Raw genomic sequence first — 69,689 nt, 5'->3', positions numbered from 1 at the left:
TTGGAGACGTTGGCAATGGGTATTCTCATGAGTTATTAATAATAGAAAGTTTCCTTTCACATACATTTTGAAAGTGAAAACTGTTCTGAAATTTTTAAGGTTTAATTTCCTGGTTAAGTAGAAATAAGCCCAATCAAGTATAACCTTTAAATCCTTATTATTGAAGGACTATTTTCATTATCCCTTGATGCAGGAAGTTTCAGTATTAGCCCTCATTTCAACTCAGAAGACTTTTTTAACGTGGGCATTAAAATTATTTTATTATTTATTTAATTAAATTCTTGTGATTTTGATTTTCTTCTCTCATCATTCATGTATTATCCTATTTAATTTCCTACTGATCAAAAGTTATTAACAGAGTAAATTAATTCATAGGAAGTATTGTTTGATGTCTAAAATGTTTTTTGAATTATCTGCAGTACCCAATTATTAATCACTCAATATATGCCAGGCATTGAACTAGGCTCTGGGAATGCAAAGATGTCAGACCCTACCCCTGCCAGGAAGCCATCTTTGATTTTTCTGGTGATGTTGGGAAAGTCATTTTTCCTTATGACTGTGATTGTTCCATCTGTAAGAGTTTTAGTTTTGATGTTTCCATTTCCACTGGAATTTTCTGAGCCCATGATTATATGAAAAATAGCTTTGGGCTCCCTAGAAGAAGAAATTATTTGAATGCATGCCAGGTATCCCTGTTCTTCACTATTTCCCGGAGTTTCCTCAAGCTCATGTCCATCGAGTCTGTGATGCCATCCAACCATCTCATCCTCTGCTGCCCCTTCTCCTGCCTTCAGATTTTCCCAGCAACAGTGTCTTTTCTGCGATGAGTCAGCTCTTTGCATCAGGTGGCCAGAGTATTGGAGCTTCAGCTTCAGCATCAGTCCTTTCAGTGGATGTTCAGGGTTGATTTCCTTTAGGATTGACTGGTTTGATTGCCTTCCTGTCCCAGGGACTCTCAAGAGTGTTCTCCAGCACCACAGTTGAAAGCATCAGTTCTTTGGTCCTCAGCCTTATCTATGATCCAACCCTCACATCTGTACATAACTATTGTAAAAGCCATAGCTTTGACTATATGGATTTTGTTGGCAAAATGATGTCCCTGCTTCTTAATATGCTGTCTAGGTTTGTCATAGCTTTCCTTCCAAGGAACAAATGTCTTAATTTCATGGCTGCAGTCACAGTCCACAGTGATTTTGCAGTCCAAGGAAGTAATATCTGCTACTGCATCCACTTTTTCCCCATGTACTTGCCATGAAGTGATGAAACTAGATGCCATGGTCTTTGTTTTTTGAATGTTGAGTTTTCAGCTGGCTTTTCCATTTCCTTTTCACCCTCCTCAAGAGACTCTTCAGTTCTTCTTCACTTTCTGTCATTAGAGTAGTTTCATCTGCATATTGGTGAATATGTTGCAATTGGTGAATATGTTGTTCAATAACGTTCTTGGTGAAAATGATGAAAAATGTGTCTTCTGTTTTGCTTTAAAACCTCAGGAACTTTTTGGCCAACCCAGTACTATAAGTTTGCTTTCTCAAAGAATTGTGAAAGGAAGTTTCTGAACCTGGAGTGGAAAGGACTGACATTCTTTGAAATGTGGTGATGCTCACGGTTAATACCTTTTATTTATTTTTTCCCATTTATTTTTTTATTAGTTGGAGGCTAATTACTTTACCATATTGTAGTGGTTTTTGTCATACATTGACATGAATCAGCCATGGATTTACATGTATTCCCTATCCCGATCCCCCCTCCCACCTCCCCCTCTACACGATCCCTCTGGGTCTTCCCGGTACACCAGGCCCGAGCACTTGTCTCATGCATCCAACCTAGGCTGGTGATCTGTTTCACCCTAGATAATATACATGTTTCGATGCTGTTCTCTCGAAACATCCCACCCTTGCCTTCTCCCACAGAGTCCAAAATTCTGTTCTGTACATCTATGTCTCTTTTTCTGTTTTGCATATAGGGTTATCGTTACCATCTTTCTAAATTCCATATATATGTATAAGTATACTGTATTGGTCTTTATCTTTCTGGCTTACTTCACTCTGTATAGTGGGCTCCAGTTTCATCCATCTCATTAGAACTGATTCAAATGAATACCTTTTAAAAGACGTTACAGGAGCTTCCTTTTGTTGTTCTCTATGATCTTTTTGTGGAGATAATGTTTCACCATAGGTATTAGCAAGGCAGTTATTAATAAGCTGTTTGTGTCTTCATACCCCATACTAAAACCAATCTTAAATGATTAGGGGCTCATTATTAAACGACTTATCTTTGACGTTAATCTTCCATCTGGGACTTTGTTTTAAAAGTCAGAGGACTGAATGAAATAGAAGTGAGTATGTCTGTTTATGTCATTTTGTGTATTTAGTCTCCTGTATTAGTGTTAGTCTATGACAAAAATAATGCTTTGGAATATTTAACAGTTTAGTCAATCATTGATAGCACTGTCCTGTAATATTAGCTATGAAACTCCAGTTCACCTCTCAACCTAATTCATCAGATTTTAAGATATCTTATAGTTCTCATCAAGACTTTCAAAAAAGATATTAAATTTCTTTTGAGGCAGCTTTCTGGGTGAATTTAAAGTTGAGGCAACTGAAAATTATCCATTTTCTTACAGTTCTTCATATTTATTTGAATATTATTAAATCTCTGAAAGGCACTGGGAACTTTGGATTTGAACTTTGAACACATTCATGATTTATTTTAAATCATTGAAATATCAGTTTTCTACTTGTTTGGAATAAAAGGCTAATTTGACAATGCAAATTTCAGGTTTGCTCAGGAAAAAAAAATAGATGTTTGTGATTAAACTGGAACTTTTATGTCAAATCCTGAATATCCTTCATATTTTCCTCAACCCTGATTACTACTTTTTATTAAGGCTGACTGAAATTTAAGAACCTTTTTAGATTTTCCTCTTTTCTGGTTTCCTAACATTCAATAATCAGTGGAAGTATCATCTCTGGGAGTTCAAAGAATCCTGTTTGTAAATTCAGCCACATCCTAGTTTAGTTTAGCAACCAATACAGTGGAGAGCATTGATTAGCAATGTAAGTGAGAACCATGTAAGTGTAAGCATGTATTTCCACCATTGTTTAAGCAGGTAACTTTTTCCCTCCTCTGACTTGGTTATTGACTTTTCATCTGTTTCACTGCTACTAAAAGGATTATTGCTGTCTAAGGATTACCTAGGGCTTCCCTGGTGACTCAGATGGTCAATATTCTGCCTATAGTGCAGGAGACTCAGGTTGGATCCTGGATTCGGATGATCCCCTGGAGAAGAAAATGGCTACCTCCTCTAGTATTCTTGCCTGGAGAATTCCATGGGCAGAGGAACCTGGTGCGCTCTAATACATGGGGTCACAAAGAGTCAGATATGTCCATGGGGTCACAAAGAGTCAGATATAGTAAGGAAATGCCTAGGGTTTCCCTGGGAGCTCAGATAGTAAAGAATCTGCCTTCAACATAAGAGACCCAGGTTCGATACCTGGATTGGGATGATCCCGTGGAGAAGAGAATGGCCACCCACTCCAGTCTTCTTGCCTGGAGAATCCCATGGACAGAAGAGCCTGGCAGGCTGAGTTCGTGGGGTCACAAAGAGTCGGACACAACTGAGTGACTAAGTATCCATGGGAGGAAATTATGAAGTTTTCCATTGCTGGAGTGACATACAGTTGACCTTGAGCGATGCCAAAGTTAGGAGCACCGGCTCTCCACACAGTCAGAAATCCACTCACATAACTTCTGTCCATACACCCAGTTCCTCCCCATCTGAGGTTCTACAACCTTGGTTTCAACCAATCACGAACAGTGTAGTACGAAAATATTTACTATTGAAAACAAGACACACAGTTAAAATCCATGTTGTTCAAGGGTCAGCTGTACTCTATAACAGGACAATCATTAGACTTCATCACAGCCTTGATGAAAGATACCTCAAAACCCAAAATTTCCATGACTGCTCTGAGTCTGTGAAGCCATTTCTGGTTATTAATAATTTAGCAAATGTCCCGATCCTGAACAAAGGATGTAAGTCTTCTAGTAATTAGAAAAGACTACCCTCCTTTGTTTAAACATACCAGTCTCATGAAGTCTTACATGTGGTAATCAGCCCCCCAAATCTGAGCAATTCTGGGTGCAGCAAGACTGTGGGCTACAGAAAATTCATGAAGATTATCCTGAGCTCTTAAGGAGAACCATTAAACCATTACCTTCATTGCCTGACTCATCAGCGCCAACTTTTAAAATGCAGGAGCTTTGAATAACTGTCTCCACTAAGGAGGCACTTCCTAGGAAATATACATCTTCTCTTTAGTGGTGCCTGATTTGAATACAACAGGAGCTCTGGAATTCTCAAACAACACTGTGAGTATTCCATACTGAACCAAAGAACTCAGAACATAAAGTGATGCCACTTGAGTAATTTTTAGTGTCTTATCTTTAAAGTAGTAGCTCCTGTTAGGAGTACAATGACTGGAAGTGAAACCAACCAATTATTGCTGGCTTCAGCAGTGGCTGGAGACAAGAAAACAAAGGAAGAGACTCTGCTCTTGCCAGCTGGTGTTAAACTATCCCTTCCTCTCCACATTCTATCTCCTATCACCCAAGCAGAAGCAATAGCACGGCTGTTTTCCTCTCTAGCAATCGCCCATTACACACACACAAACACCTCCACCACCCCACACGCAGGCTGTTCTTTGGAGCTTCAGTTCCCACTCAAGGCTGTGTCCTGGAGGCTGTTTTACCTGATTTCGCCTGCACACAAATGTATCACTATATGACCCTGCTTTCATTCATTCATTCATACATTTACTCAATTAATGTGTGCTGATACCCATGCTGCGCCACAAACTGTGCAGAGCATGGGATTGAGTTTTTAAAGGATGGATAAAGAAGTAAATTCTAGGGATAGTAACATACTTTTAGGTTGAATTATACAAAATTGCTATTTTCATAAGTCTAAAACAGTCACATATTGTCAATTTCAGCCTAGTAAACTAACTGTATCTTCTTTTTGGGTGAGGAAATGCTTATGTACCTTATCAAGATGAGATTAAGAGCTGTCAGCATGGTGACTAATATGTTAATATTAGTTAATAATACTGTACTGTATATCTGAAAGTTGCTATGGCAGTAGACCTTAAAAGCTCTCATCACAAGAGAAAACTTTTGTAACCATGTATGGGCTTCCGTTGTGGCTCAGCTGGTAAAGAATCCGCCTGCAATGTGGGAAACCGGGGTTCGATCCCTAGGTTGGGAAGATGCCCTGGAGAAGGGAACAGCTACCCATTCCAGTATTCTGGCCTGGAGAATTCCGTCCGTGGTGTGTCGAAGAGTCGGACACAACTGAGCAACTTTCACTTTCATGGCAGTAGACCTTAAAGGCTCTCATCACAAGAGAAAAGTTTTGTAACTATGTATGGTGGTATGCGTGCATGCTAAGTCGCTTCAGTCGTGGCCAACTCTTTGCGACCCTGTGGACAGGGGCCTGCCAGGCTCCTCTATCCATGGGGATTCTCCATGCAAGAATATTGAGTTGCCGCACCCTCCTCCAGGGGATCTTCCCAGCCTAGGGATCGAACCCACATCCCTTACATCTCCTGCATTGGCTGGCATGTTTTTTACCATTAGTGCCACCATACATGTTACCTTAAATAGAGTTAATGTGATGATCATGTCACATTGCATACAGATATTCAATCATTATGTTGTATACTTGAAATTAATAAGTTAATTATATCTCAATTACTTTTAAAAAGAGTTATCAGGAAACTGCATTCAGTTTCAGAGTATAAACCCATTTGAGGTTCAGGCTGCTTTCACACAATGAATACTTTGAGACAGCTAGCAGCAAGATTGGCAAAAATACAAGTATGATGCGATATTACTACAAAGTCCTAATTGCATTACATAAATTACACCTGTCCTTCCTAAAATCCCTGCAGAGTTGGTATTATTAGCCCTGCTTTACAGATATGGAAGTTGTGACTCACATTATCACTTCTTCAGTCCAAAACACTCATAGCTTGTGTAAGTGACTTCAGTTTCATTTTCAGTTCAGTCACTCAGTCCTATGCGACTCTTTGCGACCCCATGGGTGGATTCAAACTTACGCTTATCTTATTCTAAAGCCTAGATTCTCTCCATCAAACTCAAGCAGAAGTTATTATTGGTTTACTCTCCCTCAGTCCTCCTGCCACAAAATGCCATTACACACAGGGATTTCCTTCTGCATCCCCTAGGTCTAATTTTCTACAGCCTCAAGTTCCCAGAAAGGTAAACCTTTAACGTTCCTATATTTTCCCCAGCCCCTGATCGCTGTCCTCCACCATCTCCCACCCTAGCGCCAGCATTTTAAAAAGATTTACTGCCAGAAGATTAGATTCCTTGTAACCATCAATAACCAATCTAACTACAGAGTAAGTCATGCAGCGAGTTCTGACCGACAACTTTATTGAAGAAAGCAGAAATAAACCCTCATATAATAGAAGAAGGGACCAAATCTGCAGGTGTTTGCATTATCAGGTTCTGTGGCCTGATACTCACCTTCATGTGTGGGGTGGTATCCCACAGAGGTTCTGCTGTTTAAAAAGATCCACATCAAAGGTGCCCTGTCTTCCACAGCACGTGAGAGCAAGGAGAGTGGTTTGTAATTTATCAACACAGTTATGCAAGTGTTTCCTCTCTGGTCCAAGGGCTTTTCCTTTGCTTTTAAGCCCAGCTCAAGCCAGGGTGGCACTTACCCACTTATGCTGGGAAATGGAGTGCATTATTGTAACTTTAAAAAAATCTGCTTCTGTGAGACCACTCAACTTTACAGAAAAAAAGTGCTATCTGAAAGTGCCATAAACAACTACAAGGAATGACTAAATTTAAAATGTTCTATACAGGAAGTCCTTACAAATGCAGGTGGTAATGGGTGAAATGCTAAGAGTATGTATAGTTTCAGAAATAGATCATCATGCAATGATCTTTAAATGAAGAAAGAGATGGAGAGAAAATAATGGTAGCTAACTTGGAAAAAGAGATTTATAATTCCTAAGCATGTGTTGGGTTGGCCAAAAAGTTCATTTGGGTTTTTCATCCAGTGTTGCGGAAAAACAAACGTTTTGACCAACCCAATATTAAGTATACTAACCTGGGGGGCTGGAAGCCAGCTAGATTACTAATTAAGTGACTTAATATAGTAATTAAATATATATGGAGATCTTACTACATGTCAGTCATAGTACTACAAACTTGAAATTATCTCAATCTTCACAACAATTCTATGACATCAGTTATATTTTTCCTCTCATCTTATAGATGAGGATACAGAGGCCAGAAAAAGACACTTGTCCAAATCGAGTAGTAGAGCCAGGAACTGAACCAAGACAGCCTGACTCTCAGTATCTTAAAAATCAAAGGTTAAATCTGATGGTTTCTGGGATCACTTTAGGCATTACAATTTTATCTTTTTGTAATTGACAAAATCATAAAATCTATGGAACTGTCTACGGAAAAAATGATGCAAAAGGAAAGAAACCTAAGCTTTAAAACAAGATATGCTCTCCAGCTGAATATGGTTTTTTACTTAGTAATTTTTTAAACTTATTATTTATTCATTTATGGCTGTGCTGGCCCTTTACTGCTGCATGGGCGTTCTCCAGTTGTGACGAGAAGGGGCTAGTCCTTCTTGCAGGGTGCAGTCTTCTCACTGCAGTGCTTCTCTTACTGCAGAACAAAGGCACTTGGGCTTCAGTAGTTGAAGCATGCAGGCTAAGGAGTTGCAGCTTATGGGCTTAGTTGCTCTGAGGTATGTGGATCTTTCTGGACCATGGATCAAACCCATGTCCCTTACATTGGCAGTGTTCCCATCCACTGTGCCACCAGGGACGTCCCCATATATGTCTTAATTTAAATTTATTTCCCATCTTCCTGAGTCAATGTTCTACTAAGTAGGAAAGTTTAGCAGAAGTAAGGAGGAGAAAGTTTTGTTTTGTTTTGTTTTTTAACATAGTAAACTATGAGGTACTAGAAAAATACCATTATAATGTACTATCTAGGACAGGTACATTTTTGCATAAAAGTAGCAGCTCTTTAATTTATTCAACAATTACTTAGTAAACTTATTATACATATAACACGTGACTAATGATGTGATACAATAAAATTCTGGCTCCATGGTTGATTGGATATATACATTTCTCTCTGCTCTATCAGATAACTCCATGAAAATTACGGTAAAGGTAGAGGAAAGCTACAAAGTCACACAAAACAAAACAAATGGGAGAAGAGACAACAAAACATGGCAATAAGAGAGGTCAAAAAGTTCTGGAGTATGAGAAGTGAGTCAAGTGGCAGCAGGGTTAAGAAACATGAGAAAGTTGAAACCTAAGAACACCTAAAAGGGAGGCCACCAAGAAGCACGATCTGTGCCATGAATCTCATAATTTCAGAAGATGAGAAACTACGGGGGCACAATCTATCTTCATTATCCATAGATTCATATTTGCAAATTCACCAACTCTCTAAAATTCACTGTGTCCCCAAAATCAGTTCTTGAGCTGTGCCATGGTCATTCACAGACATAAGCAGTGGCAAGAAGCATACATTCCATGCTGAGGTTGAGTAAGTAACACTGCTCTTGTGCTGTACAAACTTTCTTTTCATGATCTGTTCAGTGCCACAGTTTTCACATTTTTGTGTGCTTTTTGATGGTGATTTCACCATTTAAAATGGCCCTCAAGCATAGTGCTGAAGAGCTGTCTAGTGGTCCTAAGGAGAAGCTCGTGATGTGCTTGACAGGACATACGTGTGTTAGACAAGCTTTGTTCAGGTGTGAGTTATACTGCTGTTGGCTGTGACTTCAAGGTTGATGCACCAACAATATACATTGAACAGCTGCTGCTGCTGCTGCTAAGTCACTTCAGTCGTGTCTGACTCTGTGCAACCCCATTGACGGCAGCCCACCAGGCTCCGCCGTCCCTGGGATTCTCCAGGCAAGAACACGGGAGTGGGCTGCCATTTCCTTCTCCAATGCATGAAAGTGAAAAGTGAAAGGGAAGTCGCTCAGTCCTGTCCAACTCTTTGTGACCCCATGGACTGCAGCCTACCAGGCTCCTCTGCCCATGGGATTTTCCAGGCAAGAGTACTGGAGTGGGTTGCCATTGCCTTCTCCGATACATTGAACTAGGTGCCTTTAAATGGAAACACATATACAACAAGGTTATGTGCTGAGTATCTGACACGAATGTCGTGACCAGAGGTTCACTGGAACTCCACCCTGTGTTTCCACGAGGGAGAAGTGTTCAGTATTCACTTACTCCGAGTCCACAGTGCCTCTGTAAAACATGATTACCACAAATAACACATGCAATAGAGAAGATAAATGTCAACTGAAGGAAGAAGGCAACTTGGACTTTTAGGGACCATTGAAGCTATGGCAGCAGGAGTTTACTGATAGGGGCTAAAGTCAATCTGAGCATATGACAGAAAGCATGGGACAGAGCACAATAGGAGACAGTGCTGGCTACAGTGGCAAATCAATACACTTGAAGAAAGTAACATTGAGGTTGGAGGAGGAGAGATGAAACCCATGCATTCCAGCCTTTCAACTCAACTCCACAGACATAAGTCAGTGTCAGATCTTATGCTTGAGATTGTGGAAACAAAGTTGAGGAAAGCAGAGGTCTCAACTAGGAAAAATTCACAACTTAAGTAGGAAAACAGACTCATAAACAAAGGTGCTGTGTGCTGTGCTGTGCTAAGTCGCTTCAGTCGTGTTTGGCTCTGTGCGACCCTGTGGACTGTAGCCCACCAGGCTCCTCTGTCCATGTGATTCTCCAGGCAAGAATAAGCAAGGCACTATAAAACAAAGTGGCAAGTGCTGTTAAATGTGTGTATAAAGTGCTACAGGAAATGGGAAAGAGGAGCCACTAATTGTGCCCTAAGGGAAATGGATCCCAGAAAGTAAGGGAAAGGAACATTTTAGCAGTACATTGAAAGTAAATGGAAAAATTATAAAAATAACATATTTCTGGTAGAGATGTGTAATAGCCTGACATGGCAACTGGCTAAAGCCTTATCGATTCTTATCAATTCTGTTTTTCATTTCTTCAAAAAATAGTTCATGCCTTCATCAATCTTTTCTATTGGCTCTTTCTCTAGGGGGGCTCTATTTCATTTTCTGATTGATCTTTACAATTTCCTTCCTTCCACTGACTTCAGGCTTTGTTCTTCTTTCTCTAATTCCTATAGATAGTAGGTTAGGTTGCTTGAGACTTTTCATGTCTCCTGAGGTTGCCTGCATTGTTATAAGCGTCTCTTCTTGCCCTGTTTTTGCTGTGTCCCATAGATTTTGGGCTTCTCTGGTGACTCAGGTGGTCAAGGATCTGCCTGCAATGCAAGAGACCTGGGTTAGGTCCCTGGGTTGGGAAGATCCCTTCAGAAGGGAATGGTCACCCACTCCAGTATTCCTGCTTGGAGAGAGGAGGACAGAGGAGCCTGGTGGGCTACAGTTCATGTGGGGTTACAAAGAGTGGGATGTGACTGAGCGACTAACACTTTCGCTTTCATAGATTTTGGAAAGTTGTATTTTTGTCTTGAAGTATTTTCTGATTTCCTTTTTAATTTCTTTGTTGTCTCACTGGTTTTATAGTAGCTTATTGTTTACTCTCTCTGTGTTTGGTTTGTTCCCCATTTTTCTTAATGTAGTTGTTTTCTAGTTTTATACTACTGTGGTCAGAAAATAATGCTTGAAATAATTTCTGTGCTCTTAAATTTGTTGAAACTTGTGGCCTAGCATATGATCTACCCTAGAGAATGTTCTATGCACACTTGAAAAGAATGTGCATTCTGCTGGTTTTGGATGGAATGTCCTATACATATCTATTCAGCACATCTGATCTAATGTATCATTTAATACTACTGTGTCCTTATTTTCTGTCTGGATGATCTGTCCACCAGTGTAAATGGGGGTGTTAAAGTCACCTATTATCAATGTCAACTTCTCCCTTTATGTCTGTTAATATTTGCTTTATATATTTAGATGCTCCTATATAAGGTGCACACATGTTAACAGATGTCATATCCTCTTATTGTATTGATCCTTTTATTATTATATAATGGCCTTGTCTTTTTTTTTTTTTTTTTCATTCTGATAAATATTTATAAAATTTTAAAAACTGCTAGGAGCTTCTTCCATTTTTTTTTTTTTTTAATATTATTTTATTAGTTGGAGGCCAATCACTTTACAACATTTCAGTGGGTTTTGTCATACATTGACATGAATCAGCCATATAGTCTTTTGTTACAGTCTTCGTTTTAAAGCCTATTTTGTTTTATATGAATATTGCTACCCCAGCTTTCTTGCTATTTTTATTTTCAGGAAATATTCTTTTCCATCACCTCACTTTCATTCCATGTGTGTCTTTAGCTCTGAAGTGAGTCTCCTGCAAGCAGTATATACAGGGGTCTTATTTTTTATCCAATTAGACACTCTATGTCTTTCGATTGGACCATTTGGTCTATTGACATTTAAATACACTTATTGCCACTTTGTTACTTGTTTTCTGGTTGTTTTTGCAGTTCTTCTGTTTTCTTCTTCCTTTAGACTCTTCTCTCGTGGTTTGATTGCTTCAGCGGTATGCTTAAGTCCTTTTCTCTCTAGTTTTGGCATATCTATTGTAGGTTTATGATTTGTAGTTACCATGGGGTTCACATATGTTGGCCTATATCTATTGTTTTAAACTGGTAGTCATTAAGTTCATACACATTCTAAAAGATTTACATTTTTTTCTCCTCTTCCCTGCAGTTTTGTATTTCTGATGTCATATTTTACATCTTCATGTTTATCCCTTAACTATTTATTATAGTTATGGTTGGTTTTAGAATTTCTTTTTGTCTTTTAATCTTTACACAAGCTTACTTAAGTGGTTGATTCACAATCTTTACTATATATTTGCCTTTACTAATTGGATGTTTTCCTTGCCTATAAGTTCTTCTTCTTGCAGCCTTTTCTTTCCACCTATAGAAAATCCTTTAACATTTCTTTTAGGGTTGGTGCAGTATTGATGAATTCTTTTCACTTTTACTTGTCTGAGAAGTTCTTTATTTCTCCTCCAACTCTGAATTATAGTCTTGCTGGGCAGATTATCCTAAATTGTAGGTTTTCCCCCTTTCAATACCTTAAATAAACCATGCCACTTCATTCTGGCTTGCAAAGTTTCTGCAGAAGAATCAGCTGATGACCTTATGGGAATTCCCTTTTATATGAGTCTGTTCTAACTGCCTTTAAAATTCTAAAGTTTGCTGTTTTAATTATATCTTGGAATGGGTCTGAGTTCATAAATTTTAGGGAACTCACTGTGCCTCTCATACCTAGATATCTGTTTCCTTCTTCAGATTCAGACATTTTTAAGCCACAATTTAATCAAATTACATTTTCAACACATATTTCTCTCTCTTCTTCTGGGACACCTATAATGCGAATATTAGTATACCTGCTGTTTTCCAACAGGTACCCTAAATTGTTCCCTTTCCTTTTCTTTTTCCTGTTCTGATTGGGGGATTTCCCTTATGCTGTCTTCCAGATCACTTGTGTTGTTTCCTTGTAGGTGTGTGCTTGTTGTTCAGTCGTGCCTGACTCTATGCGACCCCATGGACTGTAGCCCTCCAGGCCCCTCTGTCTGTGGAATTCTCCAGGCAAGAATACTGGAGTGGGTAGCCATTTCCTTCCCCAGGGATCTTCCCGACCCAGGGATCGAACTTGAGTCTCCTGCACTACAGGTGGACTCTTCACCACCGGAGCCACCTTCTTCCTGTTACGAATGCGCAATTTCCCTTATTCTGTCTTCTGTATCACTGTGTTCTTCTGTATCCTTAGTCTGCTGTTTATTCCTTCAAGTGTGTTTTTCATTTGCTACTGTATTCTCCAGTTCTGATTGGTTCTTTTATTCATTTTCTAGTTCCTTATTAAAACTGTGTTCATCTATTCTTTTCCTTAGTTCAGTTAGCATTCTTATTACTAACGCTCTGGATTCTTTATCTGGTGCTTGGGTGCTTGGCATGGACTGAGGCATGCACTGGGGTGGTTGAGGGAAACCAAACTAAGTTCTAGGCAGCTTCAATCTGCATCCTCTGCCTTGTTTCAGCAGTAAGCAAGCATGTGCATGCTCTTCATGAACGAAGTCTAGGTTCCTAACAGTTGTTAGTTTCGCCGATTTTCATACCAACAAAAGGGCCTTGTCTTTTCAGGGTCAGACCCCAGGATTGACACCCAATATATGGTTCAAACTGTTTACTCATCAGGGAGGCTCTCCAAGCCCACAGAATCTTGCTCCTCTTCTGTGCTTTCACCCAGGGGCAAAGGTGACCTGACCACTTCTCTTCCCTTCGTATGCAACTCAGTGTGAATCTTTCTTAGAGCCTTGGTTATATGATTGCCAGTCTCTAGTTTTTCTGTGAGAACTGCTTCCCATGTAGATGTATTTTTATGTGTTCATCAGGGGAGGTGAGCTCCACATTCTCCTATTTGGCTTTCTTGCTCTCCATCTGCTAGTACTTTTATTTTTTAATTGGAAGAAAACTGCTCTACAATGTTGTGCTGGTTTCTGCCAAACGACGATGTGAAAACGTCATAATTACATACACACACATAAATACATATGGGCTTCCCTGGTGGCTCAGTTGACAAAGAATCTGCCTGCAATGCAGGAGACCACCTGCACCACAGGAAACCTGGGCTCGATCCCTAGGTTGGGAAGATTCCCTGGAGAAGAAAATGGCAACCCACTCCAGTATTCTTGCCTGAAAAATCCCATGGACAGAGGAGCCTGGTGGGCTACACTCCATGGGGTCGCAAGAGTCAGGCACAACTTAGTGACTAAACCACATACACAAACCACACACACACACACACACACACACACACACATTTCCCGCCCTTCCCCCCATCTCGCTCTAGGTCATCAGAACGCCAGGCTGGGCTCTCTGCGCTATACAGTAACTTCTCACTATTTGATAGTGCATACATGTCAGCACTATTTTCTCAATTCATCCCACCCTTACCTTCCCCATGTCCACAAGTCCATTCTCTAGACCTGTGTCTCCATTCCTTCCCTGCAAATAGGTTCATCAGTGCCTTTTTTCTAGATTCCATGAATTAATAAATGACATTTGTTTTTCTCTTTCTGACTTCACTCTAATTTCACCCGCCTCACTACAACTGACCCAAATTCATTCCTTTTTAGGGCTGAGTATGCTGGTACTTTCTTGATTTTTATCCCAAAGCATCAGTTAAATCACAACTGTTATCTGGAAGACATCAATTATAAAATACATCCAGATATCAAAGATATTAAAATGTTGGGAAATGTCCACCCTGGAACAGATAAGGGTAGTTTGAGGTCCTGAGTACAGATTTCATACATAAGGAGTCCATGTCCCAGCCAAAAATCACCGATTTTTTAGGCCTGACCATAAGCAATTACAAAGACTTTCCTTGGTGGGCTTCATAACAAAGATGTCCTCCCCATATCAGATTTGATACAAAATCAACACACAATGCATTACCATCTCTGAAAGTTGTTGCAGACAAGGATTCAGGTCCCCCTGGATGGCGGTGCTGTTAAACACATCTGCATTTCTGGCCCAGGCACCTCTATCTGGAAGTCTTCTTATGGGAAAAAACTAGAAGACAGTTTTCTAGACCCTGACTCAGTAGTTTCCAATTCCTAGCCTTTCCTTCTTCCTTTTCCCAACCTCTGGGTCCATAAGTCTGCAAGTGCCTTTTGTTCAGGGCTCCCTAAACAGTGAGACAACTCCCAACATCTGTGCTGATCCGTCCAACCCTCAACAAGTAGGCCATTCCACAGGAAGAAGTGGATCAGAGTGAGCCTTTGAGTTCAGACCCTTGTCTATACAAACGCCGTAAGCGGTTAAAAACGTGACTCACTTTGATTTTGACCTGTTTAATGCAGTAGTCCAACACTTGGCAGTTAGCTCTCCAGCTCAGCTGAACTGTTCTCACTACTCAAGTCAAGAAGGATGCAGTAAAGCAATTTGAACTCAAAGCATGGGAACAGTCAGAGGTTCTTAAGAAGTCTGTGAGTCAGGATTTCCATTTGTCATTTTTGTGTGTACTCAAGCACAAGTTGAGCAACTGTTACTTGTTAAATACTGAGACGACTGAGTTGAGATGGCTAGACATGACCTGAGTCAAATGAGAAACAATTCACAACACTGTAGATATATATTTGGACAACAAAAGATTTGAGTCTATGAGTTCCGGGATGGGAGGAAGCACTGTGAAGTACAGTAACAAGAAAGACTTTGCAAAACAAGTGTGACTTGAGTAGAGCACTGAACTAGTAAAATCTGGGTAATTAGTGGGAAAAACATAAGAACATTAATATATAAAACTCCCATTCTCAAAGAATATAGTTCTTTTTTCAGGTTTTTTTCCAAAAAACATTTTGTTGTTGTTGTTAAATTACATGTGTATGCCTCTGTAACACAACAAAATAGTTTCCTCTGCAGAGCAACGTGAAATAGGATGTATGATTACTTTTCAGAATTTGAACCTTAATTGTTTTAACTTCATTTTCCTTTAGTTTCTATTCCCCAAATTCAAACCAATGAATTGCAGAAAAATCAACTTTGAACATTTTCCTCCATAGTTGTTTAGCTAATCCACTATGTGGTGATTAATATGCAATTTGACAGGAGTTGCCAACCACTTGAGTGGAAAAAGACATCTTCCAAAAATGTATAGCCATTATAGCCTAAATCACTGCACGTATAAATGCTGTATTTAATAATAATAAATGCTATATATAAATGCTATATTTATATATAATATATAATTAAAATATATGCTATATAATATATAAAATAAATAATATATACTTAAAAACAAATACACATAATATATAATGGATATATAAATAAAAATAAATCCTATATTTATATATAATAAGCATACTCTAAATGCTGAAGTATAATTAAATTTTTGAGACAAAATCTTGGGTTTGGAAGCCTGGCCTCCTCCCAGCTATTCAATTAAATTATTTATTAAACCTCACTCTCAACTCTTACCAACTTCAGAATAGGATGACATTCGTTTCAAACCACAAATATTTCTTGAGCACTTTCTCAGTTCCAGGCAGAAGTCCCTGCCTTCCTAGAGCTTACAGTCTGAATTTAGTCTAGACTTTAGAATTGCACTGTTGCTAAAAGAGTCTTAGCCACTAAGCACATGTGGCTACTGAGCACTTGAAACACAGCTAGTTCAACTGAGAAACTGAATTTTTTAAACTTTATTTTACTTAATCTAAAGCTTGAGACTTGATTTGGCTATTGGGAAACTTAAGTATATCTGAAACAACTTGAGTATGTGAATCTATATGGGGTATTAAATCACAATTTAGTCTATTCAGTATAGTTTATAAAACCTAAATACTAAATATTTCCAATGAAAACAGCTTCCAAATTGAGATATGAGGGAATTATAAAATATATATTGGATTTCAAAGATTCAGTACAAAAATGTGAAATAACTTAATTTTATACTGATTATATACTGAAATGATATTTGGGATATATTGATCACATATGTCTCTCCCAAACCAGCAAGGCAGCGGTAAAGAATCCACCTGCAAATGCAGGAGACTCAAGGGACGTGGGTTTGATCCCTGGGTTAGGAAGACCCCCTGAAGCAGAAAATGGCACCCCACTCCAGTATTCTTGCCTGGAAAATTCCATGGACAGAAGAACCTGGTGGGCTACAGTCCATGGGGTCACAGAGTCAAACACGACAGAACAACTGAGCATACACACAGCAGCTGGAGATGGCTTGCCTCCCTTACAGTTAGATGTGATTAAGTTCTCAACAGTGGAATAGGAAGAGAGATCTATATGCCATTTCTTTGCCTAATTCATAAACATCTTCCTCTAGTCCACCTCTGCCCTCCCCTGGCCCCACTCTTTCCCTTTTCCTGGCTTGATGAAGAGAAGCATAAAGTCCTTGGAAACCATGCACCAAAGATACAAAGATAGAAGAGGCACATGACAGAAGAAACTTGGAGACCTAAATAACCATTTGAAAGACTGCCTACCTTGCAGGAATACCCTCCTTGGACAGTTAGGTGAGCAAAAACCTACCTCCATCTTGTTAAGTCACTGAAGTTCTGGGGATTTCTTAAAAGCAGCTAGTGTCATCCTAGTAGATAAAATCAGTGACTCAAAAGACTAACAATCAACCATTTCACAACTCTTGGTGTCATCATGAAGCAGTAAGATAACACCCCATCCCTTGAATCCATCTCTTCTTCACCCTCTTGTATGACTCCCAGGTGTATTGTTGCCAAGACTGTGATTGGTAGACATGTAAACAGAGGAAGAAACAATGAAATAAATGACCAACAGACACATGAAAAGGTGCTCGACATCACTAACCAGCAGGTAAACATAAATTAAAACCACAGTAAATGGCTAAAATTTTAAAGCTGGCAATAACAAATAATGGTGAGGATGTGAAACAAATGGAACAATCTTCCTACAATGCTGATAGCTATAATAATAATAATTCAACTACTTTGGAAAACTCTTTGGCTGTTACTAAGAAAGCTAAACACAAGATCATCAAACCAGTCAACCCTAAAGGAAATCAGTCCTGAATATTCTTTGGAAGGACGGATGCTGAAACTGAAACTCCAATACTTTGACCACTTGACTTGAAGAACTGACTCATTTGAAAAGACCCTGATGCCGGCAAAGATAGAAGGCAGGAGGAGAAGGGGATGGCAGAGGATGAGATGGCTGGATGAAATCACTGACTCAATGAACACGAGTTTGAGTAAGCTCTGGGAGGCAGTGATGGACATGGAAGCCTGGCATGTTGCAGTCCATGAGGTCACAAAGAGTCAGACACAACTGAGCGACTGAACTGAACCGATTTTGGCACCAAAACGTTCTATAGTTCAAATGATGGTTTTAATTTGTGGCACTACAGCAATAACAATTTTGTCTATAGAACTGAAATAAATTATTGAAATCAAACTTTCCATCATCCCATATAACTGGTAACAGAGTAAGATAATTCACTTGAGGGACAGGGACAAACATGGTAAGATAAAACTGTCAGAACCTGCCGTTTAACTAGCACAAATACATTAGTTGATTAGCATCTGTAGATTATCATGAAAAATCTCAAGTGGTAGAACATCCTAAGACTGATGAAACAATTAATAGATGAAGATACAGTGAGATGATATATGACCAGTTAACAAGTGTGACTCATATCCCTGTGATATTTGTAAGCAACTCAAACACTATAGTTGCAAATGTGATCCCTACCTGTTTCTCAGGAAACAACTATTTATTGATCACTGATATATCAGCTAATTCAATACAGTATGTTCCCTAATACAAACCTTCAAATTGCTAACTTTGAAGGATGCAAACATGAATTCCATCAACATGAGGCATGAGTGAAACGGCAGCTTGCCCTCTGTTTCCTATTGCTGGCGATCCTTCAGGTCTATCATTTCCCATCTCCTTTCCCTCCTCCAGTCAGTAACTCTTCTTGCCTGTTCACTCATTGCCAGCTCCTGTATGCTATTTCTGTACTGTACTACTATACTCTTCAAGGTACTCTAAGACTAAAAGTGTTTTAATTTTGTTTTTTAATGTATTGTTTGTGTGATAAGTATTATAAACCAATGCCGTACAGCCCTGTGTAGCCAACTGTTCTGCTTGGGTACCCCTGTTGGATTTACAAGCAAACCAGAGTTATGAATGTGCTCTTGGAATAGAATTTCTTTGTATGTAGGGGATTTTTTGTATTAGAATAAAATGAACATTAAAATATAAGGGCACTAGCATACGTTTATGATACTCTGCATTCTAACACAGGGCTGCCTCTTTTAGAAGTATTTTATTGTAACTGCATGCACTGACTGTGTAGCATCTTCACTGGATGTACACTGGATGAAGAAAACTCCAGTTATTGTCTTTCTTTTATGTAAAAGCAGACTGAAGGATAAACCAGATCATTGATAGTGCTAGGTACCACGCAAGTCATCGAATAAGGCCAGCGTTAAGGCTGCTCCAACTAGTTCTCTAATATGAAGCATCATACCCACCTTGATATACAGGAGTGTCTCTTCCTATACATAAAAGTTTATGAGTATTTTAAACCATTTTTGTACCTGTTGAGAATATATCCTTCACGTGGTGAACCTCTGCCAAAACTAAGGAGAAAATCAGGTTAGATAGAGACAGCCAAGACTTTGGGACAGTAAATTCATATACACAGGAAAGAAAAAATCGGGCTTTGCTCCTGAATGCTGAAAAAGAATTCTACAACGATTCCAAATCCAGAAAACACTGATAAAGGGAAAAAAAGGGAAAAAAAAGCAAAAAAACCTTTTCCAAGGAATTCTTACATGCAAAATCCCCCACAGAGAAGTAGATTTCAATGCCCTACTATGATTTGGCAATCTCCTAAATTATAGCAAAACAATTAATGAAGCACTTAAAGGATTAACCTAAATTGCCAGACCCCAAACTCTAGGACAAATCATTTGCTCATTTCAATTTCAAGCGTCCTTACTGTTCCAGCACACTCACCTTATTGTGCCTCCCCCCAGTCCTCTCTCCTTACAAGAAATTCCTCAGGGAACCACCAACTGTCTCTAAAGCAGGACTCATTTAATCTTTGGTTCCTTGACCTTTTTGCTGTGTCTATGGATGGAATTACATAGGTAGATAAATCTAAGCACAAGACTAAGCACAGCACAGATAAAACCCCTGAAAATTCAAGTAAAACTTGAGTCGAAAAAGCAACGTGATCTAAAGTGATTAGGAGCCGCGATTCTAAAGGGAGAACCCCAAGAGTACAGCAGCGCCAGCCCACCACGCAGGCGTGCCCCGCACTCACTTGGATGCAATCAGCGCCAAGTTCTCAGCGGCAGGGACGCCCTCCTATCTGCTTATCCCTGTCCCTGGGATCCCAGGAAGCCAACCTCTTGCTCCGCCCCAGGGGGAAGGTTCCTGCCACCCCCACGCCCTCAGTAGCTGTCATTCCCGGCAGCGGGCAGAGCAAAGCACTGCCCTGCTTCAGGAAAGGGCAGGACCACCAGCTCAGAGCTGCCTCGGTGACCAAGCCGCGATGCAGGCAAAGCTGCTTCCCAGCGCCAGCTGCTTCAAAGTGACCACAGCCACACACAACTGTCTGATCGCTCACATCTGTCTGACCCCGAGGCTGAGCTCTCTGCTGGTCGGATAGTAAAAGAGCCCATTTCCTCACCACTAGCATCGTGGGACATAATACAAGTCCATTCTGGGCTTTTCCTAAGGAGGTACTAGGTTCCCGGTTCTGCGTGGACACTGGCAGGGAAATCTTAAGCCGACACTGAACGTTAAGTGCCAACTACAGCATCATGCACACTGGCGTGTGGCTGAAAATTTTAACATGGCCATTTTAAACATAGTTTAAAATCTATAATGAACACACAAAACAAAATGAAGAGCTCTCTTCTCCCCAGTTAGGGGACCGATAAAGAGATTATAGGAACAGCACAAAATGTAAAGCCAGGGGTGTAAAGGAGGTTAAAGTGTAAAGAAGGGGTGAACTTCTGTCAAATGCTGCTGCCCTATGTTATCAGCGCTGAAAACTTAAATCAGAAAACAATCACTACCCTACCCAAGACCCTAACGGACAGATGGGCTGCAGGGGTCAAGTACCCAGTATGAAATCAGGACCACTCTTCATCTTTCCTCTCTACTAACATCACCATTATTTCCAAACCTTCATTTGTACAGCTGATGCCTGACATTCTACATTTTGAGCTTCTTTACTTTGGGCCAGAACCTTTGACTTTGCAGTTTTAAAATGCAAAGAATTCAAGGGAAGAAAACCTAAGCTTTATTATTCACATCTTAACCTATGCCTTTTCAGGTGGCGCTAGTGGTTAACAATCCACCTCTCAATGCAGGAGACTGGAGAGAGACAGATTCATTTCCAGTCGGGAAGATCCCCGGAGTAGGAAATGGCAACCCACTCCAGTATTCTTGCCTGGAAAATTACCTAGACAGAGGAGCCTGACAGGCTACACAGTCCATGGGGACGCAGAGAGTTGGACGCTACTGACAAAAGTGACTAGGCACTCACTTGAGAAGAGGCCTCAATAAACAGATAGAGGAGGAGAGGTCACTAGACTCTAGCAGTTGGCAGGAAGGCACAAAAACGAACAGATTACTGAATTTGCCTAAAGCCAGCATTCTATATACCATAACAACTTAAAGTTGATAAAGGCTAAAGATTTCTGATATCAAGCAGCAGGAAAACAAACACAAAATGTTAAAAAAAAATAAAGAAGATTTCTCAGGTTAAATTCCAGGGATTAAACAAGCATTAATGAAGTAGAAAATTCACTATTAAGCAACACTTGGAAAAACAAAAGAAAATAAGATAGTTATTGGAAATAAAATATAATTGCTAAAAAATGTACATAAAAAAGATTTAAAGATAGTATTCTACCAGAACATAAGCAAAAAGATGAAAAAACATGAAAGACAGAAGACTTAAGAGATTAATTTTGTAGTTCTAGCATCTGATTGGAGAAGGCAATGGCAACCCACTCTAGTACTCTTGCCTGGAAAATCCCATGGACGGAGGAGCCTGGTAGGCTACAGTCCTTGGGGTCACAGAGTCCGACACGACTGAGTGACTTCACTTTCACTTTTCACTTTCAAGCACTGGAGCGGGAAATGACAACATGCTCCAGTATTCTTGCCTGGAGAATCCCAGGGACGGGAGCCTGGTGGGCTGCCGTCTATGGCGTCGCACAGAGTCGGACACAACTGATGTGACTCAGCAGCAACAGCAGCTGCATCTGATTATCAACAGAAGTTCCATAAAGAACAAAGAAAATCTAGGGAAAATTATCAAAGAAATACAACACACTCCCAGAGTCAGAAAAGTATGATCTGCAAAGCACACCAAATACTCTAGAATTGAAAGGTCCACTCATTATAAAATTTAAGAACATTAACATCTTTGGGGATCTAGCTTCCAGACACTAACTCTGAGCACAGAAAATATTACGATGAAAAGCACGTATTTCTTCTCCCAAAAAGAGAAAGACAATAGAACTATAGGGTAAGCAAACTGCTCTAAGAGTTTATCCAAAATTAAAGCAAATTGGTCTGTGAAATATTTATAGTAATTGTCCCTAGAAACACAGAGGTGACAAAATTGGATAAATAGTAAAGGAAAGATAATCAGACAATGTTAACTGGCCCATGCAGAGAACAAATTATATAATGTGAACCCTATTGATTTTCAGTTTTAGAACCAACTTGTAGATATAACAAGAGAGCTTTGTCACAGAATGCAGATGTTAACTTTGGAAATGTAAATGTATAGTTTACAGATGTTGCAGTGTAAAAACAGAAGTAGGGTGTCTTTATCATCTCACAAAGTATACTTCTAACTATATTAAAGTTACCAATTTTTTTCTTCTTTTCTCTTTTTATCTACTATAAGATGATGGATGCTGACTAAACTTATTGCAGTAATCATTTCACAATACAGTATAAGCAAAACCATATGCTATATGCCCTAACTTACACAGTGCTATATATTAACTGCATCTCAATAAAATTGGGAAAAAGTTACCAAAGAAGGGAGAATGAGGTGAGTGGTCTTTACCATGCACAGTCAGTAAACTGTGGGATATGGAATAGCAATTTAGAAAGGGAGAGGCAGCAGGATATTGCTCTATTATAATCCTTCTACAGAATTTTATTTTCTAGTCATATGTGTATCTGTTACTTTGATATTTTTTAAGGAAAATTTTCAAATCTATACTCAGAAATAAGGAAAGTAGATGAACATTTGGACATTTATAGTTGGCTTGTTATGATGGTATAACGTGTGACTTTCTCTTTACATTTGTTTCAGTATTGCTCTGATGGTAAATTTGATAAATCAAGCATGACTCAAAATAGTTTTAAGGCAATCAGGCTATGACCAAGAAGCTATTTGAGGTAATAAAAAAAGAAATGACCTATAAATTCTCTTTGTAAACAAAACTGGAAGAGACAATTAAGACATACAGACAAAACAACTAATGGTGCAAACACTTTCATTTAGCCTTTCCCGGAAGTGAGATTCACAGTATTAAGTTAAATATATCCTGTTTATTTTTTCGCTTGCAGGATCTTAGTACCCCCAATCAGGGATCAAACCCAGGTCTTTGGCAGTGAAAGCATGGGATCCTAATCACTGGATTCCCAGGGAATTTCTGTCGCTTATTCTTTTTAACTAAACTTCTCATTTTGAGTTGTCTGTTCTTTGTGTATTTGTCTAACAGTTTTCCTACAGACCCACATATATAAATAACTATATGCTGATAATCCGCTATAGTCATAGTGATATTTTTCCTTTTCTGTTTACCTTTTCTATATAAGCAACTAATTCTGTTGTGATCAAATCTATTGTTTCCTTCATGATTTCTGTCCTGAGCTTAATGTCAACTCTCATTCCCAAGTCAAAGGTTTAATATTTAACTGTATTTTTTGTAGTTGTAATTTTTACATGTCACACAGGGTTGATTTTTAACATGGCATGAGGGTAGGCATCTAGTTATCCCAGAAGAATCTGTTGAATGTTCCATTCCTCTTTTAAATTGCAATGCCTCATTTACTAACCAAAATTCCTATAACAAGACATACATGTTCAGGAAATGATGCTTTGGATATTCTAAGTGAATAATAACATACACCTGAAACGGATTATTTTTGTCCCCCTGTGTTTATGTCTCACTTGCTTTATGTTAATATTTTGGTTCATTTATTTAATGATTTAGTAAGAATTTCTTACAATCTAGACACAGTAAGCTTTTGTTTGCCCTTCTTCCCTCTTTTTTAAATTATTACTCTTTAATTTATTTTAATTGCAGACTAATTACTTTACAACATTGTGGTGGTTTTTGTCATACATTCACATGAATCAGCCATGCATGTACATGTGTTCCCCATCCTGACCCTCCCTCCCAACTCCCTCCCCATCCCATCCCTCAGGGTCATCCCAGTACACCAGCCCTGAGCACCCTGTCTCATGCATCGAACCTGGACTGGCGATCTATTTCACATATGATAATATACACGTTTCAATGCTATTCTCTCAAATCATCCCACCCTTGCCTTCTCCCACAGAGTCCAAAAGTCTGTTCTTTACATCTGTGTCTCTTTTCCTGTCTCGCATAAAGGTTTATCGTTACCATCTTTCTAAATTCCACATATATGCGTTACCGTACTGTATTGGTGTTTTTCTTTCTGACTCACTTAACTCTGTATAATAGGCTCCAGTTTCATCCACCTCATTAGAATTGATTCAAATGCATTCTTTTTAATAGCTGAGTAATATTCGATTGTGTATATGTACCACAGCTTTCTTATCCACTCGTCTGCCGATGGACATCTAGGTTGCTTCCGTGTCCTGGCTATTGTAAACAGTGCTGCGATGAACACTGGGGTACACGTAGACACAGCAAATTTAAGATACATAATGGGAAGTGAAAAAAAGTTTTCACCCTCAATATTAAAATATAAAAAAATTAAGTATGGCAAGAGTGAACAACACTGTTTCTGTTGATATAGTTTGAGCTCAAAGAATGATTTTCATTACTGCATCTGTGTATTAATGTATATTATACATATTCAATTTATATAAGACTTTTCACTTCATTGGCTTCACAAGCCTCATAATTTCAAAATAGAAGAGTTGAGAACTATAATCTGTAACAAGAAAAATTAAACGTGCTGTTGGAAAACTTAGGGGGGGAAAGAGCTTCATCCTTTTTTTTTTTTTTTTTCATTTCTTTTTATTAGTTGGAGGCTAATTACTTTACAATATTGTAGTGGTTTTTGTCATACATTGACATGGATCAGGGAGAAGGAGAGGGTGGGATGTTTCTAGAGAACAGCATCATTCTTTATTTTTAAGGAGAAGTCTGTATATTATAAATACAAACAGTTGTATCATTGAGTACAGAGTTCACATTGCAAACATTCAACCATGTTCATCACACATCTGATGATATAAAATCAAAATTGCTTTTAACAGCTTGTCTTTCACTGTTTCTATCATGAAAATCATGTCATTCCATTTCAGTGACACACTATTGTTTAAAGGCTCCTTTTAAGCAAAAATAGAACCCAATAATTTTTAACCAAAAGTGTATCCTATAATCCTGTTTGCTCTAGGATCAATAAACACTATACTAAGACATGGCATTTAGACATGAAGTATGTCTAAAACCCTTGAAGAATACAATAGAAATAGGCAAGACATTTAGAATGTTTTAATCTTTCTGGTTAACACCATTTGTATTAGTAATTGCACCGTTGTAACTTTCAGCATTTCACATAACTAGTCAGTAAGGATTTTTTTTAAGGGTGGGAGTACAAAGAGAAGGATAGGAGATGCAAGGTTTCATACTTCTGTCTTAAAAAATCAAAAATCAAAACCACTTTCTTCTCTGCATCAAAACTGTACCACAAACTTGCAGGTTATTTTCGTTTTAATCCCATGACTCATCATCTACTGGATTAGGAGCTTGTGATGAAGAAAACCCTGCTGTGTTCAAAGAGCTCCTGTGGAGGTAATTCTTAAAAGAGAAACAAACAAACATTTAATTTTATGTAGCGTTAAAAGTTACACTACCTAGACTGATAGCTAGGACTCAAGCTGTCTACCATTTCTTCCCCAAACAAAAAATTTCATTCTCACTGAATCCAATCTATTTGACAAAAGGTCCATATCAACCTAGGAAGTTTAAATTGCAGAGTATTTCAAGAAAAAATGTAAGCCAATAGTTTTGGCAAATGGAAAAACAAAGCTCTTCACTTTAATGAATAAGCATAAATACTTAATGACTAGTATGCCCATTGTTTCTGTATAAAAATTATGTTGCCTAGACTGACACAATAGAAAAGATATGTAACCACACTGCTATTATCTCGTCTTACCTAAATAATGTGGTCAGAATTCAAAAAATAAAGAATTACTATGAAAATCTCAGAAGATCCTAAATTAGAATTTAAAATGGGAAAGGAAAGTGTTTGAGCATAATTAAATTAAATTCCTCCCCTTTAAGACCAAAACTATATATGTACATAAAATTTTTAGAGAAACATTAATCTTCCAAGCATGAAAATAATGGCTTAAGTTATTGTTATAGTTACTTCACAATATTAAGTGCAACATTTACAAAGAGTAAATAACAAGAAGCCAATTTCTAAATTTTCCCCCTCAACTAACCTTTCTAGTATCAACTGATGCAAACACATTTCCTCTTGTCCTACTACTGAAGCCAGGACCATATGTACTAAAGGCAATTTCTTCTAACCAGGCAGGAACATCCTGTTGAGCCTTAAAAAAAAAAAATTAACTTCATAAACAACATGCATAAAAATCTCAAATGTTTCACATGTTTACCTTTCCTTCAGAAAAGCAAGAGAGTTCTAGATAAACATCTTCTGCTTTATTGACTACACCAAAGCCTTTGACTGTGTGGATCACAAAAAACTGCGGAAAACTCTGAAAGAGAAGGGAATACCAGACCACCAGACCTGCCTCCTGAGAAATCTGTATGGAGGTCAAGAAGCAACAGTTAGAACTGAACATGGAACAACACACTGGTTCCAAATAGGAAAAGGAGTACGTCAAGGCTGTATATCATCACACTGCTTACTTAACTTACCTGCAGAGTACATCATGAGAAACACTGGGCTGGATGAAGCACAAGGTAGAATCAAGATTGCCCAGAGAAATATCAATAACCTCAGATATGCAGATGACACCACCCTTACAGCAGGAAGCAAAGAAGAAATAAAGAACCTCTTGATGAAAGTGAAAGAGGAGAGTGAAAAAGTTGGCTTAAAGCTCAACATTCAGAAAACTAAGATCATGGCTTCCAGTCCCAGCAATTCATGGCAAACAGATGGGGAAGCAATGGAAACAGTGAGAGACTTTATTTTTTGGGGGGGCTCCAAAATCACTGCAGATGGTGACTACAGCCATGGAATTTAAAGATGCTTGCTCCTTGGAAGAAAAGCTATGACCAACCTAGATAGCATATTAAAAAGCAGAGACATTACTTTGCCAACAAGGGTCTGTCTAGTCAAAGCTATGGTTTCTTCAGTAGTCATGTAAGGATATGAGAGGTGGACTTTAATGAAAACTGAGTGCCGAAGAATTGATGCTTTTGAACTGTGGTGTTGAAGAAGACTCTTGAGAGTCTCTTGGACTACAAGGAGATCAAACCAGTCAACCAGGAAATCAGTCCTGAATATTCATTGGAAGGACAGATACTGAAGCTCCAATACTCTGGCCACCTGATGTGAAGAACTGACTCATTGGAAAAGACCCTGATGCTGGCAAAGATTGAAGGGAGGAGGAGAAGGGGACGACAGAGGATGAGATGGTTGAATGGCATCACCAACTCAATGAACATGAGTTTGAGTAAGCTCTGGGAGGTGGTGATGGACAGGGAAGCCTGGCATACTGCAGTCCATGGAGTCTCAAAGAGTCGGACATGACTGAGCAACTGAACTGAAAATCCATATATATATAAAATGTCCGCTTTCAATGACAAGGTAAGAACACTATCCATTCAGTTTTAAAAATTAAAAACTTACATCTGATAGCACTTTCACTAGAGGCTGTGCTAAATGGCTATCTGATTCCAGATCAAAAAAGGAAATAGCTCTGCCAGTATTTCCACAACGACCAGTACGCCCAATTCGATAAACATATTCATCAATGGTAGAAGGAAGATCAAAATTAATAACATGCTGAACATTTTCAATATCCAGCCCTCGTGCAGCTACTGAAGTAGCAACAAGAACGGGGCACTTTCCACAGCGGAAATCTCCAAGAGCTTGCTCTCTCTCTCTCTGTTCACGATCACTTGAAAGAAAACAAAGCATGTATTAGAACAGCCCTTAAGAAAATTATTAAAGAGAACCATTAAAGTTCAGCGGATAGATTTTTTTAATAACAGTAAAAAAAAAAATAGCAACATTTAACATTAATGTCTACTTCTTACATACAAAGTATTATACTAATTTCTTTTAAGTCATCATTTAATTCTCACAATAACACTTTGAGGTTAGGACGATTAACCCCATTTGCAGATGAAGTAAGGTGACAGCTATTACCTACAGCCAAAATACAGACTCAAATATGACAAACATCAAATCTTACCCACTAATAAACTCTTTCTAGTTTTGACAAAAAATAAACAACTACCTGATCGAATGCTTTCTCAAAAATTACTGATTTTTTAAAAGTATAATCTCTAAATTCCACATATTCACTGATTAATATTTTAGATCTTCTAGTAAAGTACCAATGAAGTTGTGTTAATATGACATTTTTGAGGACTCCAATGAAAAAAAATATCAAGCATTGAATAGATTTAGCTGAATAAACACCTAGATCTAAGGATCAGAGAGACTTTTAAGTGAGATCGCTTGACAATCATGATGAGGAACCTAAGATACTTCTAACTCACCCATCCCTGCCACTTGGTTCTTATAAAAACTTAAAAGATGAAGAATAATAGTTAGATCTTGAAATCCTAATTCCAGGTTTTTCTACTAGTTAAATATACCAACATTTCATAACAAATGACAAATAGAAGTTCCCTCCTTACTAGGAAATCATCATAACCTACTCACCCATGAATACTTGTTGTTGATATTCTTTCTTGACAAAGAAAAGTGGCAATAAAATCTGCTTTTTTCTTAGTTTCAACAAAGACCATAGTTCTTTCATCACCTACAAGACAATGAAACATTCAAATTACAAAATTAGGAAAAGAAAAAAAATGCATAGGGTGAGCAGGAAACTGTCTTATCCACCACTATATTCCCAGCACCTAAACTCAGGCCTGATAGGTAAGAGCAATTCAAATATTTCCTGAGTGGATGAATGTCAAAGACAGAGAGACAAGGACTTTTTTCTACTTTATGACTAAAGAAGAAAAAAGAAAGAAAAACAGCTGCTTGCGCTTTGCCTTCATAGGCCAACCAATAAGTAGAGACTTAGGGAAAGATAAATGATATCTACCTGCCAACTCTTAGCAGTTCCAAATTTGGCTCAGGCCCTTCATTTCCCTCTCTATAAATCAATGCCTTTGTTCGTCCCATGGTCATACAATCTTTTATTCTACCTTGACTGCCAGAGGCATTCATAACTATTGCATTCAACCCAGGGCTGACAAACTCTACAATATTCTATGTTTCAACATGATCTCAATTCAAACCCCTTAATCCCCAATATGAGGCATCTTTGATTTCTTTCTCCAGAAACAAGAGGACTCTGCTAACAGATCAGATATGTACACTGGAGAAAGAAACCAATGATGCCTCATATTTTTGTGTCTGAACAACTGGAGTGAGTCTTAGTCGCTCAGTCGTGTCCGATTGTTTCCTTGTGACCCCATGGACTATAGCCCACCAGGCTCTTCTGTCCTTGGAATTCTCCAGGCAAGATACTGAATGGAACTTCCTAAGTGACATAGTAGGATTGCAAGAAAGGAAGGTTTTAAAGGTGATATTTAATCTCAGATATCAACAACCAGGTAGGAAATCAAGAGAATAACTGATTCTCATAGTAATAAATGAGCTATATCCTTGAGACATAGTCATTTTATTAATGAGTCATCATTTTATGTTTTATCAAAAATTATCTTTCAACAGTTTTGGAGATCATCAAGATGCCCAATGCCAAAACTGATTCATTTGATACAGTCAGGTACATAATACTACTATGCAGCTTAAAGCCCTGATCTCATCTTTTCCTGGTCCCCCAGTGTGAATCCCAAAATGGTAATAAAAATTTAACTCCGCTGACACTTTCTCTGTTTTTTCCTCTACTAAAAAGTTCGGATTTTTTTCTAGTTCAGGTAATAAGCTATATCCCTTCAGTGGCAGAGATAATGAAAATTTAGTTTTATGATCAGACCATTTTGTGATCTTTGTAGATGGATTAATGAATTACAACTACTTATTCTGTGAGGTGAAAAATAATACAGAATTCATTTTGTTGGTCCATTATGAACTAAAGTTTATTAAGAATCTAAAAAGAATACTAGCTCTGGTAGCCAAATTGCAATTTTTTCTATTTCTTTGTACATTCTTGACCTATAGCTTAAGCGACAGAACTGAAGCTATCAGCTTTTTATGTATCTACAATTCAGAAAGAGGTTTATCTACCACTGTACATAATCTTTATGTTAATACTCTATGGACGAGTATTAACAAACATAAAGCCTCTTAAAGGAGCTCAATTCTGACTGGTTTACACAAATAAATTAGAGAATTTCTAGAAATCCATAATTCTAAAAACTATGATTCTAAAAATTCCAGAAATCTAAAATTCCCAGAAAATAGAGAAATTGACTCACAATACTCTAACTATTGGAGAAGGAAATGGCAACCCACTCCAATATTCTTGCCTGGAGAATCCCATGGACAGAGGGGCCTGGCAGGCCATGGTTCAAAGCGTCGCAGAGAGTGGGACACGACTGAAGCAACTAAGCACCGACTCTATATCAAATTAAAAACTCTTCCTATAGCAACTAAGCAGAAATATTTTAAGATCCCAAGTTCTCATAAATAAGTGAAACTTTTGATAAACAAGACTTAACTTAATAACTTTGGTTTTAAAAATATGCATGTCCTTTCTCCAGTTTATCAGTGTTGAGTAGAAAACAAACATATCTTACTTTACTTGGGTTTTTCTTAATGTATGAAGATTTGCCAATCAAATTAATGTTCTCCATAATGTTTAACTGTATGAAAATGTAAATCTGTGTTCAACTAAACTGACTATTCAACATTATCTACTGTTTTGCATACTGTCATCTGAAGATAATTTCCAGGATCTTTGGCTTTATGGTTAAGTTAAAACAGTAGACTATACTGAGTGAATTAAACTGACAATCACTGAATATTTAGGATAGAATTTGCTTGTTGTTTTTCATATATTATAGAGAGGAAATATCTCTGAGTCATAATAAGGAAGATACTGAATTTTGCTACTTTAAGTGTAAAGGGATATGTGCGGTGTAGAAAGTAGGATAGAAAGTTCATGAGTTCTGGTAGTCAGCCTCAATGTCTCTGTATGGTATCTCTCAACTGTCCATCCCTGCCTCTAGTTTTCTCTATGAAACAGAAGTGAACTTTGGTTAAAAGTAATAATTAACCTAAGTGGTCGAGACTATACAAGGAGTAATATTGACCAAGAAACATACACTGGTTTTTTTTTTTAATTTTTTTTTCATTTATCTTTATTAGTTGGAGGCTAATTGCTTTACAATATTGTAGTGATTTTTGCATTACATTGACATGAACAGCCATTTTTGCATTTATTTTTCAAGGAAAGAAAAAGCAAAATTTCCGTAAAGTTGCAGCTCTCAAAATTTTGGTCTATGACTCTTTTAAACTCAAAAAATTATCAACAATCCCAAAGAGTTTTAGCTACGTGGGTTTTAACAACTAACATTTACGATCCTGAAAACTAAAACAAAATTTTTTTTTTTAAATATTTACTGGAACATTCTGCATGTTAAAATAATTTTAGTATAATTATGAAAATTGTTTTTACCTCACAGACTCCTTGAGAGCATCTCAGGGAACCTGAGAAGGATTCATTTTGTCCTAAAGTGTCAGTTTGCTCCAGAATGTGAAAAATGCACAATGAAAGATAAAACTTGGAAACTGAATTTTATACCAGTTTATAATATGTGACTATTACAAAAAAGCTATGTGCTTGTCTTAAGTCACTTCAGTGGTGTCCGACTCTTTCCGACACCATGGACTGTAGCCTGCCAGGCAACTCTGTCCATGGGATTCTCCAGGCAAGAATACTGCAGTAGGCTGCCATGTCCTCCTCCAGGGGGCATCTACGTGACCTAGGGATCAAAACCATCTCCTGCGTATCCTACACTGCAGGCTGATTCTTTACCACTGAGCCACCAGGAAAGACCCCCAAAAAAAGAAAAAACAAAAAGGATGAAATATGTTAAAATGTCAACAAATTCAATCAATTTGCACGGAACTATTTCCTGATTTACTGTTTAATGCCTTTACTTACAATATGAAAGGTTCTTCTTTCTTCGTTCTGTTCCTTATAATCAGCCTATATAGCAGAGATTCTTTTGACTTTATTATGTCTTTGGTTGTTTAAAGAGAAAAAGACCTTTATGAAAGAGCTTTTGTTCTTTATAACCACGTTATCTTCTACTCTTATTTTTAAATGCTTTGTCATTTCAATTAACTTACTGCCTAAGAACTAAGTAATCTTACACTAGTAAAATGTTCAACTCTCCTCTGACAACTTTTGATTTTGTCTTTTTTAAGATCAGCTATAAAAGTAGACTTAACAGAAGCAAAAGATATTAAGAAGAGGTGGTAAGAATACACAGAAGAACTGTACAAAAAAGATCTTCACGACCCAGATAATCACGATAGTGTGATCACTCACCTAGAGCCAGACATCCTGGAATGTGAAGTCAAGTGGGCCTTAGGAAGATTCACTACAAACAAAGCTAGTGGAGGTGGTGGAATTCCAGTTGAGCTATTTCAAATCCTAGAAGATGATTCTGTGAAAGTGCTGCACTCAACATGCCAGTAAATTTGGAAAACTCAGCAGTGGCCACAGGACTGGAAAAGGTCAGTTTTCATTCCAATCCCAAAGAAAGGCAACGCCAAAGAATGCTCAAACTACCGCACAATTGCACTCATCTCACATGCTAGTAAAGTAATGCTCAAAATTCTCCAAGCCAGGCTTCAGCAATACGTGAACCATGAACTTCCAGATGTTCAAGCTGGTTTTAGAAAAGGCAGATAAAGCAGAGATCAAATTGCTAACATTCACTGGATCATCAAAAAAGCAAGAGTTTCAGGAAAACATCTATTTCTGCTTTATTGACTATGCCAAAACCTTTGACTGTGTGGCTCACAATAAACTGAGGAAAATTCTGAAAGAGATGGGAATATCAGACCAACTGACCTGCCTCTTGAGAAATCTGTATGCAGGTCAGGAAGCAACAGTTAAAACTGGACATGGAAGAACAGACTGGTTCCAAATAGGAAAAGGAGTATGTCATGACTGTATACTGGCACCCTGCTTATTTAACTTATATGCAGAGTACATCATGAGAAACACTGGGCTGGAGGAAGCACAAGCTGGAATCAAGATTGCCAGGAGAAATATCAATAACCTTAGATATGCAGATGACACCACCCTTATGGCAGAAAATGAAGAAGAACTAAAGAGCCTCTTGCTGAAAGTGCAAGAGGAGAGTACAAAATTGGCTTAAAGCTCAACATCCAGAAAACTAAGATCATGGCATCTGGTCCCATCACTTCACAGCAAATAGATGGGGAAACAGTGGAAGCAGTGGCTGCTGACTTTACTTTTCTGGGCTCCAAAGTCACTGCAGATGGTGACTGCAGCCATGAAATTAAAAGACACTTACTCCTTGGAAGGAATGTTATGACCAACCTAGACAGCATATTAAAAAGCAAAGACATTACTTTGTCAACAAAGTCCGTCTAGTCAAGGCTGTGGTTTTTCCAGTGGTCATGTATGGATGTGAGAGTTGGACTGTGAAGAAGGCTGAGCACCGAAGAATTGATGCTTTTGAACTGTGGTGTTGGAGAAGACTCTTGAGAGTCCCTTGGACTGCAAGGAGATCCAACCAGTCTATCCTAAAGGAGATCAGTCCTGGGTGTTCATTGGTAGGACTGATGTTGAAGGTGAAACTCCATTACTTTGGCCACCTGATGTGAAGAGTTGACTCATGTGAAAAGACCCTGATGCTGGGAGGGATGGGGGGCAGGAGGAGAAGAGATGACAGAGGATGAGACGGCTGGACGGCATCACCGAGTCGATGGACATGAGTTTGAGTAAACTCTGGGAGTTGGTGATGGACAGGGAGGCCTGGCGTGCTGCGGTTCATGGGGTCACAGAGTCGGACATGACTGAGCGACTGAACTGAACTGAGCTGATACTACTATTAAATAATGAAACCTATTCATTTTAAAAGCAGAAGAGGAAAGCTACCAGATTTAAGTTAATGATTAGAAAAAGAGATAAATTTATATGAACAAAATATATAAAATATGATATGCAGCATAACATTTCTATGCAAAATAAAAAGAAACCAAGAATAATAAATTGTGAACTATAAAACATCTACCCTTTCAAATAATATAGAAGTATACCAATAGTGCTTACATGCTGACCTCAAAGGTTTCCCAAAAGGAAACCAGCACTTTTGAAACACTATCTTCAGCTGAATTATTCTCAAACTTCATTCCATAAATTCATATATAAAGTCTTCAGCACTTGTCTTCCCAGTGCACCAAAGTGCTCGGGGCTGGTGCACTGAGACCCAGAGGGATCGGGTGGAAAGGGAGGTGGGAGGGGGGATCAGGATGGGGAATACATGTAAATCCATGGCTGATTCATGTCAATGTATGGCAAAAGCCACTGCAATATTGTAAAGTAATTAACCTCCAACTAATAAAAATAAATGAGAAAAAAAAAAAAAGGACTTAGGATAACTATACTACAAATGTGCTCTAACTTCACCAAAACCATGTATTACTTCTCTCCTGTTGCATTTGGAACTTCAATTTATACTGGGCAAGTTATCTGACATCTCTGTATTTCAGTGCCCACAATCTTAAAATGAGGATGACAAACCCCACCCTCAGAAGGTTGTTTTGTGGATTAAATGAGTGAACACATGTAAAACAATCAGAATAGTATATGGCACACAGCAAATATTATTTTGCATGCAACAGTACAAGCTATGAAACATATCATGAAGTAAAACTAACAACATTTCTCAAACTCAAGATGAATATTTGTTTTTTAAAAGTTTTTTTTATATAAAACTCAGAAAAAACTGAAGACTAGAAGCCTTTTAAAAGCATTTCCAAATCAACTTTTTCTTATTGTTGGAAATTAGACAGCTTCTTGCCTTTTTATTCCCCATTCCTAACACTGACTTCAAACTGAAACAGACACTTAAAATGGAGGATGAGGAGAAAGGATCCATATAATACATTTAGCCTGTGAGGCAACAAAAAATATTAAAATGGCCATATTATAAAATTTTATTTCTAGGCACAAACCAAAGCTATCTCAAACAAAGAAATACAACTTTCCATTAAAATTGGCTTTTTTCAAGGGAGGGATAGAGTTTCTCATTAACATTGTAAGGAATAGAATTAGACCTTTAAAGTCCCTTCTAGCTACAAAATTCTTTGACTATATGAATACAGGAAGCCTTAGAGAGCAAAAACTGGGAATTAGAAATACAACAAAGATATTACTTTTAGTGGAGTAAATAGAGATTGATGTAAAGATACGTTACTAATCCTTTCTATTTTCTAAAACAAGAACATATATATTTCTGCTGGAATAGTTTTTGGTCAAGCACTGTTAAAGTCTCAAACTCCTCCTATCTTTTTTTAACACTTATAGAGGAGAAAGGACTATGCTGCTGCTGCTAAGTCACGTCAGTCGTGTCCAACTCTGTGTGATCCCATAGACGAATCAAATCATAATAAACAGCACTTTAGAGGAAGAGGAAACAGTGAAAACTTATTTAACGCATGCCAAATAATCTTAAAGTCATTTCTAAAAGTAATTTTTGTAAAAATCAAAATCATGACAAAAGATAATCAACATAAGATATACCTATGTTTTGTAGAATTCCAACAAGTTTTTCTCTTTTTGAGTACTGGCCAACTTGAAGAATAGTCTGCTGAACATCTGTACATGTGCCACCCACTTGTCCAACGGCAACAAACAAATAATTTGACTTTAAAAACTTCCCAGCCAACCTTGAAAGACAAAAGAGTATTCCTTAACTTATTCTCTTCTATTAATACTAATAATATTCACTGAATTTCTGCAAGTGGTACTTCAACATTTATAAGCCAGCTTATAACATTTATAAGCCAGATTATAACAGTCATAATAAGAGATGGTAGATATTACATCATCCAAGTATTACTTTCAAATATCATTGTAAAATGTTAGCATTTTTCAAAACATTTATTACAAATGAAAAAGTCTGTGTCAAATGATGGGTAAGTAATTTCAACTGGAAGCCCTGACCACACAAAACTATAGAAAATGTGTATACAACAATAATAAAAAGTATGCTAAACTATCAGACTACAACAAGCAGGAATTTTTTAATTAAAGATTAAAATGCAAACCTACAGCAAAAATTCTGTTCTTCATTCATCACCTTCATATATGTTATTTAAAAGAGCTGTTCCCTGAAAATATGAGCTGTTAAATTAGTATACTCCAAATGAACTATAATATTCTAAGCAAACCAGATCTTAAGTCAATGCTTTTCACATCATGACACAGAAAATGATAATACCTGTAGAGCATAACTGGTGAAAAAACTGAGACCAGGTGAACAGGCCAGGGGCTAGGCCACACCAAGCTGCAGATGCTCTCCCCAAAGTTTGAGGGTATCAGCATCCTGACACACACGACTCACGGATAATATATCATGAAGAAGCCCTGCTTTAGATCACAGCAACATGGGGTGGGGAGCAGCGGAATTGCCAATTACAGAGCAAGTTTGGGAGGAAAAAAGAGAGGTCATGGAGCAGTCCTCCTCTCTCCTACATAGCAATTTCTTACTTTCTAGTTATCTCCTAGCATATCAAGAAAATAGTTCAAACTCTGCAGATCTAGTATCTTAATAAATCACTGCTGCTTCTTTTTCATCTGCTCTCTTACCATAAAAGAAAAACTTCTTGTTCATACACTACTTCTAGAGTCAAGAACCCTTTCATCCAGGCACAAACCTTGACATTATCTGAAATTCTTAATTATCAATCATCCTTTACACTCATTAAAATATATACTGAGTGCCTCATGTGAGGTATATGTGGTATAAGGTATTGTGTGTATAAAGATGAATATGATGGTCTCTGCCTGTGTTGCTCATATCAAACAGCATAAATATAGCTGTATGAAAGCAATTACTATAATTTAAAATATTTTATTAAGTTTACTATTTACATATTTTAATTATTCAATGCTTTACTATAGTAAGTTAGTGCTACAATAGTTAACATTGATTGGACCTTACTATATTACAAGAAAACTGCAAAGTGTTTTAAATAGTTTCTTTCAAAAGACACAGGGTTCCTTTACAAGACGGGCAGGAAATGGATGAAATGATGTCTATTAATTCATGTCATGAATTAATGTCTATTGATTCATGTCAATGTATGGCAAAACCCACTACAATATTGTAAAGTAATTAGCCTCCATCGAATAAAAATAAATGGAAAAAATTAAAAAAAGAAAAAAACCATTAAAAATAATTAAAAAAAATAAACCTCTTTTAAAGTTTTTTTTTTTTTTAAAGAGTCTTCAAGTTTAAAGCTTGATCTAAGGAAGCAGCAAGCAAGAACATGAAACAGGGATGACTAAGGAAAAGCACTCTGTGCAGAAGAAGAAATAAGGATAAATAATGAAGAGGAACAGAATTTGGCTTGTGTAGCCAATAGGAAATACTCTAAATAAACCAGGAAAACATCATCCCAAGGAATAAAGTGGCAAATGAAGCAAAAACTGTCACATATAAAAGTATTTAAAAGCTGGTTAGTCTGTGGAAATGGAAAGACATGGGAGAATTTATTTTAAATAAATGACGATAAAGATCAGACTTAGTTTTGCACTTTTAACAGCCCAAAAGTCAAACTACAGACATATTAAAAAGCTACTATCAATGAGCAGAGGGGAACTGAAAAGGACCTAAAATAAGGTGGTAAACAGAGAAGAAACTAACAAATTTGCAATATTTTAGAGATAACTGCCAAGTTGAATACTTTTGAAGAGCGGAGGGAGGAATCAACATGCTTCAGATGACTTTGGTTTCGAAAGACCTCGAAGCCAACAAGGAAAACTGGAAAGATAAAAAGAGGGAGTTGAAGAAGAGGTTCAATTTTGTACCTGATGAACATGAGTTACTGGTAATTCATCGAAGAGGAAAAATAATCCTGAAGAGTTAAATCTAAAAGTCTGAAGCCGAGGAGAGAGATTAAGCATACAGGTAATAATCAGGTTGTTTTTTTTTAAATATTAACTAATACAAGTTAGTACATTAACTTATACAAGTTTCTTCATGTAGTTTGAATATTAATCCCTCATTGAACATATTGTTTACAAATATCTTCTCCCAATCAGTACACTGTCTTTGGGTTTCTTCATGATTTCTTTCATAGCGTAAGACGAACAACCCAAGTTTTTTAAATGGGCAGAGGTCCTGAATAGACATTATCCCAAATAAGATGTACAGATGGCCAATAGGCACGTGAAAAAATGCTCAAGAACACTAATCATCAGGAAAATGCAAATCAAAACTACAATGAGATATCACCGCACACCTGTCAGAATGGCTATTATCATAAAGACAAGAAATAACGAGGGTTGGCAAGATGTGGAGAAAAGAGAATCCACATGCACTGATGGTGGGAGCGTAAACTGGCACAGCCACTATAGAAAACAGAATGGGCATTTTTCAAAAAATTCAAAATACAACTACCTTAGGAAGCAATTCCACTACTGAGTAGCTATCTGAAGAAAATGAAATCACTAAAATGAAAAGATACATGTTTCCCAATGTTCATAGCAGCATTATTTACAATAGACAAGATATGAAAACAACATAAGTGTCCATCAACAGATGAATGCATAAAGAAGATGTGGTACACACACACACAATGGAATATTACTCAGCCACAGAAAATAATGAAAATTTTGCCATCTTCAATAACATGGATGAACCCGGAGCTTAATTATACTTAGTAAAATATGTCAGAAAAAAGCAAATACTGTATGGTTTCACTTGGAAGTGGAATCTAAAAAATAAAACGAAGGAACAAACATAACAAAACAAACAGACTCAGATACTGAGAATAAACCAATGGTCACCAAAAGGGAGGGGACCAGGAGAATAGTAAAAGAGGTGAAAAGGATTGAGTTACAAACTATGAGGCATAAAATAAGTTACAAAGACAGAATGTACAGCATAAGGAACATACTTAACATTTTATAACTTTGTATGGAATATATTTTATAAAATATTAAATTACTAAGTTGTACACTTGAAACTAATATAATATTGTAAATCAACTATACTTCAATCAAAAATTACAGGTATAAGTTTGGGAGTGCATACAGGTAGAAATGCAAGCCAAGGATATGGATGCCACAATGGTTCAGGGAATATGCAGAATGTGAAAAATGGACTTCAGATGGAATAATAGGCAATTTATAACATTTAAAAGCAGATAGTAAAGCAATCATTCAGTAGGAACCAAAGATCTTTATGGAGCATGTGGGTCTGGGAACCAAGGGATACAAGCTAGAGTGGCCCATTTACCATCACTCCCAGTGACCCACATGGGAGATTGTGCTCACTGCACCAACTATAAGTATTGGAGGTCTTGGTTCCCAAAGAGAGAACAGTTCCACCAGAGAAAACAGGGGTTTTACTGAACTGTATAAGCTAGACCTGCTGTATGGGTACTTCAGGTTCCCTCTTGCTAAGGGATTAGCAGGCAGAAAGAAGAGTCACCATTCTCGCAGGAATATGTCATGCGAACCTCAGAACTCACAGACCACACAGTGTATGTATGATACTCAGATATCTGTCAACAATTAGTACATACATTTTTTTTCTAACACAAGTTCAATTCCCCCAAACTCTATAATTTGGGGTCAAAGAGGGGGCACCACCATAAAAATAATTTCATTTAGTAAGCACTTACTAAATCCTAGCGAGGTGCTACGTGCTCTCATTTTCTCACTCACACAACCACATACACTAATAACATGTGATGCTAATGCAAAGCCAGGAATTAAGGTAAGAAACAATGAAAAATATAGTGAACTTTTTAGAAATACTTTTACTTTTAAACTATCCATGTTATAATCTCTCAAGAAGAAGATATTCACATTGTTTCTCCTGCTGTAAAACCATTTTAGTACACAGCAGCTACTTCTAAGAAGAAAAAATTTACCTTTGAATTTCTTCTGGAAAAGTTGCACTGAACATAAGGGTCTGACGCTGTTCCTTTGACGGCATTCCTGGGCAGGAAATTAACTTTTTCATCTCTGGTCCAAAACCCATATCCAGCATGTGATCAGCTTCATCCAAGACTAAGTATTTGACTTGTCTGAGACCAATCTTTTAGGATATTTTCAAGGGTTAGAGCAGAGAGTGCATACTAGTTAGTACAGTAGTTGATATATTCAATGAAAATATTCTCATCAAGTCTAACTATTAACATATTCTCAAAGATGAAGATTAGAAATCAATGCATACAATGATGAGACCACTGTTATGGTTAGCTAATAATATTAGCGTTCATTTCATTTCTCAATTTTGTCTTATAAAACATTTCAGAAAACTGAAAGAAACCAAAACATTTAGATCAGTATTACACAATAGACCTTTCTGTAATCACTTAAATATTCTATATCTTCAGTATTAGCCAGTAGCCATATGCAGCTATTAAGCACCTGAAATGAAGTTAGTGTGCCTGAAGAACGAACTTTTAATTTTATATCAGTTAAAATGTAAATATCCACACGTAGCTAGTGACTACTGTATTGGACAGCACATATCTAGATTATATCATCTGATAAAGTCAGGCTATTTAATGTAAGAAAGAAAATTTCTTAATAGCATGACATTATCAAGTGGCCTATAACTGACAAATTTATTTCTAACTCCTTTAAACCCTTAATAAATCCCCAATTCTCTAACCACTCAGCAACAAATGGAAAACTTTTCTTACCTATCATGAATATTTAGTGCTAAAAACAGAAGCACATATTTGCAAAAAGAAAACAAGTGATTTTGTTACCCTATGGAAGATGGGAAACAAGGTGGGAAATCAAGGTGAATTTCTCTGGATACTCTTAATAAGTACCCTAAGAAAAATTCCTTTCTGCAGAAAGAGCATATTTTTAATAATCCCTTTAAAGAACAGCCTTAAAAAGCAAAGCAGGGTCATGAAAGTGAACTGAAAATACTGATACAGAGATGTAATAATGTGGTATGTGAATACGGAAAATAAATAGCCCTCAAATCGCTCTCCAAAGACAGAAAATTAACAATCCTGGATAATATCACTCTCACACTTAAAACAGGAGAAAAAATTACTGATACCACAAAGGTTTTCTTCCAGGAAAAAAAAAAAAAATGATTTCCTCAAGACATATACGAAACTAGAAAAAAGCACTGACTTCATTTTTCTCCCAGTAGAGTGGGTCTAGGATATGGATTCTGGATTCAGATCCAGATTCTAACCCTATCACTTACTAGAGCTAACTTAGAGATTAAAATAAATTACATAATCTCACTAAAAGTTTGTTTTCCCAAGTATAAAATGGAAAATACTATTTACCTATTTGTATTAAAAGAAAGCATTCAAGGAATCAGATGGGAGCCTAATATACAAATGGTGCTGTAATGAACATACATGTCTTTACACAAGTTCCTCTCTTTCCCAAACAAAACAATTACTAGTCAATCTCACAGTCCTGTTATCCCTCTAGAGCCTACCTTTTCTTTGCCTATGATATCCATCAGTCTCCCAGGAGTAGCACATAATATATTACAGCCTTGTACTATTTGTCGAATTGAATGCCTCAACTGGGTTCCCCCATATGTGACAACTGCTCTTACGCAAGTCCTGTTGACAATAAAAATAAATGTCATTTTCTAGTTGCTTGAAAATTAGTCATTTGTTTTTAATGAGATGTAAAATGAAATCCATGAAGAAAAAGCTAATACATTCAACATTCTTTTACAATTCTTCCCAGAAAGTTGAAAAGCTGAGGGAAAAAATATTTGCAACCTGCCTGACAGAGCTCTTTCAGAAACAATGATAAACACAACCAACACCCATACAACAGGCCAACAATATGAACAAATGTTCATTAAAAATACAGACGGTTTTTAAACACTTTAAGTTCAATATTACTTTTTAAAGCAATAATGCAAAACAAATGAAGTCTAACAAAATTTTCCCGCAAGTGTGATAATGCCATGTCAGCCAGTGTAGGGAAACTGGCACTCAGGGGGATAAACTGATATAATCTCTTTCACAATTTTAGTCTCTATTAAAATTTTAAAACTTATTTCTCCCAATAAATTAAGGAATTTTCCCTTCAGATATATCCCCACAAAGGGGCAAAGATGACTGTGTAATATATTCACTGCTAACATGATATTTAGTATCAAAAGACTGAAAATTATCTAACAAGAAAAAACAGAATTATAGGCCTTCCGTACAAAGAACACTGAGCATCTATAAAGATGAGTACAGTTCTATAGTAAGTGTTAGCTCCAACATATACCATTTTTTTTAAAGGATGGCAACCAAGCTTAGTATGCTAGGATTTGTTGAGAGGAGGATTAAAGTGCATACATGTGCACCAGCTCTTTCTATAGTATTTCACATAAAACCATAATAGTGTATAAACTCTGAAGAGGAGGATTAAAGATAGACAGTTAGACACTTCTCAGTTTTTTGCCACAAAAATGTTCCAACAAATATCCACACACTAATACACATTTTGTGCATACATATTATCTGAAATATTATTTTTTTTTTAAAAAGAAAACTTTTATCTTTTACTTGATTTAAAAGCTCGAAGAGCAACACAGTACATGGGGGTCAGTAAGAAATAAACACTGGTATAAGCAATGAACTACTTCTTACAAAAAAGATCTGTCAAGCTTGACATTAAAAGAATTTTAATAATTTTAGTTTTTTCTCCTCTAATTTCAAACAAACTGATTTATACAAAATAAAAGCTGAAGGTTCTAGATAGAAAGCTCTAAAGAACTGTACAGAAAAAGACTAATATACCAACAGATAAATGGGTAGACAACAAATGGATAATTCACAGGGAAAATGTACAAAGCATTCAAAAAGTAGTTCAACCTCTCAATAACCAAATAAATGAAAACATGAAGATAGCTGTAGTGATTTTAAAATATGTACACAAATTCTTCAATACACCTTCCTTTAAATATAGATCCTAACTCCCTCCTCCAAAGATGTGTGCAAGGCTGGCTTCATAGGTATAGAACCTGTGCAGTAATACAGAGTCCTATGCTTAAAAAAGACCTGAACTTGGTTTAATATTCTATTTGCTGCTTTAAAATTCATCCTAATTTTTTAACAAAGGACCTTGTACTTTCATTTTGGGCTAGTTCTCACAAATTATATAGCCAGTCCTGAGGATGAGCTAGATTTAGTGACCTGTTTAGTAAGGAACAGAGTACAGCAAAAGTGACTGCAACTGTCTTACAAAAGTCACAGAAACCTCCTCCTTGCTCTTTCTCACTGACCCTTCAATCTAATGAAGCCAGCTGTCATTTCCTAGAGACAACCATTCTTACAGAGAGATCCAATAAAGCCAGATGACTATAATTCTGGATGACATCTTGTCTGCAACCTCTTGAGATGCCAAGCCAGAAACACCCAGCTAAACCGTTCCTCAATTCCTAACCCTCAGAAACTGTAAATAATATGTATTGTTTTGAGCAACTAGGTTTTACGGTGAGCAGCAACAGATAACTAATCCAATACCAAATAGTGGCAAAGTGTATAGTGAAGTTGGCATTTTCAAATACTGCTGGTAGAATGCAAGCTTTAAAATAACTTCATATTTTTAACATTAAATCTATAGAAACAACTTAAATCTCCCAAATAGAGAAATAAAATACAAACACATGGACAGTCTTACAGTCATTAAAAATTAGGTCTGATTGTTAAATAAGCAGTTATCCATTTTATGAAGTTACGGGTTAAAGGAGAGAAAATTATTAGGAACACCATAAACTCATGTTTAAACATATACTTAAAAACTACCAGAAAACACATGAATATGTACACTGTCTTATTGTTCTACTTCTATCACCATCTGATTTTTAATAAGCATTTAAAAAAATAGATTCTATAAACAAGATTATGAAAAAGTCAACTTCAGTCAGGTAACACCACATTAAATTATATGACTGCATTCTTTTTCATGTACTGAGTTCTTCCCAAAATAAATACAATAATTCTCTAAAGAAAAACTTGTTTGTGAGTGGCATTCCAGATGTACTTACCCAAAAGAAAATTTTCTGGCTTCTGAATAGATCTGACTGATCAACTCTCGAGTTGGTGCTACAATAATACACTCTGGTTCCTGCAGTTCTTTAGAATGACTGGCAGTTATTCCATCACGCATCATATGAGCCAAAATTGGCAAGAGAAAAGCTGCCTAGAAGTTAAATTGCATAACTTACAAATTTATAGGGAATCATTCTTTTCCCTATGGCAACCTATTCCTCATGTCTTTATATCCCTTAGCTTCTTCTTTCATCTTTTTGATAAATTTAAAATGTGAAAGGGAAATAATATTTATTTCAATGAGTATCTAACATTTTGGTCATCATTCTCATATTATACAATATAAGATGTTTGATAAAGTTAATCTATCTTATGTGTTTTTTAAAAAACAAACACAACCAAAGATTCTACATAAACAAACATTAACGTATTTTGAGAGGTAAATGAGGAATGTAGCATTTAGTATAAATGCTTGCTTTTGAGGTAGAAATAAAATCAGAATGCATGACAAAAGTGGTCCACAAGAGCAAAAATTGGGAAAGCATTCATTTGACTCACTAAACATATCACCCTCATAAACGTTACATATGGCAAGAGAAACATGGTGCTACAGTTTTCTTATTAAATAAGACACTAAAATCTACCTCCAAAACCACATTTAAGTCACACATTAGCTGCTATATTGTACAGCTTATTTTCACTTATTTTTCTTTCAACTCTACTATGGAGAATTTTTAAGACTAATATAGTATGAAGCAAGACTATGATCCTGGAAATGACAGTCTTTAATGCTCATCTCATGGAACCCTATTTAATTCACAAATCTCACAGTTTAGTCCTAAGACCAACTGGGTCCCATCAGAGTTCTTTTAGAATTAGCATAACAGAGGTCACTTCGTACTAAGGACCAGGTACAGTACATAGACAACAACAGTACATACAGCTATTTCTCATTCTCTTGACTCCAAAACTGTATCAGCAATTCCACTGTTGTTGTTAGTGGCCAACTCGTGTCCAACTCTTTTTGACCCCATGGACTGCAGTACGTCAGGCTGCTTTACTATCTCTCGTAGTTTGCTCACACTCATGTCCATTGAGTTGGTGATGCCATCCAACCATCTCATCCTCTGTCGCCCCCTTCTCCTCTTGCCTTAATCTTTCCCAGCATCAGGGTCTTTTCCAATGAGGTGGCTCTTCACATCAGGTAGCCCAAGTATTGGTGCTTCAGCATCAGTCGTTGCAGTGAATACTCAGGACTAATTTCTTTTAGGATTGATTGCTTTGATCTCCCTGCTGTCCAAGGGACTCTCAAGAGTCTCCTCCAGCACCACAGTTTGAAAGCATCAATTCTTTGGCTTTCAGCCTTCTTTAAGGCTCTCACATCCATACATGACTATTGGAAAAATCTTAGCTTTGACTGTAAGGACCTTTGTAAGCAAAGTGGTAAATTTCTGCTTTTTAAAATGCTGTCTAGGTTTGTCATAGCTTTTCTTCCAAGGAGGTAGTGTCTTTTAATTTCGTGGCTGTAGTCACCGTCCACAGTGATTCTGGAGCCCAAGATAATAAAATCTGTCACTGTTCCCACTTTTTGTTTTCCATCTATTTGCCATGAAGTGATGGGAAAAACTTTACATTACATAAATTATTTTTCCCATGCTCTTATAATCAAAGGTCTTATAACCTTTGGTGCTTTGACTCTCAGTTATTAAATATTATGTCCCACAGAAGGAGCTGAATACACTTATAAACATCTATGAACTGCAAAACACTACTCTAGAAATAGTTCAAAATTCTTTCGTCAAAAGTACACAAACTTCAATAAAACCAGAAATCAGAGGCAAAAACATGAGTATTTATGACAGTTCACTAAAATCATCTACTTGGGAAGAACCAAAGTTCAAAAAATGACAGCTTGAATACTAGGCTAACTATATGTAGGGAAGTAACTTACAGTCTTTCCAGAGCCTGTCTGAGCACATGCCATCAAATCTCGTCCTCTTAGTATAATAGGAATACTGTATTTTTGCACAGGAGTAAGCTTAGTATAACCAGCTTTAGCAATGTTCTTATTCAATATCTGACAAAGATTAGCTTCTTCAAAAGTCTAAAAAAAATCAGGGGGCAGTGGTTAAATGCCATGTATCATACACTAGTCATGCCATAAACATATTCCATTTGAATTAGTTTCAAGTTGTTAATTCTATTTTATGTAATACATATGCCCCCATTCAAAAGTAATATCTAGAACCTCTATGCGACTACTTGATAGAATTAAGGAATATTCCATATAGACAATGGCTCTAAAACCTTTTTCAGCACCCTTAAAACCTGTGAGATACAAATAACTCTGATCAATAAAGCAGTTCATTATCAACAGGAAAACTCTGGGCTCCCCGATTCCTTAGAAAATCACTCCTCTAAGATGCACTTTCTCACATACGTAGAAAGCAGAAATATTGAAGCTTTAGGAAAAGTATCCTTTTTAATAAATTTAAATGAAGCTGCCATCCTAGTTTGAGGAGGTGGGGAGGAAATATAGTACCCTCCCTTTCAACACAGCAATTAATTATAATGTAGATGCTAGATATGATTCTAAATTTCTCATTAAATACTAAAGATGAAGTTTTTGTATTCTTTAATATCAAATTAAAGAAATGTTCCACATTTTTAAAAAAGAAAGTTTGTCTCACAGCCATTACAGAAACAATTATTATACTGACCAGAATTGCTGGTGGTGGATCATGTCCAGATACTTCTACAAGAATAGTATCATATTTGTCAAAGTTTATGCATTTCTGATAATGTGCAAAGATGGAGTCCTCATTTTCAGGTGAAGGAGGTGGTACGTAGGTCACTTTTTGTCCTCAGAATTTAAAAGACAATTTACATTATAAGGATTAAAATAAAAATAAAAGGGAAAACAGACAAAAACCAACAAACTCAAATTCAAAACAACATGCAAATTCCTGGGCTTCGCTGGTGGCTCACTGGTGAAGAATCCACCTGCCAATGCAGGAAACACGAGTTCGATTCCTGCCCCAGGAAAACCTCACATGCCACAGAGCAACTAAGCCCATGCGCAGCCTGTGCGCTAGAGCCCAGGAGCTGCAACTACTGAGCCCATGTATCACAACTACTGAAGCCCGTGCACCTTAGAGCCCATGCTCTGCATCAAGAAAAGCCACCACAATGAGAAGACCACAACTAGAGAGGAGCCCTCAGTCTCCGCAACTAGAGAAAAGCCTGTGCAGCAACGAAGACCCAGCACAGTCAAAAGTAAATAAATAAAATTACAAAACAAAGTTCCCAAGGTTTACCATTAAAGTTTTTACTTCAAACTTTTTAAAGTTATCTCTTTAAATATTCTGCATTTGTATATATATATATATATATATTTATACACACACACACACACACACACACATATATATATATACTAATGTAATATACATTTATGTGGATCACACAAAAATTAACATACCCTGAGTGTCACCACTTTCTCCTCCTTTAGCTTCTGACTTCCAAGAATCTTAAAAGGAATCAAACGAAAACAAGACAAATGGTTTTTAAAATCGAGGGGTAAAACAATACTCACTATAAAAATCAAATACCTGATCTAAAGTAAAACTTACTCTTTCCAGAGCCTGTAATTACTTCTTCATTTAAACCTTTGTAACCACCTATTAAAGAAACACACAGTGACAGCCAGTTAATATACAAGACTGTGTATATCTTTATTTTTGTTTTTTGTTTTCAAAGAGAAAAAGTTGTAAACACGGATGGTCCCTTCGAACAAATAATATTTGAGACAATTAAGATAAATAGAATCCTGAATATTTTAAGTTCCCTTAGCACTCAAAATGCTGACTTTATGCAGATTACAATGTTGTAACATATTAGTATCTCCTTGTTTAAGCTGTTTTGTCTCTTTCTATTCCTATATTCCTCAACAAAGGAATATATTTTCTAAGAGGAACTAAAAGTCCATCTCTGCTTAGTCCATATAGGTTCTATGATTTGCTAGGACTCAGAATACAGTCACAACTATAGCTGTGACTTATTACATAGAAAAGATATGAAGCAAAATGAGCAAAGGAAAAAAGGGTATGGAGAAAAGGCCAGAGAAGACCAGGTGCAAGCTTTTAAGAGTCACTCCCACTGGGGTCATACAGGACGAGTTGTGACAACATGCTGAAAATGTTTACCAGAGCAATTTAGAGATTCAATATTCAGGGTTCTTATGAGGGGCTGATAAAGCAGGCAGGCACCTTCTGCCTGGCATGTACCAAATTTCCCAACTCCCAGAAGAAAAGGGGGTATTCATCATAAACCACATTGTTTTACAAACCACTGAGGTACAGTGGACCACTCACACTGGTTAAGGGTGTTGAGACCCCTCCCAAAATCCAAGTTCCCAGAAGCCAGGGAAGGGTCTTGTAAGAAGGACTTTCCAAGAAGACCAGTCAGGCCTATCATGTTAACTCTTTTCCACACACTACCTTTCTGGTTTCTAGACAAGGAGTCACTGACTGTGCCACTTTCAGGTACTAACACAGAAAGAATCAGGACTGTAATAGCTTTGGAAAGGCTAACACATAGCACTTTTATATGTGCACTCTCTAACTTTCTTGTCTTGTATGTCCACAGGTCTTCAAACCCCTTTTCAAACAAGATCTAAGAATTTGTATAAAATATGGTTTAGCCATTCATAATCTTTTCCTACACTGGAGAAACCAAGAATCTGAAAGAGTGAAGCAGGGAAAAGTGGTTCAAGGGAACTGCCACTCTGAATGCTCTCAGACTAATAATGATCACAGAATTTTTCAGAGATATTAAACAAGCTTTATTGTTTTACTAGTCTGGAAAATATTTTAACTTTTATATGAAATTTAAGCATTTTTAACTCTGAGATTTTTTTAATAGTATAAAACTATCTATAGTGAACTTTCTTTTTCCCCGACACCAAGCTAACTATCTCATAAGAAAGATTAATATAAGAATCTGTAAACATAGATTACATCTCAGTCTTTAACATTTGCACAGTAACTCCCTTTCATGGTTATGTTATTTATTAAGCAGTTATTTATTGATGAATTTTAGGTGATTTTCAGTTTTCACGTATTATACATGAAGCTTAAGTGAGCATCCTTTTACATGCACTGAGCATATACACCTACAGTATATAATGGAACTGCTGGACTAAAGAGTAGTAGTAAACAACTGGCTTCCCCTGGAGAAGGAAATGACAACCCACTCCAGTATTCTTGCCTCGAAAATCCCATGGACAGATGAGCCTGGTGGGCTATAGTCCACAGGGTTGCAAGAGTCAGACACAACACAGCGACTAAACAACAAAAGTAAACAACTTCTCCAAACTGGCCGTGCAAATGTATACTCCTCAAAGTGTGTATAAAAGCACCAACAGTTACCTTTAACTTCAAAAGTTAAACTTGGATTACAGTCATTTTAACCACTTACAGGTAAACCAAATAAGAACTTACCTCGTCCACTTCCACGACCACTTCTGCTTTGGAAAGTGTCACCATTACCTGTAAGGCATTGTTTTACAGAAATATTCAGAGGAAACACAGCTCCTCTTCAAGCACATAAAATATATAGCTATTTCTTTTCAAATACTGAGTAATTTCTCAGGATTCCTAGACCCTTAACCCACCCATCTCCTAATTCTATATTTAACTAAAACCCTTTTCTCGTCTGAACATTTTATTTAAACACTTCATATTTAGGACAATTTCGGGTTCACAGACACATTAAGAGGAAAATGCAGAGACTTCCCAGATACTTCCAGTCCTCACACCTGCATGCTCCACACCCCCCTGACATAATCAACACTCCCCACAAGAGAGGTATTTTGTTACAGTTGATAAACCTATACTGGCACAACATAATCACCCAAAGTCCATGGTTTACATTACAGCTCATTCATGGTACTGTACAGTGTTTTTTATGTTTGCATAAATGTATCATGGCATGTCTCCATCATTATAGTATCATACACAGTAACTTCACTACCTGAAAAATTCTCAGTGCTCTGTCTGTTCATCCCTTCCCTGACCCCTAGCAACCACACAATTTTTTTCAGCCCTCTTCTTACAGTTTTGCCTTTTACAGAATGTCATACAGAGTTGGAATCAAACAGTACACTGTCTTTTCAGATTGGCTTCTTTCACTCAGTAGCACATATTTAGAGCTTCCCCAGTGGTTCAACAGTAAAGAATCTGCGTGCAATGCAGGAGTCACAGGAGATGCAGGTTCAATCCCTGGGTTGACAAGATCCCCTAGAGGAGGGCATGGCAACCCACTATAATATTTCTGCCTAGAGAATCCCATGGACAGAGGAGCCTGGCGAGCTATAGTCCAAGGGGTTGCAAAGAATCTGACACAACTGAAGTGACTTAGCATGCACGCAGTACACATTTAAGGCTCCTCCATGTCTTCTCAGGCTTGATATAGCTCATTTCTTTTTAATACCACAGTTCACATAACTACTTTTAAACATTTCATCAACAGAATGCTTCTTTTTGTCCCCCAATTTCTCATCAAATTCCATCAGAATCCTTTCTTTGAAACCAAAGGAAACTTCATTTTCCTTCTTCTAATTAAAAGTATAATTTATATCTCAAATTAACTGGTAGATAAGAAAGAGGGAATAATTCTCAGAGCACAAATTTTATAAGGGAGGAAAAACTGTCCATTTTCTTTTTGCCTACAAATCTACAAAGCAGAGATAATCATGAACCAATCTAATATACTTAAAAATATATATTAGGTTCAATAATCCTAGAGCTAAAAGCAAATGTGAATGATTAATATTCAGTAGTAAATACTATTTCTCACCTGCACCACTTAATGCTGATCTTCTGGAACCAAAAAGGCCACCAGAGCACTGGGTTCTCTCATCTGGTTCATATTCGTTCTCTAGATTACAGATTAAAAATATAGATTATGTTACTTTTAAAAACTTTTAAGTCATGCAGTAAACAGAAAAAAATCAATTTATGGTGCCATAAGTTAAAAAGATGCAGGATACAATAATTTAAACTTAACAGGAATCATAGTGTTTTTGAAGTATCACACAGAAGGATCTTTCCATAAATTATTTCCTTCAATTATACATTACTTTCTCAAAATTTTATTAAAATTATCTTATAAAAGTAATCACAGCTAATACTACACCACATTATGATATAAGCAAGTTAAATTACCTTTGAAAAGCAGCACTGTTGCTGCCCCTCAAAATTTCACATTACATAATCTTACTGCTTATTCTCCAGAATAGCATCCCTTCGTACCCACTGCACTCAAATCAAACTTTATCAGTCTTAAACAGCAACCCTGTGGATCTCTTCACTTTTTAAAAAGTGACAATTCACTAATCTGCTACATATCTATTAAATCATTATATCAGTTTACGTTTTTATTTTCACTATTCTGTTCTCCTCTGTTAAGAGAGACATGCATTCCAAAAGTGACTTCAGGAGACAATATCTTAGCACCAAGGAAAGACGACTGGAAAAATCTAGGTAGAAAGCCACACTGGTATAAGAAGTTATAATGGTTTCATGAGAATGCCACTTATTTGTAAGGTCGGCCATCTTTATCAAAGCTCTAAAACGCTTCTCAGCATGTAATATTAGAGAACTGCATCACACAAACTGTTAGAAAATTCACATATTCTCATTTAATCTATAAGGAATTACATATGTCTACAAAATAATATTTTGCATAGCATAAGTGATTATGTACCTACCAGCCATTATACTAAACCGTTCTCATAAAGTCATAATAATCTTATATGTGATAGGTGTTATTTTTAATCATTTCTTTAATAAATGAAGCACAGTATATGCAATCCACTACTAACTTGAACTTCCTAGACCAAATCCTCCACGGCAACCTCGGAAACTACCTCTTCCACCTCTTCCACCTCTTCTGGACGATCCTGAAGCTTCTGAATCATTGCCGACTTGATAACCTACAATAGTAAAACACAAACACACAAATGACACAGAAACCAACAAAGAAATCTTGGGGACATGGTGGCCAAGTTAATTTAAGCCTTGCATAACTCAATGATTTTAATATTTTAAGTCATCAACAGATAGTTACTAAAGAGAAATGCTGTGTTTGGCCTATAAATGTTCAACTTTACCAGTAAATAAATAAAAGCTATGATCTTTTTTTTCTTAAATCCACTGTGTGCTTTGCGGACAAAACCTAAAAATGACTAAAAAGAAAAAGTGACACCTATAAACAATGTGGTGCTGGAGAAGACCCTTGAGAGTCCCTTGGACTGCAAGGACATCAAACCAGTCAATCCTGAAGCAAATAACCTCTGATTATTCATTGGAAGGACTGATGCTGAAGCTGAAACTCCAATATTTTGGCCACCTGATGCAAAGAACTGACTCATTGGAAAAGACCCTGATGCTGGGAAAGATTGAAGATGGGAGGAGAAGGGGATGACAGAGGATAAGATGGCTGGATGGCATCACCGACTCAATGGACATGAGTTTGAACAAGCTATGGGTGTTGGTGATGGACAGGGAAGCCTGGTGTGCTGAGACCACAGGGTCACAGAGAGCCTGAGTGACTGAACTGAACTGAATGTCCTGAAAATATCAATTAGGTCTAACTGTCCTAATATGTCATCTAGGATCTCTGTTGCCTTATCGATTTTCTGTCTGGAAGATTTGTCCACTGACGTCAGTGAGGTGTTAAAGTCTCCTCTATTATTGTATTCGCATCCATTTCTTCCTTTAGGTCTGTTAGTATTTGCTTTCTATATTTCAGTTCAGTTCAGTTGGGCAGTCTTGTCTGACTCTTTGTGACCCCACTGGACTTCCCATCTCTCAGAATTTTCCACAGTTTATTGTGATCCACACAGTCGAAGGCTTTGGCATAGTCCATAAAGCAGAAAGAGATATTTTTCTGGAACTCTTGTGCTTTTTCGATGATCCAGCAGATATTGGCAATTTGATCTCTGCTTCCTCTGCCGCTTCTAAAACCAGCTTGAATATGTGGAAGCTCACGGTTCACGTATTAGTTAAGACTGTCTTGCAGAATTTTGAGCATTACTTTGCTAGCGTGTGAGATGAGTGCAATTGTGCAGTAGTTTGAGCATCCTTTGGTATTGCCTTTCTCTGGGATTGGAATGAAAACTGACCTTTTCCAGTCCTATGGCCATTGCTGAGTTTTCCAAATTTGCTGGCGTGTTGAGTGCAGCACTTTCACAGCATCATCCTTTATGATTTGAAATAGCTCAGCTGGAATCCTGTCACCTCCACTAGCTTTTTTTGTAGTGATGGGCATCTACGTTGCTTCCATGTCCTAGCTACTGTAAACAGTGCTACAATGAACACTGGGGTACACGTGTCTCTTTCCATTCTGGTTTCCTCAGTGTGTGTGTCCAGCAGTGGGACTGCTGGGTCATATGGCAGTTCTATTTCCAGTTTTTTAAGGAATCTCCACACTGTTCGCCAGAGTGGCATACTAGTTTGCATTCTTACCAACAATATAAGACGGGTCCCTTTTCTCCACACCTCCAGCATTTATTGTTTGTAGACTTTTTGATAGCAGCCATTCTGACCAGTGTGAGATGGTACCACATTGTGGTTTTGATTTGCATTTCTCTGATGATAAGTGATATTGAGCATCTTTTCAAGTGCTGTTAGCCATCTGTATGTCTTCTTTGAAGAAATGTCTGTTTAGTTCTGAGTCGTTTATTTTTCTGGTATTGGGCTGCATGAACTCCTTGTGGGTTTTTGAGATTGAAAGTTGCTTTGTTTGCTATTATTTCCTTGAATTCTGAAAACTGTCTTTTCAACCTCCTCATAGTTTCCTTCGTTGTGGAAAAGCTTTTACATTTAATTAGGTCCCATTTTGGTTTTTTTTTTGCTTTTATTTCCATTAGTCTGGGAGGTGGATCATAGAGGATCCTGTTGTTATTTATGTCAGAGTGTTCTGCCTATGTTTTCTTCTAGGAGTTTTATAGTTTCTGGTTTTACATTTAGATCTTTAATTTATTTTTAGTTTATTTTTGTGTATGGTGTTAGAAAGTGTTCTAGTGTCATTCTTTTACAAGTGGTTGACCAGTTTTCCCAGCATCACCTGTTAATAAGATTGTCTTCTCTCCGTTGCATATTTTTGCCTCCTTTGCCAAAGATAAGGTGTCCATAGGTGCGTGGATTTATCTCTGGGCTTTCTATTTTGTTACACTGATCTATAGTTCTGTTTCTGTGCCAGTACCATACTGTCTTGACGACTGCAGCTTTACAGTATAGTCTGAAGTCAGGCAGGTTGATTCCTCCAGTTCCATTCTTCCTTCTCAAGATGCTTTGGCTATTCGAGGTTTTTTGCGCTTCCATATAAATTGTGGAATTATCTGTACTAGTTCTGTGAAAAAATGTTATTGGTAGCTTGATAGGGATTGCATTGAATCTATAGACTCCGTTGTGTAGTATACTCATTTTCACTATGTTGATTCTTCCAATCCATGAACATGGTATATTTCTCCATCTATTTGGGTCATCTTTTGATGTCTTTCATCAGTGTTTTACAGTTTTCTAAATATAGGTCTTTTGTTTCTTGAGGTAAATTTATTCCTAAGTATTTTATTTTTTTTTTGACGTAATGGTGAATAGTTTTGTTTCCTTAATTCCTGTATCTATTTTCTCATTGTTAGTGTATAGGAATGCCAGGGATTTATGTGCATTAATTTGATATGAGTTTGGTTTAAATAGCTGCTATCCTGACAGGTCACCATCATTGTAACCTGCTTCAACACCTGAGTCTACTCTCCTACTGCCTTATATCAGAAATCCTGACAATTCACATAGCAGCCTGAAAGCCAAACATGCAACTTCGAGGCTGGGCAAAGGTTTTACAGAAAACCCACTGAATCGAAGGATACACTCTAACATTACACTCTCTCTTCTCTCCCTTCCTTTAATTCTAAGAGGCTCCCAACCCAAAATATTCAAGCCAAAACGTCTCACTAGAAAATTTAAAAAACACCTTTGACAAGGTATCTATTAGTCTGCTTCTCATCCAGTGGATGAAGCCCTTAACCTAAAAACAGTTCTGCATTTTTGCTTTAACACATACCTGATGATGAAGCCAGAGTCCTGTTAAAAGTGTCTCCATTTGCTCCAGAAGAATACCTATCCTGTAAGAAAAAAGAAAACACTAGTTTTCTACTTTGAATAACAACAATGAGTAATCTATCTCATAAATACTAGAAAGTTTTAACAACTGGGTTTTGTCCAGAACAAAATAATTAAAGATTTCCTGGGTCGCTGCATGTTCTTTTATTTACTACTCTAAAACACCTTCACTTTAAAATTCTATGTATAGCATACTAATATATCACTTAAACAATGGTCAGCAAACTATAGCCACAAGCCAAATCGGGTGGGCTACCAGTTTTTATAAATAAAGTTTTATTGGAAAAAAGCCATCCTCAATTCATCTAGGTATGGAACAGGCTGCTTCCTCTCAAACAAGTTTCCAATACTAAAAGCAAAACTTTTGAACAGAGCTCTGAGATTCTTCAAAATCAAATTCAATAATTTAAGTACAAAAAGTGATCTAAAATTTACAGATAACACTTCAATTAACTGACTGAATTAGACAAATCACAATATTTTTGTCAAATAAGTTTCTTTAAATAAACCTAAAGCTGGAGGGAGTGCACCAAGGTAGGTATTAACATCGTCAGGTAATACTTTTGCTCCAAAATTTCTTGCACAAAAGACACTGACTTTTAAAAACTACCTTTATAAAGCTCAAAAGACATTCAGTTATTTTTCTAACTTACTAAAAACATATGATAAAATCTTTGAAATGGCTTGGGATTTTGATAACTGCTACAGTAAAAAGTTCCAATTTATGATTACCATAGATGAAAAGACAAACAAGAAAAGTAATCCAGCTTTCCCTATTTAAAGTGAAACACTGAAGACTTTTTTTCTCTTTTCTAGTATCCAAAATACTACTGGATGTATAGAGCCCCCAAAGAGGCTAGTTTTATAAGTGTTATAACACTCAGCTTCACGTAACTGATAAAAAGTAATGAAACACTCTGGCACCAAACAACTGAAAAATTATTGTTACCAAACAATCTTCAGAAGATGAAATTTAACATCCCACACACATTCTATGGCAAATTTTGAAAAAAAATTTTCAATAGAATTCATCTTTCATCACAAAAATCCTTAATATTTTTCATAATCTTAAAAATAAAGTAACTTCATACTCCCTTCCAGCTACTGTACCATTCTCTGCTCCATTATAGGCAAAAAAATTTGTCTACATTTGCTGCCTCTGTTTTCTCACATTCTGTATTTCCTTCAAGCTACTCTTGCTAGCCTCCATCCTCACCACTGCACTGAAAAAGCTTATAGTAAGCCCATTATGTAATAAAATTACTACTTTTAAGCTTCATCCTGCCAGAGCTCTCAGCAGCATTTGAAACAACAGACTATCTACTTGCTTCTCTGGCTTAGGGAACACCTCCTTCCCAGGTTTTCCTCTTGCCCCATGGCCACTCCCTCCACAGTCTCCTTTGCCAGCTCCCCAGCTAATGTACCTTTAAAATCAAAATGCCCCATAGTTCATGGCAGAACCCTCTAAGTCTGTTTTATTCCATCCAACTTTACCCACCCCACTCTCACAGATTTAAATCGTATTAAAAGAGATAAATTCCAGATTTGTACCTACAGCTCTGATCCCTCTCCTAAGCAACAGCTAATGACTAGTATCCTTACTTAAATCTTTTCTTAGGCATCTGAAATTCAACACTGCAAATACAGAATTCTTGATTTTTTTCCCTCCCAAACTGGTTCACCTTCCAAATATTTCCCATTTCAGTAATGAGCACCATCATCCATCTACTTGCTTCAATATAAAAACTTAGCATCATTCTCTCTTGCGTTCCCCAAATCCAGGCCATCTAGTTCTATCAACTCTATGTCCACTTCTATCTTGAGGGCCCGCTCCCTCTCTTTCTTTTCTCTTTCCTTCTCAGATTTCACTTTCTACAAATGTTGCCTTATCTTACTATAGTTTAGCCATGCTAGAAATTTGTTGCTGTTCAGCCAATCAGTCATGTCCGACACTTTGTGACTCATGCACTGCATCACGACAGGTATCCCTGTCCTTTACCATCTCTGAGAAGTTGTTCAACGTCATGTCCATTGAGTCACATGATGCCATCCAACCATCTCATCCTCTGTCATCCCTTTCTCCTCCTGCCATCAGTCTTTCCCAGTATCAGGGTATTTTCTAATGAGTCAGCTCTTTGGATCAGGTAACCAAAGTATTGGAGCTTTAGTAACAGTCCTTCCGGTGAATATTCAGGATTGATTTCTTTAGGATTGACAGGTTTGATCTCCTAGCAGTCCAAGGAACTCTCAAGAGTCTTCTCCAACATCTCAGTTCAAAAGGATCAATCCTTTGCACTCAGCCTTCTTTACAGTCCAACACTCACATCCATGCATGACTATTCAAAAAACAATAGCTTGTCTAGATGGCCCTTTGTTGACAAAGTAATGTCTCCACTTTTTAATATGCTGTCTAGGTTGGTCATAGCTTTTCTCCCAAGGAGCAAGCATCTTTTAATTTCATGGCTGCAGTCACCATCTGCAGTGATTCTAGAACCCAAGAAAATAGTCTCTCTCTGTTTCCATTGTTTCCCCATCTATTTGCCATAAAGTGATGAGACCACATGCCATGATCTTCGCTTTTTGAATGTTGAATTTTAAGCCCGCTTTTCTACTCTCCTCACTCGCTTTCATCAAGAGGCTCTTTAGTTCCTCTTCGCTTTCGGTCATAGGGCTGGTATCATCTGCATATCTGAGATTATTGGTATTTTTCCCGGGAACTTCGATTCCAGCTTGTGCTACATTCATCTTGGCATTTCACATGATGTACTCCACATATAAGTTATATAAGCAGAGTGACAATATACAGCCTTGACGTACTCCTTTCCCAATTTGGAACCAGTCCATTGTTTCATGTCCAGTTGTAACTGTTGCTTCTGGCCTTGCATACAGGTTTCTCAGGAGGCAGGTCAGCTGGTCTGGTATTCCCATCTCTTTAAGAATTTAACACAGTTTGTAGTGATCCACACAGTCAAAATCTTTAGCGTAGTCAATGAAGCAGAAATAGGTGATTTTTGGAACTCTCTTGCATTTGCTATCCTCCAATGGATGTTGGCAATTTGATCTCTGCTTCCTCTGCCTGTTCTAAAACCAGCTTGAACATCTGGAAGTTCTCGGTTCCTGTTGAAGCCTAGTTTTGAGAATTCTGAGCATTACTCTGCTAGAGCATGAGATGAGTGCAACTGTGTGGTGGTTTGAAAATTCTTTGGCATTGCCTTTCTTTGGGAATGAAATGAAAACTGACCTTTTGCAGACCTGTGGTCACTGCTGAGTTTTCTAAATTTGCTGGCATATTGAGTGCAGCACTTTCACAGCATCATCTTTTAGGATATGAAATAGCTCTATACTAGCTATAGTAGCAGAGAAGGCAATGGAACCCACTCCAGTACTCTTGCCTGGAAAATCCCATGGATGTAGGAGCCTGGTACGCTGCAGTCCATGGTGCAGCTAGGAGTCAGAGCCACTTCACTTTCACTTTTCACTTGCAGGTACTGGAGAAGCAAATGGCAACCCACTCCAGTATTCTTGCCTGGAGAATCCCAGGGACAGGGGAGCCTGGTGGGCTGCTGTCCATGGGGTCACACAGAGTTGGACACGACTGAAGCGACTTAGCAGCAGCAGCAGCTATAGTTTGATTGAATAACATCCACTCAATGATATCAAGCCCTCATTTCTGAAAAGTGTATTATATTATTTGGGAAAAAAAACAGTTCTAGCCAATATAACTAAGGATTTTGAAATGAGGAGATTACCCTGGATTATCTAAGTGGGCCCTAAATGTCATTGCAAGTGTCCTTATGAAAGGCCAAGGGTATTAACACAAACACAGAGAAGGCCCAGTGAAGACAACAGAAAGAGATGCAGCCACAAGCCAAGGCTGCCTATAACCACCAGAAGTTGGAAGAAGCATGGATTCTCTCCAAGAGCCTACTGAAGGAAAACAGCACTGCTGAGACCATGGTTTCTAACTTCTGGCCTCCAGAACTGTAAGAGAAATTTGTCTGTTACTGTAAGCCATCTAGTTTGTGATAATTTATCATAGCATCTATAGGAAACTAGCAAATTGTACTTCTTCCTGTTGTCCTGATACCCTAAGTTCGTTCTCTCTTCAGATCTCTGCACATCATGTGTTACTGGGACTCTTTCAGGTCTCCGGCTCATGAGTCATAGTCTCAAGGAATATCTTCCTCTCCACCTGATCTAAATCTACCCATACCAGTCTTCTTCTCCCTCTCTCCCTCACACACAGAGAGTTTCCTGATTATTTTATTACTATTATTATTTAATAATTTTCACTATTAGTATATGATTTGTAATGTGTTTATTCTGTCTCCTCCAGTAAAATACAACATCCATGCCAGCAAGCCCCTTATCTATCATGTTTACCACTAGCTCCAGCATCTAATAAGGCTCAAAAAAACTTGTGGAATGAGTCTTAGGTCTTAACATTACCTATTTTTAGAACACTTAGCTATAAAACATTTATAACCTCTTTACTCATCCACGTGAACCAATTTAGAAATTTTAAAACTTAACATTATTTCAAATATTATAGATTTCAAAATAATAATTGTGGATGCACTAATTATCTTAAGCAGTTTCCACTTTAATCACAAGAGTATATATGCCATCTGAAATATGCCAGAAAAAAGGCAAAACGATCAGACAGAAGAGACGAGTGTGTAGACTCATTGGTCATTTAATAAGAAATATTACAACTAGCAAGGGAACCCAGTATCCTGTTACAGTCATCACGCTCATTCATTTCATCTCTCACCCCAACAATGTGCGCACAATATGCAAACGCCTAACAGATGGTGACTGCAGCCATGAAATTAAAAGACGCTTACTCCCTGGAAGGAAAGTTATGACCAACCTAGATAGCATATTAAAAAGCAGAGACATTACTTTGCCAACAAAGGTCCATCTGGTCAAGGCTATGGTTTTACCAGTGGTCATGTATGGATGTGAGAGTCGGACTGTGAAGAAAACTGAGCGCTGAAAAATTGGTGCTTTTGAACTAAGGTGTTGGAGAAGACTCTTGAGAGTTCCTTAGACTGCAAGGAGATCCAACCAGTCCATCCTAAAGGAGATAAGTCCTGGGTGTTCATTGGAAGGACTGATGCTGAAGCTGAAGATTCAATACTTTTGCCACCTCGCGCAAAGAGTTGACTCGTTGGAAAAGACCCTGATGCTGGGAGGCATTGGGGGCAGGAGAAGGGTACAACAGAGGATGAGATGGCTGGATGACATCACCGATTCAATGGGCATGAGTTTGAGTAAACTCCGGGAGTTTGTGATGGACAGGGAGGCCTGGCGTGCTGCGATTCATGGGGTCTCAGAGTCGGACACGACTGAGCGACTGAACTGAACTGAACTGAACCGAACCATTTCTGGACTACTCTAACTGCTAGATTACCAAATATTTCCCAACCTCACATTTTGAATTACTCTATCCCCACATAGTACACTCACTTCAAAAACCAGCATTGGAAAGTTCTAAAAACTACCAGAAAAGCAACCTGTTAGTTCAAAATTATATAAGCCTGTGTTAATACTAAATCTCCAAAGAAGGATCCTTAGAAGCATTCAGAAAAGGCTTATCACATAATAAGAACCTCTTGCATAGCACAGGGAATTCTATTCAATACTTTGTGAAGACCTATATAAGAATAGAAGATAAAAAAGAATGAATATATGTATATGTATAACTGACCTATTTTGCTGTACAGCAGAAACACAACATTGTAAATCAACTATACTCCTGATTTTTTAAATTAACAAAAGGCTGATCACAGATATTATTACCAATCCAAGATGATCTCAGAGGCAATACAAATTGCACAAAAGGGAAGCCCAGTTGCTTCTTGAAACAGAAATCCAATTACAACAACCAATCAAATGGTGCCTTTAAAAGAAAACGGGCTGAAGACCTCAGATTTCTCCTACATAAAAATGTCATGCGTTCATCCTTAGTGTCTACACACCTTATTCAAGGAAGAGAAGCAAAGAAAGCCACTGAATGCATCATGTTCCTTCAAGTTAAGTAGGTCAAATTACTAACTGCACACCTAGCACCAGGTGTTAAGTTTGTGGACAAATGCAAAAAGTTTACTACAAATTGGCCACACACAGATATGTACTAAGAATCGTAAGGTAGAAATATTAACATTAATATTAATATTAACATTAACATTATTAACATTTACACTATTAAATAATGTTAATAATGTACATTAAATATTAACATTAATATTAATTAATATTCAATCAGTATGACCAGCATTGAGAAACAAAGTTTGTTACTGAATAGCACAAAGACTCCCAAAAGGTAAATCTGGAAGCCTGACAGTTGACCATCCTCAATTTCAGACACCCTTTGCAATAACCATGCACAACATTCTACAGTGCAGTATACCATTTGAATAATATTTAGTTAAGACAAAATCTCATAGTAAGAAAAAGTAAAAATTAGACAAGTCCAAGTGGAAGAACATCTATACGTATGAGTTAAACTGTGTGTTACAACAAATCTACCAAGAACCTGGGGAAAAAAGAGCCATAGAAAATTATTTGACCAAGTAATTCCACTTTTGAAAACAAATACTCCCAAATTAAACAATAAACTGTAGCTATTCATGACAATACTACAGTGTAAAGATAAAACTTTAATTTCTACCAAAAGAAAATCAATTATGCTTTGGTAGTTCTAGTCCATTAAATACTACATACCCATGTGAAATTATTTTTAGGAAGTTAATAATATGGAATAGCTAGTGCTGAGGAGTGAAAAAGCTGAAATCAAAAATTACTATTACATACAATCATTAGAATCCGTGGAAAAATGTGTTTGGGAAATATAGAAGAAAATTTACTAAAACCTCAACAGAGCATTTGTGCTAGTGAGTGAGACTATAGGTAATATTTCTCCTCTTTTGGTCTTACACTATTCTTACGATACTGTAACATAAAGAAGACAATAAAAAGATAACATACAAAGAAGTTATTTCTAAAAAACGTCCCAAAGCAAGAAACATGATAAATTCAGATTAACATCTTAGGTATTTTAATCTAAAGTTTACATGCAAACAGGCCAAATTCAAGAAAGACAAAGAATTAAATTTTATGTTTTGGGGTAAATTAAGAATTTCTATTAAGACATCACTTGAAACAGAAAGTGTCAGAATTGACTAACATAAATACAAACTGGAAATCCTAAAAGGAAAACAAATTGACTTTTGGAGACATTTTCAAGTAGATAAAACTTATGTAAAAGCAATCCATTAAATACACTGTCTTCCAAAGTAGACTCTCTTCACCATCTTAAAGTCAAAACTAAGAGATCCAAAGAGATCCAAAAACCCACTCCATAATCCCCTCAGGTAAATTTCAGTGTAACTCTTCAAAAGCTATTGAGGAAAAAGATCTGCAGATTTGTACATCTGAAGATCAAACTGATGTTACCATCTGAATCAACCTAATGTTTTCATCTTGAGAGTCCTGCTTATATAAAACCAAATTTCAGAATTCAAACTGCCACCCAAAAACAAATTTTATTGTTCCATTTTCTATAGACAACTGTATCTTAAGAGATATTCAACCACATTAACACAAGTTGCTTTCACCCACAATAAGTTCTAAATCATTGAGATTTAAATTAAGTTGCTCATAATATTATACCCGTTTTAGGTTTTCATTATTAAATTATTAATTATTAAATTAATAATAGTTAATTAATTATTAAATAATTATTAAATTATTTCTTCTATTTGAGGCTTAGCATGCTTCATCATTCCCTATAAGACAGTTAATAACAATCACATGGAGAAGCACAGCATGCTTCTCACCACAGATGAACTTTCTCACCACAGAGATTTTCAACTCCGACAAAATCTGTAGCATTCAATAACTAAAAACTTAAAATTTTATTACCTTCTCAAATACAGGAACATAGGAAGACATACGAGGGTTGATTATTTCTGCTTCCCGATCTTCATCTCCCATGGCGGCTTCCAGTTCAGTTTTTATAAATATACAAACATGCACATTTAGGCTCAGTCAGAATCAGAGATCAGAATTTTACCTTTAAAAGCATAAATCATCATTTCACACATATACCTCCAAGCTACACAATTAACTGTTGATCCTCCCCAAAAGTTTTTGCAAAAAGGCCAATTAAAGTTTTGTTTCTTACCGAGAGATACCATTTATATTTATCCTTTTGGCTCAGACGGTAAAGAATCCAGCTGCAATGCAGGAGACATGGATTCGATCCCTGGGTTGGGAAGATCCCCCGGAGAAGGGAATGGCTACCCACTCCAGTGTTCTGGCCTGAAGAATTCCATGGACTGTAAAGTCCATGGCGTCGCAAAGAGTCGGACACAACTGAGCGACTTTCAATTTTTTATCTTTAAAAATTAGTTGAACCACTTATCTAATCACTCTAGCAATCACCCTGTCCCAGTGGAGTTCAGGCCTTTCCCCAAAATCGGTTGACAGAATTTATTTTCTCACCGAAGGGTTCCCAAAGTGTCTTAGCGAATATTAAGGGGGAGGGGAAATTTTTCAGATACTACTCCAGGTTTCTCCCTTCAAAACTGGGTACGACGTTTCGCGTGGGGTTTATTTAGTTTCTTTGCGGGGGTGGGGGGGGAGTGACCAGGGTTCAAGGCCGTGAAGTTTGGCAGGGAAGGAAGGGGTGATTAGGTGGCCCAAATGTCTCCCACAAACAACCAGTTTCGCCAAAGAGGGTGTATACACGAATAGTTCTACAACCATCCGTGTTTAGAGAGTCTTTTTCTCGGAACACGAACGGTGTACTACCATGTGGTCAAAAATGCTCCTTCGCCTTTCCTGCAGGCCTCAACCTCAGACTTCGGACACGCACCGTGCTACTGGACCCTCCGGGAGGAAGCAGAAAGACCCCAAAGGACGGCTTCAAACCCCTGCCCACCCCAACCGTTCTTCACTTGGCCCGAAGTCCAGCTACAACTAGGAAGCCCAGAGCGTGGGGATGAAACCCCTACTGGGAAAAGAGACGGCGGCCCACTCACCTCTCTGCAGCTTGCTCTCCCGGAGTCCTCACAGGCGCTGACGCGACTTAAACGGCTGCACGTGCACGACGCAGACTGCGTCTGGTGCGCTGATCCAACAACAAATGACACCAGGCGACGAGCTCCATCAGCCAATCAGCGTCAGGCAGCAATGTCGTCCCGCCCCCATCTCCTGCCTCTCCTACCCTATGTGTTCGCGTTCAAGGTCGCAATCAGCTGACCCATTAGGTTCCGGACGGAGTGGCCCGTTAGGCCTAGGGGTTCAAGGCTGACCGTGGGTCACTTTCTCTGGATTTTTCTGTGGGGTCCTCAATCTGGAGAGACTATAGAATTTCCTATGTAAGCACTGCAAGTCAAAGTTAAAAATAGAAGAGGAATTAAAACGTCCTCCTACCTACCTCTTTAAACGTTCTCTCCTTTTTTGCCTACTGCAGTCCCTGGCAGTTGGCCTCTATTTCTGAGGTGCTTGCTTCACCTCCAGGGGGTTTCCAGGCACCTCAAAGTATAGCTGAGGCTCGGGCTGGTGGGGTATGTCTTTTTCTTCCCAGACTGAAGGATGAGACTGTCACGCCGATACCTAGGAGGCTGTGAAGTCAGTAACTTGTCTTACAGAGCTAGAGGTCGAATTCTTTGGGAAGGGGAGACTCTCTGATCCAGAAGGAAGAAATAAATTGTGTTGGTGAAAGTCGTTCGTTACATTTGTGACCCACCTGTTTATATCCCCACTTACTGGCCAAACCTAAGGGTGTCCGAAGGTCATTTCGGTACTTACACTCGTCAGTCAACTTAACTTGGTCATTTCGGTACTTAACTCGTCAGTTAGTGTTTGTTCTGTCCCACAAAAAGTCAGGGAAATCTTTCCGTATTTTTCCATCCCTCCAAAAGGCATAACAGACCGCTTGAAAAATACCATTTTTATTTTTGGCTTTATTTTCATCATTTTCCATGCTCTGAATCTTTTAATAAATCCCTGAATAGTTCAGAAATGTAAGTCCCAACACAGTCTGACACTCAGGCATAGAGGCTGAGGTACTTTATGGGACACTTTACACTTTCCAGCTCTTGAGCCATCATTATTGATCTCTTTAATTAAAAATACTTATTTTCTTTGAATCCTTAAAAATATTTATTTAGATAGCATCAAACTTTGTCAGACTATTATCAAGGTGAAATATCTTTAAAAGATTACATTTAACAAAAGTGAAACCAGAATATTTTTTTAATTTTATTTTTTTCATTTTTAATAATTTCTATTTTTAAACAAAATTTTTACATCATACTCTTGAGGCATCTTATATTTTCAATCGTATATGTATGGGGGAGAGCTACCAACACTCTTTCTGATGCTCTGAATTTGTACACAGTGTCCTCTGACGTATTTTTACTCACTTTGAATTGAATGTTCTTTCAAAAATTTTTATGTTGTGGGAAAATATGTATTAGGTGAAAATAACAAGATATGAAATTGTGTAGATAGAATGATAACCAACTAGGTTTTTTTTATTTTAGGAGTGTAAAGCTTGGAAATATTTTCTAAAATGAGCATATTTTTTTAAAAACATTTGGCAAACATTCTCTGCTATTAGCTCTAGGAGAGAAGAAATTTTTGTGCTTTCAGGTACTGCAATGAAATAGTTCTTTATGAAACACTCAATATAATCCTTGAGAGTTCCTGGTTAAGAAAAAGTGCATTCTGATGAGAACTAAAGTTCAGTACTGAGTAAAGGATAAGCAATGGATAAAAATCATGCAATTCAAAAATTGAACATAAACAGTGAAAAAAGACAAGCCCACGGTTGAGCAAACACTTGCTCCTTAATGGGTGTCCCAAGAAAATGAAGCCACTATATTCTATTTTCTTGTTCTCACTAACAGATCCTAAGTTACTGTTGGTAATAAATCACAATGTATGGAAAAGGCAGGGATTCATTCATTAGTTAGGCTTTAAATGAGCACCTACTGTATGTCAGGTATTATGCTAAATGTTTCAGGTAAAATTAGCTTCTCAAGGAACAATCTAGTGACAAGAATGGCAATGACCAATGGAATTTAAACCTTAACATTCTTATCTCACAAGATTCCCTGGAAAGCTTATATAATGTTTCTCCGAATTTTCTAAATCCTTCTTTAATAAGGTAGGACAAGAGTTTCCTCAAAGCTGTCTCTCAATTTGGAATCAATGTAGTTAGTTCAAAGTAATGCATATAAAGATGACTAATATTTTAGATTTTATGTTCCTAGCATTCTCTCCACATTATTCAAGTAATGATATTTTTAATTGATGTGCACTGTGCCTTGCACCATGTCAAGGCTATTAAAAATTCTTTTAAATCTACCAGTAGTACATGGGGCTTCCCTGGTGGTTCAGTGGTAAAGAACATGCTTCCCAATGCAGGAGACATGGGTTCAATCCCTGGGTCCAAAGACTTCCTGGAGAAGGAAATGGCAACCCACTCCAGTACTCTTGCCTGGGAAATCCCATGGACAGAGGAGCCTGGTGGGCTACAGTCTGTGGGGTCACAAGAGTCAGACACAGCTTCCTGACTGAACAACAACAAACAGTATATAAATGGATTACCTCACGTGGGGGAGAATTAGATGTTCATCTTCAAGGATTACAAATATTTGAAAATCTTTTCCTATGCACATAACCATACAACAGGCTAAAAAAATTAAATACTGCAGGTTGGAGCCCTATAAATCAACACGAAAACAAGGTGGAATGGGTTATAATGTCTCAGACAGCACATCTTGTACTAGTGCAACATCTAAGGAAGAAAGCAACTTGGACAGGGGTTTTCAGCATACCAAGCAGGGTTCAGAGAGGCCAAAATATCTGAATTTTTCAAGTAATGGCTAAGGCAGTGTTTATGAATGTGTGGTACTCATACCACTGATTTTAGGCAACTCAGACAATTTTCATTTTGATAGTCATTTTAGTGTTTTTATTTAATATCTTAGTATATATTAGACACATTCATCAGTGCATATGTTGATAACGAACTCTGTTAGGGAAGCTTTGAGGTAACAGGCACCTTCTTTTATCACTGTTGGGGATGTTCCATGGCCTAAAGCTTGAAGGAAGGGAATTTGACAACATCTAGCAAAATCACATGTGCATTTATCCTTGGATCCTGTAATCCTACTTCTAGAATTTATTTCAAAGATACACTAACAAAAATATAAAAGGACAACTCTGTTGTTCAGTTGCTCAATTGTGTCCAACTCGGCAACCCCTTGGACTGCTGCACGCCAGGCTTCCCTGTCCTTCACCATCTCCTGGAGCTTGCTCAAACTCATGTCCATTGAGTCAATGATGCCATCCAACCATCACATCCTCTGTCATCCCCTTTTCCTCTTGCCTTCCATCTTTCCCAGCATCAGGGTTTTTCCTAATGAGTCAGCTCTTCATGTCAGGGGGGCAAAGTATTGGAGCCTCAGTTCAGCATCAGTCATTCTAATGAATATTCAGAATTGATTTCATTTAGGATTGACTGGTTTGATCTCCTTGAAGCCCAAGGGACTCTCAAAAGTCTTCTCCAACACCACAATCCAAAAGCATCGATTCTTTGGCATTCAGCTTCTTTATGGTCCAACTCTCACATCCATACATGACTACTGGAAAAACCATAGCTTTGACTAGACGGACTTTTGTCAGCAAAGTAATGTCTCTGCTTTTTAATACACTGTCTAGGTTTGTCATAATTTTTCTTCCAAGGAGCAAGCATCTTTAACTTCATGGCTGCATTTACCATCTTAGGTGATCTTGGAGCCCCCCAAAATAAAGTCTCTCACTGTTTCCACAAAGTTATTAACTGCAGAACGAAAAGTTAACGAGAAATAAGTCAAAAATCCCTCAATAGCAGACTGAAACAACCACCCATGTAGTTGAAGGGGCAGAAAAATTTTCCCTTCTTCCTTTGTAGGCTTTTTGGCTGTCCCAATAATTAAACTGACATTAAACAAAAGGAGAAAAACAATTTTAATTTCATACCTACAGGAGTCACATAAAAATATGAGACTCAAAGAAGTGACCAGGGGTTTCCTTGGTGGCTCAGTATCACTACAATGTCCTTCCCGTGCATATTCAGGGTTTAACTTTAGGATTGACTGGTTTGATCTCTTTGCAGTCCAAGGGACTCTCATAGTCTCTTCTAGCACCACAATTTGAAAGCATCAATCCTTCAGTGCTCAGCTTTCTTTACAGTCCAACTCTCACATCCCTACATGATTACTGGAAAAACCATAGTTTTTGACTATATGGACCTTTGTCAGCATGTCTCTGTTTTTTTTAATATGCTATCTAGGTTGGTCACAGCTTTTCTTCCAAGGAGCAAATGTCTTTTGATTTCATGGCTGCAGCCACTATCTGCAGTGATTTTGGAGCCCAAGAAAAGAAAATCTGGCACTATTTCCACTTTTTCCCCATCTATTTGCCATGAAGTGATGGGAACAGATGCCATGATCTTTGTTTTTTGAATGTTGCATCTCAAGCCAGCCTTCTCACTCTCTTCTTTCACCCTCCTCAAGAAGTTCTTTAGTTCCTCTTCACTTTTTGCTATTAGAGTGGTACCATCTGCGTATCTGAGGTTGTTGATATTTCTCCAGGCAATCTTGGTTCCAGTTTATGAGTCATCCAACCTGGCATTGTGCATGATGTACTCTGCACAGAAGTTAAATAAGCAGGATAACAATATACATCCTTGACATTGACATACTCAATTTTGAACCAGTCTGTTGTCTCATGTCCAGTTCTAACTGTTGCTTCTTATCCTGCATACAGGTTTCTCAGGAGACAGGTAAGGTGGTCTGGTATTCCCATCTCTTTAAGAATTTTCCAGTTTGTTGTGATCCACACAATCAAAGGCTTTAGTGTAGTCAAGTATGTTAGGTCAAGTATGCTGGCTTATATCTAAAGAGATATATGTGCTTATATTTTTTTAATGGAAGGATAAGCCAAAAATTATAAAATGACTAAGAGAGAATAGGTTGAGAAGGATAAGAATGTGTGTCAGACTTCTCTGAATGAGTGGATTTGATTGTGAAACCATGTGATTGTTATACAAAATTATAAAACTAAATCAAATCAAAATTTAAAAGGCAATCTTTAAAGTTAAAGCAAATAAACAAATGCACTTAAATAAATGTGTATTTAGTTAGTGGCTTAACCACACAAAGTTATTTCAAATGC

The 69,689-nt window shown here is 37.5% G+C and overlaps 1 protein-coding gene across 1 annotated transcript; it reads right to left on the bottom strand.

The window, feature by feature from the left end:
• Positions 1-25,577: 25,577 nt before the first annotated feature.
• Positions 25,578-63,449, bottom strand: LOC136154635 (probable ATP-dependent RNA helicase DDX4). Its single transcript, XM_065916837.1, has 17 exons — positions 63,378-63,449; positions 55,390-55,450; positions 52,148-52,258; positions 51,121-51,201; positions 49,764-49,811; positions 47,895-47,942; positions 47,744-47,791; positions 46,983-47,125; positions 46,214-46,366; positions 44,259-44,413; positions 41,697-41,826; positions 40,147-40,313; positions 35,783-35,928; positions 28,741-28,840; positions 27,697-27,967; positions 26,318-26,428; positions 25,578-25,664 (listed from the first exon to the last, which is right to left on the bottom strand). The coding sequence occupies exons 1-17, from the start codon at positions 63,447-63,449 to the stop codon at positions 25,578-25,580; spliced, it is 1,932 nt and encodes a 643-aa protein (XP_065772909.1).
• Positions 63,450-69,689: the final 6,240 nt, after the last annotated feature.

The sequence above is a fragment of the Muntiacus reevesi genome, chromosome X (genome assembly GCF_963930625.1).
Source record: "Muntiacus reevesi chromosome X, mMunRee1.1, whole genome shotgun sequence".
NCBI lineage: Eukaryota > Metazoa > Chordata > Mammalia > Artiodactyla > Cervidae > Muntiacus > Muntiacus reevesi.
This window is presented reverse-complemented; position numbering and strand designations above follow the sequence as displayed.

Excerpts from the sequence above, each read along its gene's own strand:
- LOC136154635 (XM_065916837.1), bottom strand. The coding sequence starts at position 63,449 with ATGGGAGATGAAGATCGGGAAGCAGAAATAATCAACCCTCGTATGTCT. Across the intron at positions 47,126-47,743 it reads AGAAAGTGGTGACACTCAGG|GACAAAAAGTGACCTACGTA; the intron begins GTATGTTAATTT and ends TTAAATTCTGAG. Across the intron at positions 44,414-46,213 it reads AGACAGGCTCTGGAAAGACT|GCAGCTTTTCTCTTGCCAAT; the intron begins GTAAGTTACTTC and ends TTTAACTTCTAG.